At 44.3% G+C, this 71842-nt stretch overlaps 1 protein-coding gene and 1 pseudogene across 1 annotated transcript; one reads left to right on the forward strand and one right to left on the reverse strand.

Moving 5' to 3' along the window:
- Positions 1-10193: 10193 nt before the first annotated feature.
- Positions 10194-39771, forward strand: Incenp (inner centromere protein). The gene is made up of 18 exons (XM_059261109.1): positions 10194-10702; positions 15278-15428; positions 15844-15957; positions 16977-17737; positions 23358-23409; positions 24925-25003; positions 25124-25241; positions 26221-26272; positions 26678-26792; positions 26864-26998; positions 31750-31859; positions 31935-32055; positions 32443-32562; positions 33425-33588; positions 34772-34850; positions 34999-35106; positions 35933-36083; positions 37343-39771. The coding sequence occupies exons 2-18, from the start codon at positions 15289-15291 to the stop codon at positions 37555-37557; spliced, it is 2634 nt and encodes an 877-aa protein (XP_059117092.1). The 5' UTR covers positions 10194-10702; positions 15278-15288; the 3' UTR covers positions 37558-39771.
- LOC131895180 (elongation factor 1-alpha 1-like) lies at positions 19870-20629 on the reverse strand (annotated as a pseudogene).
- Positions 39772-71842: the final 32071 nt, after the last annotated feature.

Here is a 71842-nt window from a genome sequence, read left to right on the forward strand (position 1 = left end):
TCACAAGAATTCTGGGATCCCAACTGGACTTTACAAGAAGTCTCCACTCGATTTATAGGCATTGGAACCTTATCTCAGATAAAACAGAACATAGAGTGGATTAAATGTATAGGGCCTGAATGACAGATAAGGATGTTAAAGCCTTATGTGGCTGATATAGCCATGAATTTATGAAGGAGAGATTTGTTACAACAATGGGGAGTTCAAATTTATATTCCTACAATTTCAGAAACAGTTTATAAAATGATGTTAAAAATGGGGTATGTTCCTGGAAAAGGTACTAAAAAAAATAGTCAAGGAAATTCATAGGCAGTACAGGTTGTCAAACAGCAGGATAAAATAGGAATTGGCTATCCAAATTTGGAGCAGGGGCCAGTGCTGGTAATTCAACTGCTCTGCCTTTAAAATGGCTAACTAATAAGCCTGCATGGATGGAGCAATGGCCCTTAACTAAAGAAAAATTACAGGAGCTTAAACAACTAGTAAAAGAACAGTTAGATGCTAAGCACATAGAGGAAACCACTAGTCCTTGGAATTCTCCTATATTTGTAATAATGAAGAAATCTGAAAAATGAGAATGTTGACTGATTTAAGAATGATAAATAAGATAATTCAACCATGGGATCTTTACAGCCTGGAATTCTTTTACCTTTTTTTATTACCTAAAGATTGGCCTATTATAGTTATTGATTTACAAGATTGCTTCTTTACTATTCCTTTACAAAAACAGTATAGAGAAAATTTTGCTTTTATAGTTCCTACTTATAATAATGTTCAACTAGCAAAAATGATATCATTGGGATGTTCTTTCCCATTGGAATGTTAAATAGCCCAACTTTATGTCAATATTTTGTACATCAATCAATTATTTATCATTATATAAATGATATTTTATTGGCTGCTTCTAATACAGATACCTTAGAAAAAATGTTTGATGTGGTACAGAAAATTTTACCCTGTTGGGGATTACAAATTTCTCCTGAAAAATAAAAAGAGGAGATTCTCTTAGTTATTTAGGATTTAAACTAAGTAAACAGAATTCAGCTGCAAAAGGTACAGATTAGGAGAGATCAATTATTGATTTTCAAAACTTATTGGGTGATATTAATTGGTTGCATCCTACATTGGATTGTCTACTCAAGAATAAAGTAATTTGTTTCAAATTTTGCAAGGTGACTCAGATTTAAACAGTCCAAGACAATTAACAGCTAAGGCTAAAAGGGAATTAGCTCAAGTAGAACAAAAATTACAAAATGTTTCCAGGCGGTGGTGGTGCATGCCTTTAATCTGAGCACTCCAGAGGCAGAGGGAGGTGGATCTGTGTGAGTTCAAGGCCAGCCTGGTCTACAGAGCAAGTTCCAGGACAGGCTCCAAAGCTACACAGAGAAACCCTGTCTTGAAAAACAAAATAACATAAAACAAAAACAACAATATGTCTATGTGGATTGATTAGATCTCACAACTAAATGTATTTTAATAATTGTACTTTCCAGTCATTCTCCTACTGGACTCATTATGCAGAGGGAGATAATATTTTGGAATGGATTTTCCTAGCTCACAAACAGAGTAAAAAGTTAAAGACCTATATAGAAAAAGTTTCTAAATTAGTCATAAAGGGAAGAATAAGACTTCGTCAGTTGTCAGGAATGGATCCAGCTGAGATTGTAGTACCTTACACTTATGCTGACATTGTACAATTGTTGGTGATTAATGATGATTGGCAAAGAGCTTGTAGTAATTTCTTAGGGGAAATTTTAACAACAAATATCCAAAAAGTAAGTGATTTCAATTTATAAAAATAACTGAGTAGAGTTTTAACCCCCTTGGTGAAAAGACCACCTATTTCTAGGGCTCTTACATTTTATACTGATGCAAATAAATTAGGAATGGCTGGTTATAAAGCAGGAAACATCAGTAAGGTACTTCAGTGTTCATATGCTTCAGTTAAAAAATCAGAGTTATATGCCATTCTGATGGTTCTATTAGACTTTAATGAATCTCTCAATATAATTACTGATTCTCAATATGCAGAAAGGGTTGTATTACATACAAAAACTGCTGAACTTACTCCTGATAATTCAGAATTAACTTTATTATTTGTACAACTACAACAGGCAATCCAAGAAAGGACTTGCCCACTTTATCTTACCCATATTAGACCTCATACTGGGTTGCCTGGACCATTAGCAAAAGGAAACAAAGAATTTGATCAATTACTGATAGGAAATATGTTGGAAGCCTCAGAATTTCATAAGAAACATCATGTTAATAGTAGGGGCTTAAAGAAAAAAATTTCCATTATTTGGCAACACGCTATGGAAATTATAAAAAACTGTCCTGTTTATTCCTTGTATAATCAAGTTTCTTTACTTGCAGGAACTAATCCTGAAGGTACACAAAGAAATGAAATTTGACAAGTGGATATATTTCATCTAGCAGAATTAGGAAAATTAAAATATATTAATCATATTATTGATACATGCTCTGGATTTCAATAGGCATCCACCTTAAGTTCTGAAAAGGCTGATTCTATAATTACACGTTTATTAGAAATAATGGCTGTAATGGGCGTACTGATACAAATTAAAACTGATAATGCCCCAGATTATGTTTCCAGTAAAATGAAACATTTTTTTGGCATTACAACACAAAACACATTACAGGGATACCATATACTACAGGACAAGTAATTGTTGAAAGATCTAATCATACTCTAAAGGAGATGCTTGTTAAACAAAAAGGGGATATAAGTACCCCCAGGGATAGACTACATAATGCTTTACTAGCCTTAAAGTAACACTAAAGAAACAGGAACAACAGCTGCTGAAAGACATTGGATTGTGGACAAAACTGCTGAATTGGGTCAGCCAATATATTATAAAGATTTTTTAACTTGTTTATGGATCCCAGGAAAAGTGTTAAGATGGGATTAAGGGTATGCTTATGTTTCCACAGGAGATAAAAAAAAATTGTGAATCCCATCAAAATTGATAAAAATCTGGCATGAGCAAGAGGAATCTCTTGGATGCTTTGGCTGTGGAGATGCCTCTGCAAAAGAAAAAACACATAAGGCCTTTGGAGCACAGTGCTAATCCTCCCACCTGGGGACAGCTCAAGAATTTGTGTGACAAAGGAAACTATAATTTGAATGACTCAGAAACCTTTGAGTGCTACAAATCTGTCCTTGCCATGCTATTGGTGGTAACCATGCAGGTAATGGGGACTGATCATAATTACTGGGTCTTTATTCCTAATCCTCCAATAAATTTAGCAGTAAGTTGGGGAGAGATGGATATTCCTGTGGTGGTTAATGAATCTTCTTGGCTACCTGGTCCTTATGGCAACTGAAGACCTGCTCAGCCAATGGAGAAGCATAAAGAGTTTAAAAATTACACTGTGGTGCATGCCAGGTGGATCTCTGTGAGTTCAAGGCCAGCCTGGTCTACAGAGTGAGATCCAGGACAGGCTCCAAACCTACACAGAGAAACCCTGTCAAGAAAAAAAAATTATACTGTGGGAGTACAAAGAATTCCTATTTGTGTGGAAAATGGAATTCAATGTCTAAATATAATATTTCAAGTGTGGCTATCTATAGTCAATACTGTTAGGATTCTGCCACTCCAGCTGTATGACCACACATGCGCAGTTCAATAGCTAAGCAAGGGGTCTGACGTCTTATGTCATCAGTGCACTGTGTGATTGCGCAAATGTGTGTAGTGTGGTCATGCAATCAACGCATGTGTGGCATAGCTCCGTAAGCCCACTTGTGCATGTGCAAGAGAATCCTTAAAAAGCTGGGCACAGGCTCCTCCCTTCTCTTTTGCTCTCCACCCCCCAACCCCACTCTCTCTCTCCCTCATGTGTCTCTGCCCCAGGCCTGGCCATGCTCTTTTCTGTCCACCCCCTTCCTCCTAATAAAGCTCCTGTACTGGCTTTTGTCGTGCCTCTGACCTTTCCTTGCACAGTAACCAGTGCCACATAGTTTTTAAAACCAACAAATACTACCCAAGATTATCATAATAAGTTTTATATGCTTCATGCATCTGGTTTTAAAGAATAGGAGATTAATGCTACTGATTCCATAAATCTACCATTTTGTGAGATAAGGGTTACCAACAAGGAATCTGACTGAGTGCATTGGCAACAATGTAGGAGAAACCCCGAGTGCTAATTAATATCTCCCATGGAGACATCATTGATTGGAGCCCTTATGGCTCCCCTCAAGGAAAATATTCTCACTCAATTAAGATGGAAGTGGTACAGTTTGAATGGAACTGTAGAAATTAGTTCTTCTGTTAATGAACCTATCCAATGGCATGGAATTGGAATGTCAAGTCCTCTCCTACAATTTGGAAATTCAAATTCAGACTAACTTGGGGAAATTAACAAGTGCCTTCCACCCTCTTAAAGCATGGGAAGGAAAGTTAAATATTAAAGATGATAAGTATACTTTGTCTTTTAGACTAAACCAAAGCCATCCTTTTATGGCATGTGTACCATTACCTTACTTGCTACTAAAGGGGCCTATACAATGATACCCTAATAATTACAGCATCACTTGTGAATGCTGTACACTTCATACCTGTGTTAATTCTAGTGTGTCTTTAAACTTAACCTCTAAAAGTTTACACATTTTTAGAGCAAGTCCAGCAAAAGTTGTCAAGGCCATGGCAAGACTCACCTGTAATGATCCTGACACAGAAGCTTGCTGAAAGAATATTAGGAAGAACACATCGAATGGTTGGACTGATTATTGCTGGTATTATGGGAATTATTGCATTGACTGCTACGGCTGCAACAGCCAGAGTCGCCCTTTATAAAGAAATTCAAACTGCTAAGTTCATTAGAGACTGGCATAAGCATTCTACAGAACTTTGAACTGCACAAAATAAAATAGATAATGAGACAGTAAATGAATTAGCTGATTTGAGACAAGCTGTTATATTGTTGGGAGATCAGTTAGAAATATTGAAGGAGCCGGGCGGTGGTGGCGCACGCCTTTAATCCCAGCACTCGGGAGGCAGAGCCAGGCGGATCTCTGTGAGTTCAAGGCCAGCCTGGGCTACCAAGTGAGTTCCAGGAAAGGCGCAAAGCTACACAGAGAAACCCTGTCTTGAAAAACCAAAAAAAAAAAAAAAAAAAAAAAAAAAAAAGAAATATTGAAGGAGCAGATAAAATTAAAATGTGATTGGAATGTTACATCTTACTTTATTACACCTTTAAAGTTCAATGAAAGCAAGTAGGACTGGGAAAAGGATAAGATGCATTTGATGGGTCACCCTAATTCTTCTTAAATGATTTATGATCTACAGCAAGAAATTAAGGAAACTTTTACAAAAAAGTTACCTGATATGACAGGAGCAGATGTTATGGAGAGCCTTGCAGATACGATAGCCTCATTCAAACCTGTGAATCACTTTAATAGATTTATTGTTTTAGCCAGTGTTACTCTTGTGCTAGCGATAGTAACCTTATTGGTTTAAAAATGTGTTTTGACTTACATGAGATTGTAAAACAGAAAGACAGAGAAAAGGCTGTATTTGCTGTATATAATCTCCAAAATAATTAATTGTTGCATATAAAAAAGGGAGATATGTTGGGGGAATTCCTGCAGAGTTACAGCTGGTTTGATTCTGGGAGTGTTGGCACCTAGCCTTAATCTACCTTTTGTGATTGCTACCTTTTGTCTCCCAGTACCTTCTATGTGAATTTTGTCTGGAAGTTTTCTAAAGGTGCAAACTTGGTTGAGGAACAACCCAGAAAACCGAATGCCTCTGGCTAAATTCTCCCTCGTATCTGTAATAAAACCCTTCTCCTCAACCATACCTAGAAACAGTCATTGTTGTGGGGTATTCACCAGAGAAGACTGCCTGGACATGGGTTTAAGCCAATAGAATGTCTTTATTAGCTGGCCAGTTACCACACTGTGTATTCAGGATCTGTATAGCACTGAGCCTTTCTCAGGGTGAGCTTTAAATACAAAAACCATGTTCTGGGTGGACATACTTCAGTTAACAAGAACAGTTAGCCAGAAGCAGAACTACAGAAGCTAAAAAGCAAAGTTAGTACATTTAGACTTCCCCAGAACTATGGACTTTGATGGATTAGGCCTTTGTTTTCATTTTGGCAGGTGGTTCTGTCTGCATGCTAAGTTTTACAGCCTGAATGCCATTTTCATCATGGAGTCAGTTGTGCTAAGATCTGGGGGCCTCTTAAGGTCTGGGGCCCTGTTACAGTCATGTTCTCACTTTCATTCATAAGGGACTGGGTAGGACAGATAGATCTTGTCAGGAAAGGGAAATAGCATAGATGGTTTTGGGTGGATGGGGGGCTGGAACGGGAGCATCAAGTGAGAAGAAGGAGGAGAGAAGGTGACAAGAGAGGGAATACAGGGAGAGACAGCTAGAATTAAGGGTCATTTGAGGGTAATATGGAAACCTAATACAGTAGAAGCTTCCTAAAATATATCTATATATGAAGGCAATCTAAATGAAATCACCAAATAATGGGGGCTACAGAGCTACCAGCCATCTCTTGTCACCAAATGAAGCCTCTAGTACTGGGATTGGATCAGGTCTAATTGAGTTGTTGGCCAAAGGGGTCTCACAGGAATCCCAAAACAACCGAGGCTCTTGCCAAGACTGTAGGTTGCTCTCCACAAACTGAAGGCCCCATTGCTGAAGACAACACCTCCACAACTCGCTGAACATGGAGACGTTGAGAAGTAGAAGCTGGTGCCAACGAGAGCCTTCACCCATATATCCTAACAGGATGTTACCAAAAGAAACATTAACACCAACATAGCCACAAACTGATGGACCAGCCTGACTCCATCTTAAGGTTAGAGGCCATCTTAACTGGGTGGTGGTGGTGCACTCCTTTAATCCCAGCACTTGGGAGACAAAGGCAGGAAGATGTCTGAGTTCTGATCTACAGAGCAAGTTCCAGGAAAGGTAAGGATACATAGAGAAACCCTTCTCTCAGAGACCTCCTGTAGTAGTACTTTCTCATTGGGACCACCATTCCACAAATAATGACACAGAGACTTATTATTAATTATGAAAGCTTGGCCTTTGGCTTCGGCTTGTTTCAACTAGCTTTTTTTTTTTTTATAAGACAGGTTTCTCTGTATAACAGTCCTGACTGTTCTGGCGCTTGCTTTGAGATCAGGCTGGCCTCGAAGTCACTGAGATCCACCACCCTCTGCCTCCCAAGTACTGGGATTAAAGGCATGTACCACTACCACCCAGCTTCAACTAGCTCTTATAACTTAATTAACCCATATTTTTAAATCTATATTCTGCTCCATAGCTCATTACCTCATCTCCATACCACATGCCCAGCTCTCCTTGCCTACCTATTGACCATTAAGCTCCTTATTAAACCAATCACAAAAATATAACTTCATACAATGTACAAATATCCCACAGCAACACCCCCCACTTCCGTCTCCTTCCAAAGATTAGAAGCCATCTTGTTACAATGTCAAAATAAGTTCATTCCTGCTTTCTATAAAACTTGGGTTTGACCCCATTTTCTAGAACTTGACATGTTCCATACCCTATTTCCTGACCTCTACTCTGATAAGATCCTCTGGAAATCCCCCTAGTCTTGTAGTTCTTGAGCTATATAAATCCCATATGCTCATGTGTTTGATGCTGTTCTTTCAAATTCTGCTTTAGGGAAATATCCCTGTTTGACAGAAAATAAAGCTTGCTTAACTCAACTAAAAGAATTTGGGTAATGATCTTTACTCTTGTTTGGTGGGATTAACAAACCCTTTGATCTACAGTGATGTCCTGCATGCCAGATATGCTGGGGCAATGGTGGCACAAAGCTTGTGGGAGTAACAAACCAATATATGATGTAACTTAAGGCCCACTCCACAAGATCGAACCCATACCTGACATTGCCTGGGTGACCAAGAATCTGTGACTAGATAGCCCAGGGACCTAGGGTTAAGCCAAATGTTACTGTTCCAGTAAAAGAACATAGCAATAAAATGATTCCTAATGACATTCTCCTATACTTTTAGATCAGTGCCTTACTTAGCCATCATTAGAGAAGCTTCCTCCTACAGCAAATGAGAACAAATACAGAGACCCACAGCCAGATATTATGCAGAGTGAGAGACCTTGTAATACTCAGCTCTAAATGGGATGTCTTCATCAAGTCCCTCCCCTCAGGGCTCAGGGAACCCTGTGGAAGAGGAGGCAGAAAAGAATGTAAGAGCCAGAGGGGATGGAGGACACCAAGAAAACACAGCTCACTAAATCAACATGTTCAAAGCTCATATGAACTCAGAGACTAAGACAGCATGCACAGGCCTTGCACAAATCTGCATCAGGCCCTTTTGTTAGGGTCCAGAACACCACACAAAACAAAGACCACCACTCATATATGCAATCAGCAAGAATGACGTTTATTCCAGCATGCTGGGGTCAGCCAGCCAGACAACAAAATGGCCGCGACCCCCAGAGAAGTTCCTAGGCTCCTTTTATACCCAACCAGGAGGTCATCCTAAACATGATTGGCCAAGCGAGCAGCAGCCCCATTAATATGTTTCTGATTGTCTGGGGCTGTAACTGCTGAAACATGCCTAGTATGCTATATCTCCCCCACCTGCCAAAATGGAAACTGAAACAAAAACAGAAACTAAGACCTAAACAAGAACTGAAACTTAACTAAAACTCAGGCCTAGTAGAGGCTAGGTCCATGAGAAGCCTAGCCATGGTGCTGCTGTGGCCCCTTCCTTTGTGTACATGTTATAGCTTCCAGTTTAGTATTTTTATGGGATTCCTGAGTGTATGAACAAGTGGGTCTCTTGGGCTCTTTTATTTCTGTTTGTCTTGTCCAATTCTGATGTGTTAGGTTTGGTGTTATCATATTTTATTATGTCTTTGGTTTTTTTTTTTTTTGTAATTGTTGAGTTTTGTTTTTGTTTTTGTTTTTTGTTTTTCCAAGACATGCTGTGGGATGGTCTGTATGTCAAATCTGTTGCTCTGATTGGTCAATAAATAAAACACTGATTGGTCAGTGGCCAGGCAGGAAGTATAGGCGGGACTAACAGAGAGGAGAATTGAGAGAACAGGAAGCTGGGTGAGGGAGACACTGCCAGCCGCCACCATGACAAGAAGCATGTGAAGATGCTGGTAAGCCACGAGCCACATGGCAAGGTATAGATTTATAGAAATGGATTAATTTAAGATATAAGAACAGTTAACAAGAAGCCTGCCACGGCCGTACAGTTTATAAGCAATATAAGTCTCTGTGCTTACTTGGTTGGGTTTGAGCGGCTGTGGGACTGGTGGGTGACAAAGATTTGTCCTGACTGTGGGCAAGGCAGGAAAACTCTAGCTACAAAGACAGGGTGTGTCTATGTAGTTTCGGCGCCTGTCCTGGATCTTGCTCTGTAGACCAGGCTGGCCTGGAACTCACAGAGATCCGCCTGGCTGGGATTAAAGGTGTGAGCCACCACCGACCGGCTTGTTTTCTTTTTTTTAAGGATTTATTTATTATTTATTTATTTATATGTACAGTGTTCTGCCTGCATGTATGCATACAGGCCAGAAGAAAGCACCAGATCTCATTATAGTTGGTTGTTAGCCACCATGTAGTTGCTGGGAACTGAACTCAGGACCTCTGGAAAAGCAGCCAGTGCTCTTAACTTCTGAGCCATCTCTCCAGCCCGCCTGTTTGCCTTCTAATGAGAGACAGAAAAGGAGTGTCTCAGCCGGCCGGGCAGTGGTGGCGCACGCCTTTAATCCCAGCACTCGGGAGGCAGAGGCAGAAGGGAAACTGTAATCAGGATATATTACATGAGGGGAAAAAATCTATTTTCAATAAAAGGAAAAACAATTTTCAAAAAACAAACAAAACCCTTCTTCATCTGTTCATGAACATTCATAGTTTCTACCACCTTTTGGCTACTGAGAATGATTCTATAAAGAAAGTGGAGGTGTAAGTATCTTGGAGGCTTAAGTGTTTTCTTCACAGGTGGTGACAACCCTCAAGGCATACTTTACTGATATATGTGGCTAGAGAATTCTGTTGGGCGTGGCTGTCCAACCTGGAGTGTATTTAGCAAATACTTCCGGGTGACAATCGCTGCTCTAAGGAAACACTCGGTGAGATTTGCAATGCGTTTCTTTTTATTTTTCTTTTTACTTCTCAAAAATAGCAGAGGTCACAAAGCTGTAATTCCGAAAGCAGAATTCTGGATTTGAGACCAGCGAAGTGGCTGGCCCGAACTTAAATCGGCGTCCGGCCATAACCAAGCCCGTCTTCGCAATGCACGCTGGGACTTGTGGTTCCGAGCTTCACTCGCTTACAAGACCAAGAAACCACTTCCTCACTTCTTTGAGTGCCGGGGCTTCCGGAAGTTGGGGCGTGTTAAAAGCGTCTACGTTCTTTCTCCCGCCTCTTAGTCCCACAGATTGACAGCACTGGCAGCCAACAGATAACCGGACTTGTGTAACCTGTTACATGATTGGTTCGGAGTTTTGTAACCGCCCAGACAAACTTGGGGAGAATTGGCTAGCCACAGTTTTGAAAATTCGCCCGCGCTCACCGCCCCGTTGGTCGTCTGGCTGCGGCGAGCCCTGAAGACCCAGAGTCCAGAGGGTCGGGCTTTGTGGCGAGCCTTATCTGCGGAGGCCGTGGTCTGGAATCGGAGTATTCGGGGCAGACGCGGCGCCGCCCGGTGAGTGAGTGCAAGCGGCCGGCGTGGCGGGGTCGCGGTGTTCGGCATCTGGTCTTGTCCGCTTCTCTGCCCAGGCCCCTCACCCTCGTCCTTGTTTCCTGTGGATGTGGGGTCAAATGGTGCTGGGCTTGGAGGTGACCTCCACTCCCGTGCATCTGCTCCCTGGGATCTGAGAATGACCTGTCCCCTCCCCCACGCGGGGCCTAACACCTACTTCGCAGCCTAGGCTGCTCTGTGGACCGGGATCTGAGTCTCCACACCGTAACGGCTGCTCAGCTTCTCACACCCCAGCTGAGCAGCATTTTTAAACTGTCCCAGGTCCGGAGGCCGATCCTGCCTCTTATTATTTTGTCATCCCCACAAGCGTAGTCTGTCAGCAGCGCAGTTCCATCCAGCCTCCTGCGGCCCAGGGTCAGGACTGTGCCGTTCTAAGCTTGTAGGTAGTGTCCAGGAGGCCTGTAGCTAGTGGTCAAGAGCTGTTTAAATCCAGGCTCCGCCTCCCGATTTACTGGGTGACTTTGACTTAGACTTCTTGTCACTTTATTTGTGCATGGGTATCCTGGAAAATGTGGCAAGAAGGAAGTGAGAGGGTCCCTGTCCCGAAGTAGGACTCTGAATGAGAGAGCAACTATAGTGATCGATCTTCATGCTTGGAGGTGTGTGGAGAGAGGTGCTTCGTTCACTTCCTGCACCCTTAGAAGAGAATGTAGTGGAGGCGCTAGTCTGATGAACGGCACGGAAGAAGTATTTATGGAAAGCAAGTGGACCTCCCTTCTCCCTTGGTGGGATTTGGGTGCTCTGGTTCTTTCATGGGCTGAATGAAGGTGAAGTTCCCCAGGAGTCTGATTCTTGTTACACTTCTCCTTTCTCATGGCCACCTCTTCTAACTTTGAGCGAGGACTTGCTAGAAAGCACATTTCCCCATGGAAGAAGTGTGTTTTGGGACTTGGTGAGAGAAGCTGTCGCTCAAGTTGGCAGTTTGAACAAATGCTTCGTAAAGTTACCCACTTGTTGCTTTCTGTAGCTCCTCCGCAAACCTTTGGTGTCCCTGAACAGCTTTCTCTTTGCTGACCTTGAACTGAAGTCTAGGACTTTTCCAGGGCTAGTGCAGAGGGATGGGGAGACTCAGGGGTGGCAATGGAAAGGCCATACTCAAGATTAACTGGCTGCACAGTTAATGCTTTTTGGTTTTGCCCTAGTTAGTGCTGCCCTTGGCAGTTAGCTCAGGGGCTTTGGGTGTGTATTGGCCTGTCCTAACCTGTGCCTAGTGAGTTACTCACTGAGTGTCCCTGTATGTGATAGTGATGGTAAGGGAAGCTTCAGGATTAGTTGATGGATGGATTAATTCATTCCACAAGTGCCAGACATCTGGAGGGCTACACACTTTCTTGTTGATGAGCAAGACTAACAGCTTGCCCGAGTTACTCACTGAGTGTCCCTGTGTGTGATGGTGATGGTAAGGGAAGCTTCAGGATTAGTTGATGGATGGATTAATTCATTCCACAAGTGCCAGACATCTGGAGGGCTACACACTTTCTTGTTGATGAGCAGGACTAACAGCCTGCCCTCGGAGAGCAATGCTTAGTAGGTTGAGAGCAGCAGTAGGCACACACACTCACTCACTCAGTTGCTGGGCACATAACTGGAATCTGTGTGTGTGTGATCTTGGCCTGGGTTGGAGGTCTGGCCCTCCCAGAGGATCTAGGAGCTAAGTGAAAAAGCTATACAAAACAGGAGACAGAGTTCCTAGAAGGCAGAACTTGTTTGAAGAACAAAGGGGTAGTGTACCCCACAAATCAAACCGGAGATCTTTAAAGGAAAACTTGCAAGGCTGCAGCATATTGTGCCATTAAGTTTCAGAAGGATCAGGGAGATCAGAAATGTAGCCTGGTATGTATAGACAGGTTTGTTTTCCTGAAGACAACACTTTGCTTATTCACTCACCCCTCTCTCTCTCATCTCTTTATAGGGCATTTTAACTCTAGGGAGGGGATTGTGGGGTTTCTTTGGAGAGCATGTCTGTGGACCCCTCATTTCTTAGCATTCACCATCATTCTCAGCTCTACTCTCTATTTACTTGTTTGTGTGTCTGTATGTGTGCATGTTGTGTGACAAAACTTTACCTGGGGACAGGCAACACCCCAGGGTTTACCCTAGGTAGGGAACCCACAGCAGACCACCAAAGACGGATACCACCAAAGTCTAACTTGGTGAACCAGTGAGTTTTATTGGGGTTATTTACAGGAGCAGAAATGACTCAGAGATAGCCTCATCACCAAGGCCCACCCCAGCATGGGTGACAGCTTTCAAAAACTGGGAAACCTGCAGTACACTGCACAGTCTGAAGCCAGCTCAACAGGTAGAGAGTGTCCTTTCCAAGTGACTCAGTCAGTCTAGACCTCATCCAGGAAGCTTGGCTGGTTTCTGCTTCTTGCAGCTCAGCTCTGCTTGTCTGAGAGGAACTCTGAGCTTTTATTGTTTAGTCTGGAAAGGAGAGGTGAGGAGAGGCCTGGTGAATCTGGTCAGTTTCAGGCACTTCCTGGAGCTATTTTGAGTTGTTGACTGTCGTTGCTTTGGGGGATCCAGCCTCCAGATAGCTCAGGGCTCAAAGGGAAGTCCACAGCTGCACGTTCTAGACTTTTCTATCTGAGGGGGTTAGGGAAAAAGACACTTACAGACCCTTGATGGTTTCCTTCAGACCTTTTCTTTATTCTTTGCATTCTCTGTTCTTCATTTTCCTGGTGATTTCCTTCTAACTCTCATTCTTGATGTTTTCCTTCCAGCCTATTTTAACTCTCTCTAGCTCTCTCTATTCTTTCCCTTACAGCTCATATACCCTAGCAAAATCTTTCAGGCAATATAAAAACTACAATGTGGTTACATTCTGTTTTTCAAGTGAATGATTAAAATTAATACACAACAAACAGTAAAAACAGCATGTTTTCCATATCCCTTATATGATTAAATGTTTTATGTATTACCGGTGAAAAACAGATTATCCCAAGAACCTATGTGCATTCATACCCAAGCAACTTGTTATAGATTACCCATATGGGCAAGCAAAATATTCTTAGTCAGGTCTTTTACTGGCAGGCTGCATTTTGCAGTTACAAAGAAAGGGCAAATTAATTTATTACTTATTTTGAAAGATAATCTTATAAGGAATCTTAAAGGAATCACAAACCTAAACTTTTATATATGAAAAAGAGTCAGTCAGCTCTACTTTAAATCTTTAGGGTACGTACCCACTCATCAATAGTTTTTTATATCAGGAGATTGAGGGCAAAAATGGGTACATCTTAGTTTCAGTTATTTTCAAAGTTTTGTTTCAGCTGTGTTGCACTCCAAAACCTGTGAACACATCTCCCAACATTAAGGTTAAAAGAATTTAAGCTAGCTGGACTACTGGGACTCAATTGTTTTCTTAATCATTAACCTAAGCCACAGTCTATAAAGCTCCTTAATAGAAACTCATGTGTTCTAGCTGTATAACACTTCCTTGTATTTATTTTTATTCATCAAAACTCTGTATAAACTAACATTATTATCAATTAGATAGGACAGCTTAGGAAGAAACCATCTTCATAATAATCTACAGGTAAAAATACCCAGGATAACAGGATGTTTCCATGAGATAAACACACTACATTACAGGCAGTAGGGATCTCCCCACACCCAATCACACTATGCCAGATACCAGAGAAAGATGGCAGCAGCAAGCATGTAAAGACACAGCAGAAGCAAAAGACATAGCAGGATCCGTGGTCTCGGGGCCTTGCCTGACCAAGATTCACCCATCAGAGTTTGCTCCTGGTGGGCTGATACCTTGGACTTCAGTTGCCACCTGCTGCTCCTCTGACGTGGCCACTGGCAGTTGACCTTCCTTTTTAAGGAGGCTCCTTGCAGATGGAATGGTTCAATCTGGGAGGACACTGTTACACAATCGTGCAGATGTGGCATAGCTTATGTAGAGGCCAGAGGGCATCTTGTAGGAGTTATTTCTCTCCTACCATGTGGGTCCCAGGGATTGAACTCAGGTCATCAGGTATGGTGATAAGTCCCTTAATCTGCTGAGTTGTCCTGCTAGCCCTCCACTGTCATTTTAAATAGGCAGTTGGATTTGATGTCTTGATGGTCTGGTATCTGGGGTCAACACAGGATGGCCATGTCTTAGTCCCCATCCATGAGAAGTGAGAGGAAAGCCCACAAGAAAGTAAACAGTTCTGTATTTGGGTAAAGAGAGAGAGTATGGGGTTGGGGGTGGGTGTTTCCCCTTGATCCAAAAGACCATTTGTAAAGTTTATATCAGAATTAAAGTGTGGGCCTATAGAAACAGTCATGCTCTGTGTTGTGTTGTCAAGAGAATGGGGTTAATGTAACATCACTTCTTTTCATGAGATGAGGCCATTGGGTTGGCGTTTGGAACTCTGCAATGGCAAGAGGCTCTGTATTGGGAGATGCATGGGTTTAGGCACAGAGTATTCTGTTTGATTTTTGGGTCTGGTAGACTTTCCCTGGAAAAGGTCCTGGTTCCTAGCCTTGAATCCTTATGCTTTTTGTCTCTACCTTCACCAGACAGTGCCACCATGGGGACCACAGCCCCAGGGCCCATTCACCTGTTGGATCTATGTGACCAGAAACTCCTGGATTTTGTCTGCAACATGGACAATAAGGACTTGATGTGGCTCAAGGAGATTGAGGAGGAGGCTGAGCGCATGTTTGTCAGGTAAAGACGGGGCATGCTGGGGTGGTGGTGGAGGGGGAGCTCGGTGTCCTGCTAGGTCAGACAAATAGCCTGTCAGGGTTCCTTGCTGAGTGCCTCATGTGCTGGGGCCAACCTAGTGCCGTGGGCAGGGGAAGAGACGATTGAGCCCTTCTCCTGGCTCACTGTAGTTAGCTGTGTCTTTGAGTGTGTGGCCTGGGATATCTTGTCTTGGAACTTGCTGCCCTGCCATATGTCCAGGAGGAAGCTCTGAGTGTCCAGCTGGTGACTTCACATAGCTTTGGAGAGCTTTCCTGGTGATGGTCTCTCTAGCTTGGCTTGTCGTTGCCAAGAATGGGGTAGAATGTCGTCTAGTGAGAGAAGGGGCAGCTCAGCAGTTCCCAGGAAGCCTCAAGTTCACCCTCCTTGTCCTTAACAGAGAATTCAGCAACGAGCCGGAGCTGATGCCCAAAACTCCCTCTCAGAAGAACCGTCGGAAGAAGAGACGGGTGTCTAACATTCAGGATGAAAACAGAGATCCCATGAGGAAAAGGTAGGAAAGGCTGGGTAGGCTGCTGCACTAGGGGTGGTCTCTGGAGACTTTTGGGGAAAGTTTGCTCTGGATGTGCTGATAGGAACAACAGCTGAAAGGCAGTGGTAGTTAGTACCCCACGCTGACACTCCCAGTTGAGATGCCATGGGTAACATGAAGTGTTAATCCAGTTCAGAGTACAGGTGTGAACTTCTGTACATTGGTGGCAAAGGTGGAGATGGAGTTTGAGTTGAGGTTTGGAGGAGGGGAGAGGCACCAGAGGTGTGGCCCAGGTTGTTGGTTCCCAACTTCTCTGTTGTTGGGTTTGTTACAATTCCCTGCAGGAATGGTGGTGACTGCGGTACTCAGGTAAAGATGCTGGTCATTCTAATCAGGCAGCCCTGGTATGTATGTCAACCAGTTTCATGCCTCAGCAGCTATATGTCCTTGGAATGAATTTCCATCTCTCTGTTTTCTTTTTTTTTTTTTTTGGTTTTTCGAGACAGGGTTTCTCTGTGTAGCTTTGCGCCTTTCCTGGAACTCGCTTTGGAGACCAGGCTGGCTTCGAACTCACAGAGATCCGCCTGCCTCTGCCTCCCAAGTGCTGGGACTAAAGGCGTGCGCCACCACCGCCCGGCATGTTTTCTTATCTTCCAAAGTGGAATAATGGTGCCTGCCTCCTAGGGCCATCATCTCAGGCTTGTGAATTGAGAAAGTGAGTGAAGTTTGCAGAAGGTGCTTAGCACAGTGTGATCACAGAAGTTCCTGTGACTTTAATCTTCCTGGCAGTTCTATGAGTAATGGAACTCATTGTCATCCATTTACAGTTGGGGAGACTGAGGCTCAGAGAGGAAGAACTGGGGTCTCATGGCTAGAGATGATAGAGTCTACATTGGAACCTCCAGGTTTTGCCTTCAGACCCTTTGCTCATACTTCATTGAAGCTGGTGGCTACTAGGGAGATGGATGTACTCTAATTTTATTTTTGGGATACCCCTGCCCTATTAGGCTGTCTCAGCTTCTGTTCTGCTGCCTCAACAGGTTATCCCGCAGGAAGTCTCGGAGCAGCCAGTTAGGCACCCGCTGCCTCCGCAGCAAGGACAAGGCGGAGAAGCCGGCTACCATTGTTGGGGAGAATGGCTCCCCTGTGTTGCGTCGGATAACTCGGGCTGCAGCTGCAGCAGTGGCAGCCTCTGTGGCATCAGCTGCTTCCTCTCCCACTGCTGAGTCTCCCACAGTGCTCAAGAAAGCCGTGGTGGAGGTGAGCACCAGAGAGCAACTGAGTGCAGAGCTACACCTCGTCCAGCTCAAAGGTAGCCTTCCTCCATCTTCAGTCCCAGCTCCAGCCACACCGCCAGCTTCCCAAGGCATCCTGACTTCGGAGGAGGAATCAACAGCCAAGGAGTCAGAGGCTGGGAAGCTGGAATCTGTCGCAGTGAGCTCCCTCAAGGCTACCCCCCAGAGCCCCAAGAACAGAGGGGTTGGGGCAGGACGTTCTGTTTCCAAGCTCAAGATTGCTCAGGCCTCCCGGGGCCTGCAGGACTCTCCTGGCTCTCCAGACTCTCCATGGCAGGAGAGGGTGCTTTCTCCTCTCCTACCAAATAACATCTTGCCCACCACAGCCAAGAGCCCTCTTGGGAATGTTCGGTCAGTGCGACGAAGCCTGATTTCCCAGGATCCCCAAATGCCACTAGCCACAAAGTACTGTTTGGTGGCCAAACAAGAAAATGCTAATCGTAGGTCAAGCAGAAGGCTTGCCAGGAAGGCTGACAAGGAGCCAGAGGCCTCTGCTCGCATCATCTGTGAGTGTGGGGCAAGTGTGGGGTGATGGTGCAGTGGGTGGCTCGGTGGGGGTGTTTCTGAGAGAACTTTCCATTGACCCTTTGTGATATGCTTCTCATGTGAACTCTGCGTGGAGTCTATCTAGCCATGCCTGGCTGTTGAAAATGTGTCTAGTCTGATGGAGAAGCTGATTTTATGCCCCTGGGCGAGGCAAGTTCTCTACTACTGGGCAGTGTCCCCTAGCCCTTGTTTTTTTGAGACAGGCTCTTGCTATGTAGCTCAGGCTGGCTTTGGACTCAAAGTCCTCCTGCCTCAGTGTGAGGATTGTAAGTGTGTACCACCAGTGAGCTGATTTTAAGGTTTGTTTGTTTTTCTCTTTAATAGTATGCGTGTCCACATGCACATACCTTGCCGTGTGTGTGTGTGTGTGTGTGTGTGTGTGTGTGTGTGTGTGTGTAAGTAAGTCAGGACAACTTGTAGGAGTCAGTTCTCTCCTTCCGTTGTGTTGGTTCTGATGATTGAACTCAGGTTGACAGGCTCAGCAACGGGTGCCTTTACTTCTGAGTCATCTCACTGGCCCTGACATTTAATTGTCATTGCACTTTCTTCAATGTAGATTTAAATGGCCACATATAGCTAGTGACCTGCCACTACTGGGTGACAGATTTAGTTCAACTTCGTTCATAGATAAGGAAATAGGCCTAGAATGTTAGCCCCAATATTCCCATGGTCCTTTTCCCCAGAGTCAGTATATCCGTTTTTGCTGTTTTGGAGTGATGGACTTAAATTCACTGTTCCTGTATGTAACTCCAAATGGTGAAACTGCTGTGGAGATGTGCCACATAGAGCATGTGGGCTGGTACGCGGTGACTGCTTTCATTATGATCAGATCCAAGCCCAGAGGGCCATTGCTCTGCTGAGGCTAGATCTTATGAGCCATAGAGGAAAGCAGGCAGGGTTGGCTGTCTGAGTGGGTGGGGACTTGTGGGTTTGAAGGACAGTTGTGCTCTGTCCAGGTGGAGAAAATGTAGCACTAGCTATCCTGGCCAAGGAAACAGCTTGCACAAAGACTGGGAGACATCAAGTAGTGAGTGATGGGCTGCCTGGTGCTTCTTGCCACTAAAGTAAATGTCTGGTGGCTGGAGGTTCTTAGGCACCCTGTAAAAACAGAGAAGGAGGCTGCTAGATCAGCCTCCTGCAAGACCCAGATTAGAGGACAGGCCAAGTTTTGTAGTAAATGGGACATAAGTCTATCTGGCTTCGGTAAGATTTGTGGAAGAAAATCTGTCTGCAGCAGTGGTTTTGGCTCCTCAGGGTTTATACCTTTTAATAGAAGAGGAAACTGGGGTAGACAGGCTATAGAGTCCAGAAACTGGGACTCGAGCCCTCTTGCATTCCATCCAGGAAAATAGGTGCTGAGGGAGCTGGGGTTTGTCAGGCAGGTGAAGACATCACACCTTGGAAGGTTCTCTGGCCCAGCTCTAGGCTCTGCAGCCTGGAGAGACAATCTGGGCCTTGTGCAGCACAAGATTTGGCACACTGTCCATTTTGGATTCAGGAGGCCTGGGGTGGGGTGGGTGTCACAGGTGGTACTTAGATTTCTTCAGGCCTGAAATTGGTCCTGGGGTGGGGGGTCTACAGGGCTAGATGAGCCTGGAGCTATGGGAAGGGTAGGAGGAACTGGGGAGAATCTCATAGACACCTCCCTCTTTTTTTTGAGACAGGGTTTCTTTGTAGCCCTGGCAGTCCTGGAACTCGCACTGTAGACCAGGCTGGCCTTGAACTCAGAGGTCCTCCTCCCAAGTGCTGGGATTAAAGGTGTGTGCCACCATGCCCAGCTCCCTCTCTAAATTAAAGCCCCACTCCTGTTCCTTCCCATCTCCCCATTCGAATCCTGTTTACCCTGCTATTTCCTTCTCTACCCCTCCCCCACAATCCCTTTTTACCTTCCTAGTTTCTGCAGTTACTCCAGGTTATATACTCAAATCTGAAGATTTGGAGTTAGGAACCAAAGGTGAAAGTACATGAGACATTTGTCTTTCTGGGTCTGAGTCACCTCACTCAATGTAATCTTTTCTGGTTCCATCCATTTACCTGCAGATTTCATGATTTCAATTTTTACAATGGAATAGTTAATGTATATGTATATCAATCCACCAATTTTATAGACAGTGTGGAGGGGCTGTTGCAAACTCTTGTCAGTTGGGCGAGTTGGTGGTAGGATACAATTTAAAGCTTCCAGCAGTGTGGTTCCAAAGACACTGCCATCTTTATGGGTGACTTTTTATCCCTTCAATCGAGACATATTAACACCTGGCTCCAGCATTTTGCAAGCATTCCAACCAGAAATTGATATAAATGCTACTGTGTCAGGATTGTAGCCAGTTTTCTGAATGGATGTACTGATTCCCTTAATTTCCTCATATCTCTTCTTGCTGTAGGGTGGCTTAATGGAATCCATTTTGTTGGCACCAACAATTAGCTGTCTCACACCCAGTGTGTAAACCAAAAGGGCATCCTCACAGGTCTGCCCATTCTGGGAGATACCAGCTTCAGATTCACCAGTACTAGCAGCAACAATCAGGACAGCACAGCCATCCTGAGATAATGTCTGCACTGATGTTTTTGCTCAAATCTCTGTGTCCTGGGTCTTCAGTGATCGTCACATAATGTTTGCTGGTAATTTCCATAGGAAGATGTCAATAGTGATACCCTGCTCACGCTTTTAGTTTCCCCAAGACCAAGACTCAGGTGTACTTGAAAGAGCTGCTTCCTATCTCAGCAGCCTCCTTTTCAAACTTCACAGTGGCTTGTCTGCTCCATCACGTCTGTAGATGGCCAGTAGTGGTAGACTTGCCGGAATCTACACATGCAAGGGTGACACTGTGGATGGGAGTCTTTTCCTTTCCCATTTCTGCTTCAAATTAGTGGTGGTTCATAACAGTAAACCTGTAGCTCGCACTGTAGACCAGGCTGGCCTTGAACTCAGAGGTTCAATAAGCATTGCCTATTGCTCTTCCCACAGCCTTCCCAGCTCATGGATGGGCTTCTGGGTTGTTTGTGAGCAAGCCTGTCTAATCCCAGCCCAACAGTCATCTTCCTTCTTGAGACAGAGGGATGGTGGGGAAGAGGCAGGGACTAGAATGTGGAGTCACTCAGCTCCCAGGTGACCTTGGGTATACCTCTTCTCTTAACCTCAGTTTCCTGTCTGAAATGGTAATGGCATTTGCCTTGAATGTAGTTGGAGAACTAATCTTAGTGCTTGGATATGGTACATGGTTAGTAACTCATTGAGACAAGTTAACCCTGGACTGTGTTACTGAAACTCAAGGGATGAGAAAGGGCAAGGCAGAGGTGTCCTGGTGCTTTTCTGATGTCAGGCTCTAAGGTGGACCTGGGTGGGTTCTCCCTAAGGCAGCTTTTGACACACCTGCAGTAGGGGAGTGGGAAGGAATGAGGCCAGAAAAGGAGACTGGCAGGAAAGGGTGGTTCGGAGCCTCTGGAATCTAGTGGTGGTGCACAGAGGACCCGAAGCCTCTTGTCCTCCTGGTCTGGTGTGCATTCCCCAGGAGGAAGCTTTCCAGCATTAGTAGGTGACGGGGACAAGGGTCACTGCTGTGGGGTTTCTAGAAACTCCAGCTGTGTAGGTCAGGTTTGTCATTCAGGCTTCATGGCTAGTTTTTTTTAATTGGAGGGTAGCTCCTCCTCAGTCCGTAGGCCAGGCCACTTTGACACTGGGCCTGTTCTGACATGCAGGGGCTGCTTAACATTCCAAAAAGTCTTTGTGCTGTGGAATAGTTAGGTGTTCACTTGGGTGTCTTCTGATTTTCTGGCCTTTTTACCTCTCTCCTCCCGCAGTCAAGGAGCTTGGAGTCAGGAGAGAGAGGCAGGGCAGAGGAGGGTGTCAGGGCGCACTGTGTAGCATGAGTCAGTTGAAGAAAGAGGCACTCCAAGATGAAATTTTAAAGCATATGTGGCATCAGGAAGGTCCAGCCTCTCTGATGGACTGAACTCCTGAACAACCGTACAAAGGCATATTTATTGATTGTTACACAAAGTATTTCCTCATACCAAGATCTCTAGTCTAATTTACATGTTTTACTAAAGGAGAGCATCACATGCCCCCATGACTCTAATCCGTTATTATATATCGTTTGCAATACACAATAATACGAGAGCCTCAGGTGACCAAAGTCGTGGGATGGCTGCAATGGCCCCTTCAGCAGAACAGTTCTACAAGTCATGGAAAACAATCACTGTTTTCCACAAGGATTCTTCAAGGTCAAGGTACTTCTAGAAAACAGCTGTTCATTCTAATGTGTACCCCCCAATCAGTGACTTAAATTCCTACAACAGAGGGAGCAGATCTTCTGGCCATAGACCCCTGAAGGTAGCATCTGTAGCTGCCAGTCTCATATTGTTGCTGCTCCCTCCTGGCCCCCAGCCTGGATCCCATAGTCCAGAAGGGAAAATTCCTGCTTCTTGTTACTGCTGAGTTCTCCCTGAGCCCCGCCAGTTTGTTACTCCGGTTTGTAGCCTGTCTTCCCTGTTTTTCTTAGGCCGGGGCACCACCTAGGTTCCTTGTCTCCTTAGCTCTGGTCTGTCTTTCCTGACCCAGGAGCTGACCTTTTTCTAAGCCCCCCAAAGCCCTTTTTTCACTTTGTGGTCTTGGCAAGTGTTTTTCCTTCTTCCTAGATCATTGACACCATCCCACGCTGTAGTCTAGATAGGCCTAGAATTTACTATAAAGCTCAGGCTAACTTTGAACTTGTGGCAATCCCTTTGTCCCGGCATCCTGAGTGCTGGGATTAAAGATATGAACCATCATGCCTGTAATTAATACTTCTCCAAGGACATTCCTCATTGAAACTGGCCATTGCTTTACTGTGTATGATAGGATGGTAGAGTTTGGTGCTGAAACCTTGATGGATGCTAAGCTTCAGCATTTTCTCCTTGACATTGTTGCTTTGGTGCTGTTTAGACTAATATTAATATAGTAAGAAGGAAAAGTCACACTTTAGTACAGCAGTGAAAATAGTTAAGACCTGTGGATCACACAGAAGGGTCTCAAGTATTTCCAGCAGTTGGAGAATACACTTTGAAAACCACTGTCTCCCTCTCCCTCCTCCTCCCCTTTGGTCTTCAGTTCAGGTCTCCTCATCTAGGCTTTAGCATCCTTGACTTGGTTGTTGCACGTACCCTAGTTTACTGTATAAGATCATCTGATGCTGGTATGAAGACCAGACAGTGGCCTTGTTGGTTTTTACTACCATTGCATTGAGCCTCCAGCCCCTGGCTCAAAGCCCAATACATAGTAAGCACTTGATGAATATTTGTTGAGTGAATAAGCTGCTTATGTTGGAACCCAATGTTATGGCAGACATCCCTCTTTCCAAGATGCTCCTAGCCTCGTAAAGAGGTGGGGGTGTGCCTGCTAGGCAAGCAACATAAAGCTAATAGCTGCATTGAGGTTGTGTGAGGATGAATGAGGGTGAGACCCGGGGCACAGTGAGGCCTGTGTGTGTGTCTATGAAAGAAGCAGGGATCATGTCCTTGTCAGAACTTCCTGGACTTCTTGGTCTGGTTCCTGACTGGTTTCCGATGGCATCTTTTATTTTTTTTTTTCCATTTCTCGTTCAGGTCACAGTTACCTGGAGAGGCTCCTGAATGTTGAAGTGCCTCAGAAAGTTGGGTAAGTTCCATGCCAATGCCTCCCACAGGGGTGGTCAGGGCACATTGGGAGTTGGGGGGTGGAGGTGACCACCAGGTGGAAGCCTTCCCTCCTCATCCTGGATGCTCTCCATGACACTGTCGACAGCCGTGCTCCCTTAGCCTGGTCCCTGTGTAACCAGGCAGCAAGTAGCATGACTGTCAGGTCTCCAAGCAACATTCCATCAGTATTACTTGTTAGCTCTGGCGCATGAGTTCCATGGCTGTAAATGAGGCATAACAACCATTTAAAATGAGGTTGTGATGGAGTGTTGTAGTCTAGGGCGCAGGGGTGCTTCCTGAGCTGGATTAGACCTAGCATTACTTGGGGCCAGGACACTGACTTCTCAGAGGTCATGCTCTGCTATCCTGAGCTAGCCCTTCCTTACTTTGGGTCAGAGGTTCAGTGCTTGGGATGAGGAAATGGGGCCTGGGCGTACCTTTGGCTTAGCTGGCCCCCGGGTGAATAGTGAGTAGGCCTCAAAAAAGATGGGACTTTTCTGGTCCCCCTAGATTGAGACAGACCTGGGTAAAGTATTTGTCTGCTCTGCATCGCTGGAACAATGCCTAAGATACTCACCTTACAAAGGAAAATAGTTTATCTTAGCTCACAGTTGTAGAGCCTTCCACCCATGACCAGTCAGCTCTGTTGCTTTGGGGAGCAGTACATCATGACAGGAGTGTGGTAGAACAAAGCTATTTACCTCATGGCTGGGACTTGAAAGAAGAAAGGGAGCAAAGGGCTATGATCCCATATTCATCTTCATGGGCATACCCGTGCTGGGGATGCTGTGAATGTGTTGCTCTGATTGATTGATAAATAAAACGCTGATTGGCCAGTAGCCAGGCAGGAAGTATAGTGTAGGCAGGTAAGGAGAGGAGAATTCTGGGAGGTGGAAGGCTGAGTCAGGAGACGCTGCCAGCCACTGCCGCCATGAAAAACAAGATGTAAAGTACCAGTAAGCCACAAACCATGTGGCAACTTGTAGATTAATAGAAATGGGTTAATTTAAGATATAAGAACTAGATAGCAAGAAGCCTGAGCCATTAGGCCAAACAGTTTAAATACTATAAGTGTCTGTGTGTTTATTTGGGTCTGAGTGGCTGCAGGTCTGAGCGGGACTGGAGAAAACTCCAACTACATACCCGTAATAAGCTGAAGCCCTCCAGCTAGGTCCCACCTGTCCAAGTTTCCACTGCATTTTAGTAGTTCTATACTGGGAACAGAGCCTTTAATACATAGGTCTTTGAGGACAGTGAAGATCCAAACCAGAACAGGTTCCCATCCCAAATGAGATCTCTTGACAGGATATCAAACAAGATTCAGAAACTGACATCACTCTCTACTCAGGAAGCCACTGGTGATGGCTGCAGTCTTCCTATCCAGCCTAGACTGTTGGTTTGTGGTCCAAGTCTGGTCACTTAATATTGGCCCTACCTTGAGGAGTTAGCAAAAGTTTGGACTTAGAGTTCTCACCATGCCCTGCTTTGCTTTCAGCCTGGAGCAGGAGCCCACTGAGGAGGCTGAGCCTGAGGAAGCAGCGGAGGAGCCGGAGGTGGCAGCGGAGGAGCCAGAGGTAAGGCCACAGGCCAGAGACAGATAGGTCTTTAGTGCTCCAAGTCTGAAGCTATGTGCCACGGCTATCCTGAACCTCAGGATCCACGTGGGCTTCTTCAAGCCTTGGTTCTTCCTGTAGGTCTCCAAAAACAGTGGCTGTACTTCGAAGCGTCACAGTGCCACCAAGATTGTGATTAACACGCCTACCTCGAAGCCTGTGGCCACTGGCCAGGCAACAGCTACTGAAGAGCAGCAAGGTGAGTTGGCTTGGCCCTGACTCTTGGAATACAGAGCCTCATTTTCTGGTCTGATAGGCCAAAGATAAATTAAACCTGAAGAGGCCATGATCTTCTGGCTGGAGCTGCTACTGAGTGTCACGTGAGTAATTATAGCTGGGTGATTAGGAAGAGGAGAGAAGTGTCTGAATGAGGTGAAGGTATGAAGGTGCCATGTCAAGGTCTTGAGGCCCACTGCAAGGGATTCATGAAGAACTACAGACTGGGGTCTGAATGTCTACCTGGCCTCTTGCTCCTGGCTTGTTTTTAACTTTTCTAGTTCAGAAAGGGCAGGATTACTGTGGACTTTGGGAGCTGGTTAGGAGCCCTTGCCTGGCTTCCCAGGCTGCTAGTAGACTCTTGGAGTCTGGCTCCTGTTTCTCTGTGGAGGATGATTTCCCTAGTGTGAAGAAATGGTAGCTGTAAGGTTTTGAGCAAAGTGTCCTCTTTATGAAAGGGTCAAGGACAGTTGTGCCAGCCTGAAAGCTCCCAGAACTGCTGCAAAGACCCTTGGGAGTAAAGGGTGCTTCCTCTTGATGTGAAATAGGATGTGCTGTGCCCTGTATGATGCCCCCATAAAGGAACCTTCCTCTCCTGTCATGGTAGTACCAACCGAAGGCCAGAAGAGTAGTAGAGTTTACAGCTTGTCATAAGGTTTCTGCACATAATTTTTGTGGTTAGAGGGGGTGGCACGTAGTGTGAGGCTTCGGTGATACTCTCCTGCCATTTGTGTCACAGTTGCCAAGTATTAGGGCTGAAGGACCTGACTTGGGGGCCAGTATCCTGGGCTCAAGGCTAATTACTGCTAAGGTTGGTGTTTCTGCCACTGGCCACCCTGAGGTTGCCAGGAGGAGGCCTTGCTCCTGCTGTAACTGTTGCTGCTGGACCCCTTCCCTAAAACTGGCACGTATACCCCACTGGCATCATCCATACAAACCCTCTGAAATTGCTCTCTTCACAGAACCCAAGCTTGACCAAAGAGATGGACACAGAGAACCACCCCAGAGTGTCAGGTTTGCATCTGGGAAGGGGTATACCAGTAGTTCTGCTCTGAGGCTTCCAGAGGGCCTTGAACCAAGCTGGGGTCATTGTGTAGGGAGGGCAGGTATGTGGCCAGGCATTCTGCTTCTTGGCTGGTGCCAACTCTATTCTCTGACCAAACAGGAAACAGCTTGATTCTGTAGATGCTGGCTTGGGAATGGGTGATCATGTCCCTCTGCATCCTTCTGGCTCTGTGACCTTTGACTGGCTATCTCCATTTTTCTGAGTGGGCAGCAAAGGGCCAGTCTGCATTCTCTTTCAGTCTGTGGCTTGAGCCCAGATTTTTTTTTTTTTGCAAAGGATGATCTTTATGGGATGTAGTAGGGCTGTGAGGTGGATTCTCAGGCCATCTTTATGATGTGTCCTGTCCTGGGCAGGAGGAAACGCAGCTACAAGCAGGCAATGAGTGAACCAGACGAGGAGCAGCCGGAGGATGAGGAGCTTCAACCCCCCCAGAACAAGACCCCTTCCCCACCCTGTCCAGCCAACAAGGTATGCAGGTTCTTGCCCTTGCTTGGTGTCTGCCCTACCTGCTCTGTGCTGACCCTGGCCCTGGTCTGCAGGTGGTACGGCCCCTCCGGACCTTCTTGCACACAGTGCAGAAGAACCAAATGCTCATGACCCCTACTTTGGCCTCCCGAAGCAGTGTCATGAAGTCCTTCATTAAACGCAACACTCCCCTCCGTGTGGACCCTAAGGTAAGGGAGCCTGTCCCCTGGCTGTGCTTTGCTGGAACTGGGGGCAGTGTGGTTGAAGGCTCTTAGTTTGCTCAAAGTAGTGTGGGCCTGGGCATACAGAGACCTGGCACTGATCATAGGCCAGTGAAAGCCTCTGGTCAGGGGTTGCCTCAATACTGTGCTACTGTGCTGACGTTATGGATCCTGGGCTATGACTCAGAAGCTCAGTTGCTTGGTGAGCCCGAGGCTGGAAAGTAGGAGGATTGGCTTAGCAGACCTAATGCTGGCCATCATGTCCACAGAGCAGTGGTGGGAGTGACTTGGAAGAACAGGTGAAGACACCTTTCTTGTTGGGAGAGAGGGTTGGGTGAGATGAGGTGGCAGTGTGAAAGGAGTGCATGGCCTGCCCTTTAGGACACCCCTTAGCACTAACTCTTGGTGTTTTTCTGTTTCCTCTCCACAGTGCAGCTTTGTTGTAAGTAAAGCCTTTTCCTGTCCCTTTACAGAGCTCACCCAGTTCTTAACTATCCATGTCACTGTGTAGCTGACCGCTCCTGTGGAAGCACTAACATCGCAAGTGGGAGTGTTAGGAAGGCAGATGTGCATGTGGGGGGCACTGGAGTCACCAGGGTAGCTGGTGGGATCCAGCTGTTCTGGGACTCTGCATCCTCCCACTGTAGAGCTTTCCCTCGGCCGTAACCTACCCTGTTACAGGGAGGACCCAGGTAGGGTGTGACCTGCAGTGTTTATCCAGGCCACAGCTATTTAAGTGCTTCCCACGGCCATCTACTTCCTCATCCCTAGCACTGGGGCCTGAGGGTCAGAGAAAAGAACAGACATGTCTCTGGTCCACAGAGCCATTGAGATTTAGTGGATCATAGACCTGAACAGTAGCCCTGATGGGGGTATGTGATGGGGTAGGACTGGTGGCTTTACACTGAGACTAGGTCCAGATGTCATTGGCATCTGGAAACAAGACCAAAGAAGCTGTTCTTTTCCCAGACACCTCAGAGCTGAGCTGAGCTGGGCTAGATCACTATCTGTGAGCAAGAGGTTTGGAGAACTGGGACCCGGGCACAGCCCACAGTCCTGTTCCCTGTGCCTGGAGGTTGCTGTCTAGACCAGTTATTTCTTAGCTTCTTGGCATCTGTTTAAAGAATTGAAGATGCACACACACATATAAAAAATGTGGGATTTTCTTTTAAAATTGTGTGTGTGTGTGTGTGTGTGTGTGTGTGTGTGTGTGTATGTACATGCACTTGCAAGCACTTGGTATGGGACATGTTTGGAAGGTAGTTAGAGGACAGTTTTTTGGAGTCTGTTTTCCTTGCATCATGTGGGTTCTGGGGATCAAAGTAAGGTTGTCAGTCTTGGAGGCAGGTACTTTTGCTCTTCTCAGAGGTTCAGTATAGCCAGAAGTTTCTCCCATCCTGCCCGGCCCCACGTCAGGATAAATCTCCCCCACTCACATCTAGCAGCTGCTCGGTCCTAAGTAAACACACAGAGGCTTATATTACTTACAAACTGTATGGCCTGTGGGTCAGGCTTCTTGCTAGCTAGCTCTTATAACTTAACTCAACCCATTTCTGATAATCTATATGTTGCCACATAGCCATGGCCTTACTGGTCTGCTGGCATCTTGTTGCTCCTTGGGCAGCGGGCTAGCATCTCCCCCAGCTCCACCCTTCTTTGTCTCATCTTTAGTTTGAATGTACCACCTGACCTTATCCTGCCCTGTCATAGGCCAATGCAGCTTTATTTATCAACCAATCCGAGCAACACATATTCACAGCGTATAGAAAGACATCCCACAGCAGTTCAGGATTTAAAAGTGAAAGTTCAGAGTAGATACACTACAAGGGAAGAGCAGGGTCCTGAGTGGGTCCAGGAGAAAGGGGAACTGGTTCCTAGGAACAGGGTATAGATGGTTTTCTGCTCTGATAAACTTTTGATTGACAGTTGGAAACTTTGACCTATGCAGGTGTGGGTTATACATCCCATAATTTTAGCAATATGTATGCCCAGAAATACATAGGCATGTGATGTTAATAAGGGTTTTCCCCCTAAATGTCCTCATGCTGAGGACACAGGTTGCTTTATTATGCGTTCAATCTAAAACTGCTTTGGCTCACTTCCTTCTAGTTCTGTGATGGGTTGCAGGGTGCGTTTGACCACAGACTACAAACAAAATTGCTAGGGAGGAGAAGGGTGCTGCTTTTTCTGGAATGGATTGTGTGTAGCTGCAGCTAGAGCAGTTGCTCAGTACTTTGTTGGAAAAGGGGTGCTTGTTGCTCAGGTCATGAAGGATGTCCTGGGTTGCTGAGCTCTGTACACCTGCCTGCTTCTCACCTTGGTGCAGCCCCTTGTTCTTAGAGTTCCCGAGAAGCGTTGTGAAGACACCTGGAGGGCTTCTGCCTTCAGCCGATGCCTTGGCAGGTGGGAGGCTCTCAGCAGCTGCCCGGATGGGTCCTGAACAGAGGCTTCTCCACCCTGCGTAGCATGTCTCCAGTATGCTAGTTTGCCAGCTGTGTGCCTTCAGGGAGTTATTTTTGTGCCTGGCAGTGAGGAAGGCTTGACTTGTTCCTTCCTCCATTGGCTGTTCATTTCCTCCTCTTCTCTATATTGACTAAGGCCTTGCAGGGATCATGGGCATAGCCAAGAGGCACTGCAAGTTGCCCTTTCCTGCTCTGGGGACCCAAGTCCCTGCAGAGGGCATCTGGTGGGTATAGCTCAGATACCAGAGACCAGGAAGGTTGAAGTGTTCTGGGTCTTGGACACCTGAGTTTTCTCAGCTACAAAATGAGAGTACTTGAGGAGATTTGGTGACTTGGAGAGTGAGTGTGCGTGCTTTGAGAGCAAGGCCAGGTGTAAAGTAGTTTGTTGAACACATGCAAGGGAGAGTGCTCAGGCGAAGCCTCCAGGCAGAAGCGCCTACTCCAGCTTGTAGTTTCCTCTCATTTTGCTTGGGCCTTGAGGGTGGTTCTGGCAACATAGATGACCAGAGCTCATCTGAAGTCCGGGCCAGAGAAGAAATGAATTCTGTAACACGACGACTCTGAAAGCACTGATTTACAAATAATGCAATAGAAAAAATGCTCTGGCTGGTGCTGGGAAATTTTAACACTCAAGCTTAAGAATGAAAGTCTGTATCTCAGTCTTGTTGAAAGCTGGAGTTTGATTGGCTATAGAAGGAAAAAAAGTGGATGGTGGTGAACATTGGGTACCACCCAGCCTGTGTTTCTGAAATGCTTTTTTCCCAAGGAGAGCATGTGTGTACAGTAGGGTGGGAGAGAAAGTTGGAGTGTTACCCTCCTGTTTGTTTGTTGTTTTGTGTGTGTGTGTGTGTGTGTGTGTGTGTGTGTGTGTGTGTGTGTGTGTGTTTAAGACATGGTCTGAAGTAGCCCAGGTTGGCCTTCAGCTCCTAATCTTCCTGGCTTTACCTCCCAAATCCTGGGATTATAGGTGTGTGTCACTATGTCTGGTTTCCATTTTTTCTTCCTGAGTCTGGGTAGTTGGAGAACCAGGGACCTACTAAAGGTCACCCATTTCTTCCATGTGGATTCCCCCAAGACCAGCGCTTTTCAGGCCCTTCTGTACCCAGCTTGGCTTCTATAGCTCCTGATGTCCCTCCTTCTTCCCATTTTTCTCTTAAATGTCTTTTGTTCCTCTGATCTCAGCAGCCGCACACCTGTTCTTAGTCACTAGGAATATTTTTGGGGGATGCCTTGTGAATTGTGTTGAGTCATATGCTACCTTTGGTGGTTAGCCACTGTCCTTCCAGATAAGGTTTTTGATCCTGTCTAAATATTGTTGCATTTGAAGTAAGTTTCTTATAAACACCACATAATTGGCTTTTTAAAAAATTTTGGCAAATGTCTTCTATTACACACACACACACACACACACACACACACACACACACACACATATGTTTATATATATTTTTTATTTTATGTGTATGGGTGTTTTATCTGTATATATGTCTGTGCACCATGCACTACCTGCATGCTTGGTACCCAGGAAGGCCAGAAAGGGCATCAGACCCTCTGGACCTGGAGTTACAGATGGTTGTGAGCCCCCTTGTGGGTTCTGGAAAGCACTCGTCTGGTCCTTGGCCAGGGACCGTTTGGAGCCCCTCCGACGCTGGCTGTGTATGGCTGTGACTGTGTTCCCGTGGCTTTGCGGGTCTGCCTGGGAGGTGATGCCAGCACTGATCTGCTGTACGGCTGGCTATCTCTTAATGTTGTTGTAAACATTATTAACACAGGCATACCACAAGAAATTTGGAAACTAAAAGGAAAGACATACCATCCTTGATCTAGCTCACTAGCCTGTACAACTGTGTTAACATTTCATGGTACTTTTTTTTAAGAGTGTGCATATTCCTAGCATGTATTGAAAGTTGTAGTGATAAGTGACTGTTCCTTCATCCTGCCCTCCCAAATAGAACGTTAGCAGACACTTTGTAAGTTGCCTTCCTTTCTCTTTGCATTCTTAGTCTTTAGTCTTTTTTTTCAAGCTGTTTATTTAATTATAATCAACACACATCTAATTTGAGGCTGCTTTTTGTGTTACTTACAAATTGGGGTTTGAGGAGCTATTCAGGTCCTCCTGAATGCCTGTGCTTGCCTAGGGTGGGCACAGGGTACGCTGGGACATCTCTTTCTGAGAGGCATCTGCTGCCACACTGGTTGAGAACTGATGCACGCTGCCAGGCAGCCCGTGGGGTTGGGTGTCCTCACTCACACGCCAGTGCCCCTCGCCCTCTTCAGGAGAAGGAACGCCAGCGCCTGGAGAACCTGCGGCGGAAAGAGGAGGCCGAGCAGCTGCGCAGACAGAAGGTGGAGGAGGACAAGCGGCGGCGGCTGGAGGAGGTGAAGCTGTAAGTGGCCCGGCTCCCGGCCAGCTTGTCCCAGCCTAGGCAGGCTCTCTCCCCTTAACTCCGCTTTGCCCGCAGGAAGCGTGAAGAGCGCCTCCGCAAGGTGCTGCAGGCCCGTGAGCGGGTGGAGCAGATGAAGGAGGAAAAGAAGAAGCAGATTGAGCAGAAGTTTGCTCAGATCGATGAGAAGACAGAGAAGGTGAGCCTGGGCTGAGGGCAGCGAGACCGTAGGTGGGTGGTATCTGCTGGAGCCCAAGCTCTTTAGGCTCGGCAGCCTGAAGGGTGGGACTGGACTCCTCCACAAGTCATCGACTGGGTGACCTGTATACCCCTGCTTTCTGTCACATGAGCTCTGGAGTCTCTTCTGAGGCGAGTTAAATGCTGGAAGCCTGACCTAAATGTCCCCAGCAGCCCTTTGTGAATGGGCAGTCTTGGGCAGGTATGGCTTTTTGTGCCTTTTCCCTAGGCTCTGGGCAGCGAGCAGGGTTTGTAGTGGAGTGGGGGTGCCTATCATAGAGCTCTGGGTCCCACTGTGCATGCTGAGTGGGGGGCTGCTCCAGAGAGCACATGTGAGTGGATTCTGCAGGCTAAGGAGGAGCGGCTGGCAGAGAAGGCCAAGAAGAAGGCAACTGCCAAGAAGCTGGAGGAGGCAGAGGCACGCCGGAAGCAGGAGGAGGAGACGCGCAGACTCCGGTTCCTCCAACAGGTGTGGTTACAGGTGGGGACAGGGACGAAGTGGGGTACCACAGGCACTGACCGCCTCCATGTCATGAGAACTGGCTGGACACACCCGTTCCGTAGAGCAGGTACTACTGAACTGCTCGCTGACCTGAGGGTTGGGTGGTGGTGACTTTTTCTAGGTGCCAAAGTTTGAGGATTAAATATGTGCATCTGGCGTCGGCCTTCATGGCACAGCTGCTATTTCTTAGCAGGTTGCTCACGTAGCAGAGATCTTGCTGATATGGTTGTAGTTGAGAGCAAAATTCACTAATGTATGTGAAGTATGCCATGCCTGGTATATGCTGAATGTCCTGCAGGTGATTGCACTTCCTATCCATCCTTGAGCCTTATACTTGGAAGAGTAGGGCCCTGTCTCTCCCTGGGAACTGGCAGTCTTACTACTGTAGGGAACAAATGTCCGTCATTGGGGAGTTCTAGGACTAACCAGTATGGTTTATTTGTGCTGTGATAGATACTTCTAAAGTATTAGTGCGTGTTAACTCAGCAGCTCCATGAGGTGCAGCTGCTGCTCTTGTCCTGTTTTGCAGATGGGAACCTGACCACTGGGTCAGATGGCTTGCCCATTGCACACAGCTAACTCCAGGCTCCACTCTTGCTTGTTAGTTCTGCTGCAGTAGTTGCCAGATGCCTTTTTAGTCTGGCCATGATTTACAAAACTTCACTGGTCAAGGCGTCTGGTGACTCAGTTCTAGCTGATGTCATGGTGGTGGCCAGTGCCTTAGGAGCCCGGGCTGTGGGCAGGAGCAGCCCCTTAGCCCTTGGCTAGCTTCTCCCTGTGGGCCCAACCTGGCTTGAGTGTCCTGCACTTCAATGCATTGCCATCTCAGGAGGAAGAGGAGCAGCGGCATTATGAGATGCTCCAGCGGAAGAAGGAGGAGGAGCAGGAGCGGCGCAAGGCAGCTGAGGCCAGGCGCCTGGCAGAGCAGCGTGAGCAGGAGCGGCAAAGGGAGCAGGAACGCAAGAGGGAGCAGGAATGTCTTCAGGCCAAGAGGTGAGGCCGCCCACTGGCTGTTTACTGTCCTGGGTGGGGAGTGAGAGGCAGCATGGCCGTTGCTTCTTGATAGCTCTCATCTTCACCTGAAGGTTGGCGGGCTTCCCCTTGTCTTCCAAACCAGATGCCTACAGCTGGTGGATCACCAAATAGGGTGTATGCTAGCTGGGAGAGATTCAAGGGGTAAGAACTAGGGTCACTCCGGGTTTGGTTCTGCTTCCACCAAATGTGCTGACTCCTTTGTTGTCTTTCAGTGGATACAGCAGGGTGGGGGAATCTTAGAACAGACTAGTACTTCTCCATCGGGCTGCCACAGGCTTCATGGCCGGAGGGATGCTTGTAGTGCAGTATAGGACATTGAGCATCCTTAGCCCGGACCCTGTGCTTCCCTTGGTGGTGGTGATAACCCAGTGAGGTGTTCCCCTCACTGACATTTATTAGGATTGTGCCCACGTTGTGCAGACCTATAGGACCAGCAACTGTTCTTCTCCTACTCAGCTCCTGAGAAACTATCTTTGTGGTGGGTACAGGCTTAGTAGAGAAGTGAGGACTTCAGCTAGAGGGCTAGAATCTCAGGGCAGTGTAGGGTACATGTAGATTGACACCTAAGTATCCCTGGTCTTATGGGTAGAGTCAGAGGTAACAGTCTGGAATGGGATGGGTGGCAAGGGATGTATTAACTTTGAGGGGTGAAGGGGCGTTGTGGTTGGTAGCTCTGAGGTTGCTCTGAGCTACGTGCTCTGCAGGTGTTCTTATTAATCCTTACTTGAAGCTCTTACAGCACAGAAACTGTCAGCTGTACAGAGGGAACTGGTTAGAGAGGGAGACTAAATGACTTGTTGAGGTCAAGCTCCATCGCCAGCCCCTCCCCGCTGTGGGTAGAGCTGAGTGCTCTGTTGTTTCATGTGGTGGTTGTGACAGGGCTGGAGGAAAGGTGTTACTCTTCCCATTGTGAAAAAGAGAAAGGTGGGGCTTAGAGGCCTCACTCGCATGGAAGAGTGGGGTTGTGTGTTGTCAGGCTCCGAAGTCATGCTCAGAATCTTGCTTTTGGAGAGTCTAGCTGTTGCTCTAAACTGGTGTCCCATTCTCTAAAGGCATGCCCACCGAGCCTAGCTTCCCTTTCCCGGATGGGGACAGGGCTAGGGCCCCACTACTGCTCTGACAGGTTCTTGGTGGTTCTCAGGGAGATGCAGGAGAGAGAGAAGGCCCTGCGGCTGCAGAAGGAGCGACTCCAGAGGGAACTGGAGGAAAAGAAGAAGAAGGTAGGGGGCTGGAGCATGGGCTTCCTGTGGGGGCTGTTCTGAGCTGTGAGGTGAGAGAACTGGGGAACCTGGGCCTTGTCACGTGGGGTAACAGTGTGGCAAGAGGAGAGGGGAGGGAGACACGCATACCTTGTTGGCTGGGTTCCAGGAAGAGCAGCAGCGCCTGGCTGAGCTGCGACTGCAGGAAGAGCAGGCAAAGAAAGCCAAGGAGGCGGCAGCAGGCAGCAAGGTCCTGAACGTGACTGTGGACGTACAGGTGAGGCCTGTGCCCGAGTTGCGAGGGGCCCTCCCCATTCTCCATTTGCTTACAAGCTCAGGCTGTGTTAGAGCCTGAAGAGAGGAAGTCACTACCAGTCTTGCCGGTTTTCCCCTTTTTCTTTTTGGTGACGGGGTCTGGCTCTGTAACCCAGACTGGCCTCAAATTTGTAATCCTTTTACAAATTTTTATAAATGTTAATCCTTAACCTCCCAGTTCCAGGGATTACAGGCATGTAGGCCTATACCTAACTTCTGTTTTTGCTATTTTCCATAATGCATAGTTTTTGATATAAAACTAGAATGTTACTTGAAAAAAAACAAAAAAACTTTTTTTTTGAGACAAGGCCTTGGTATAGCTCTAGCTGGCCTGGAACTCCAAGATCTGCTGTCTCTGCCTTCTAAGTATACTACCATACCTACCCTAGACATCTGTCTTAACACATGTAAATTTCTTTCTTTTGATGGCTATGTCCCAGGTAATCACATTGGGATTTAACAAGTTCCTGTCGATGAATGAGTATTTAAATTGGTTACAGAACACATTGTCACTGTCACAAGTCAAGATGTTGAAGTTAGTTCAAGGACCAGAGGGCTAGTTGAAGTCATGGTGTGTCTTGAAGTATCTCCAAGGGGAGTGACATGCTGAAGTGGAAGAAAGTTAGCATGATACAAAGTGGTTTATATTGCCTGGCTTATTTAAATGAAAAAGTGCTCCTAAAGCTTTTCTGTTTTCTTCTCCTTGAGAAGTGGGTGGAGATGACCAGAGGGTCAGTGTCCTCCAGAAACTCAGAGGAGGGGTAACGGCCATGTTGACTTTCTTCCAGTCTCCTGTTTGTACCTCATATCAAATGACCCCACAAGGACCCAAATCCCACCCCAAGATCAGCACAGATAACTATGGGATGGACCTCAATAGTGATGACTCCACGGATGATGAAGCTCATCCCCGGAAGCCCATCCCTTCCTGGGCCAGAGGTGAGCAGAGCCCAGTGCTTGGGCCGCCCTCCTTCCTCACCTTTGTGGGATGTGAAGTGGTGGCTTAGCTGTTGCAGGTGTATAGGCTGATGTGCTAGTGCCAAGTGGCTTATGGCATTGATCTGAGAGGCCTGTGTCGGGCTTTGAGCATGCACCTAGAGGTAGGAGGGGTACTCTGGCCTGAGGGCCCATCTGAGGATGAGGATGAAGGGTATTGAGTTCCTTTACTCTTGTTGAATGTAGCTCTGTGATGTGGACTGAGTCCCCTCCTCAGAGTCTGGCCCAGCAGGGCTCTTGAGACTTGGACCCATGTAAGCACCCATGGGTGAGCATAGAACTGAGAGTGTAGCAGGATTTGGGTGGAATGTTAAGAGCTAGGAAAGGTCATGAGAAGGGGCATTGGTACTAGAGCAGGATTTGCCCTGAGTCTGGAGGTCTCAGATTTATACTGGGGTGTAATGCTGTCTCTGGCCTAGGTTTGAGGATCTGCTAGGGTGCTTTTTAGGACTGATGAACTGAAGGTTAGTTAGCACAGGGTGCTGACCTCAGAAGAAGGGTCCTTAAATCCCACAGTGGGTCAGCATGGGACAGAAGACAACTTACTTTCATGACTCTGACCTTGTTTGAAATGAACCCTGTAGTAACTAGAATCTTACTTTCCTAAACCACTCAAGCAGGGGCCAGTGTGGCCAGCAAAGTCGCCTGATGGTAGTTGATGTTGGATTACTTAGTTTCTGTATCTGTGAAGAGGGCATAATATTTTAGGACAGTACCCGGTGCAGAGCAAGCCCTGAGTGTGTGTTCTCTCCTCATTCTTGAGGGTCCTCCACAGCCTGGTTTGCAGGGCTGTGACTCCCACAGCTCTGCTCCTTCAGCCTTCACATTCTCTCTTAGGGTCTGTGAGGTTGGTGAGAGTAGCCAGGCTTAAGAGTTAGAGACAGGCTTGTCTTCACACTTAGCTCTGCCGTTCATCTGCCATGTGCCTTGGACAAGTCTCTGCCTACAAAATGAGGAGAATAAGCTATCGCCTAAGCCTCCTCCCCGTGTGCTTTGTTTGGGTTTGGCTGCTAGAAGATGGAGATAAGAGCAAAGTTGGTGTTGGGAGGGGATGTGCAGGAGGAGCAGGCCTCCGGAGGAGCAGCTAGAGTAGGGCAGGGCATGCAGGTGTGGAGAGGGTGGATGGACTCTGTACGTAGTACAGGGATCAGGGAAGCTCCCAGAGAGCACCAGGCAGTGATCCAGGCCTCTGATTTCCTCAGGCTCCCAGCTCAGCCAGGCCATCGTCCACCAGTACTACCACCCCCCGAACCTTCCAGAGCTCTTCGGAACCATTCTCCCTCTGGACTTGGAGGACATCTTTAAGAAGAGCAAACCCCGCTACCACAAACGCACTAGCTCTGCTGCTTGGAACTCACCACCCCTGAAAGCCACCAGGGTCCCCAGCAGCCTGGTCTATAGCCTGAAGAAGCCATGAGGCAGGTCCTCAGTCCTCCTGGCAGTACTGGTCCTATGCGCGTCTGTCTGTTTCTGTGTTGGGCTGGTGCCCTTCTGTGTGACATGCCATTGTTCAGATGGATGTCAACATCCTCTGCTTGTCAGGGGCTCCAGCCCTGTGTGGAGGATGGGCCTGATGGGTGGCTGGGGAAGAGCCAGGTTGAGCACTGACCGGTCTGTAGGCAGTACTCTGTAAATAGATTGTTACCATTCAGTTGACTTTTACTTTCTAGTGTTGTGCGGTAGGTTAATAAAGTATGTACCTTGAAGTCTGCTGTGGCTATTGTGAAGACAGGGCCTTCGATGGAATGTTGGTCTGCAGCAGCGACTCAGGATCACCTGGGGCCAGATGGTGTTCCACCCAGAGGTTCTGATGCCAGACAACCCCTGGGAAGCATGTCAGCTTGTCATTAAAGGGCACTTGAACATCCTTCCTGTTTGTAAAAGGAGCCTGCCCATTCTTTGGGAAAGACCTGGCCTGTGACACAGCTCTGCTACTGAGCTCTAGTCTCTCAGCCTGACCATTCAGGCTCTGCCATGCTTGAGAAAGTCCTTGTGCTGGATCTGATCAGGAAGGAAGAATGCTCTTCAAGATGACCTTGTGATCTGTGCTTGCAAGCAGAGAAGGATTTCACCACAAGACCACTAGCCATTAAGGAAGTGCTTAGCTCAGTGTGGGATGGCCCTGGTCCTGAGAGCTCCTGATACTCTTTCCATAGAGTTTGGGTCAGCCACATGGGCAGACAGGCAGTCACACCACAGTTGTCTTGAAGATACTATAGTAAGCCCATGTATTTTCCCATTACCTCCAGCTCCACTCTTAAGGACAGTTAAGTTGTGTGGCCTGAGAAGCTGACAAGCCAACCGTGGAAACCTTTGCCAATTGCTTTAGGTCCAAATAAAGACTAAATACAAATGCAATAGTTCTTTAAACAGTGAGGAAACAGTGAACACAGTAGTCCAAGTCTAGATTCTTCCCATGCAGAGTTCATGTACGGTTCATTCAAATATGGTGCACACAGTGCAGTTAATTCCGTGTATTCTCACTAGTAACAGTTGAGTACACTGGAAGGCAGAACTGTCTAAAACCACAAGCTCAAACTCACTTGTCAGCACATTTATTCAGTGCTTAGAAAATAAACAGGAAGGTAATCTTGCCGAGTCTTGGCCAGCATTTGGTATTGTCTGTATTTCTTACTTAGCCACCCTAATGGCTGTATGGAGATATTTCATCATGGTTTTAATTTGCATTTTCCTAATGGCTGTTGGTGAATATCATATCAGATGCTTGTTTACCACCTGGATATCTTTTATTGGTAACAAGTCTGTTCAAGTACTTCGTTCATTTTGAAGTGTTTTTTTTTTTTTTTTCCCACTGGAGTTTACGATGTAAATGTAGGAATGCAGTCTTTGTCCGATGTGCTTTGTGGTATTCCCCAGTCTAAACTGCAGCTTGTCTTTTCATTTCTAACACTTCACAGAGCACAGTTTGGTGAGGTCTGTTTTGTTACTTTATGGGTTGTGCCTTTTTGAGGTCATGTCTAAGAAATCCAAAGATTTCCTTCTGTGTTTCCTAAACTATTCCATGGTTGACACAGTGCATGAGGATTTATGATCGTCTCCAGTTAACTTTTTAACGTGCCGGTGTCCGCCTTTTGTTTGTATTTGAGGACATAGACGGTGTCTAATTATAGCACTGTTTATTGAAGAGATTCATTTTCCAGAGTTCCCTTGACATCTTTGTTGGGGAAGCACATTGGCATGGGCCCATGGGCGACTCCTGCTTGGACTCCACAAGGACCAGAACTTGTAGTAAGTCTTAATCCAGTGCTCTGATTCTTCCAGCTTTGTATTTCCTTTTCTGAGTTGATTTTGACTTGTATTACTTTTGCTTTTTCATGTAAATTTTAGAACCAGCTTATATATACAAAACTTCTCAGTTTTGACTAGCATTTCATTGAATAATAGACAAATTAGAGGGGAGCTTGGCACACTTACAATATTCTTCCAGTCTGTGAACAGCTTGTCTTTACACCTTTGGTTTCTGTCATCAGCATTTTGTGGTCTCAGCATACATCCTGTACATTTTCTGTTAAATATTTATTTTTGTGGAGTACTGTAAATGGTATTGTTTTTCTGATTTGGGTTTATACTTGTTCATTGTTGGTATATAGAAATACAATTGGCTTTTGCATGTTGGTCTTGTATTTTGTGATATAACTAAAGCAATGCTCAGGGAAATTTATGGCACTGTTTCCTCATGTTAGCGGTGAAAAAGATCTACACGGCCTATATTGCCACTTTAAGAAATTAGAAAAGGGACTGGAGAGTAGGCTGAGCAGTTAAGAGCGCTGACTACTCCTCCAGAGGTCCTGGGTTCAATTCCCAGCACCTACACAGTGGCTCACAATCTTTACTCCAGTTCCAGGGATCTGATTACCTCTTCTGGCCTCCATGGGCGCTGTACACAGTGTGCACAGCACAGATATACATGCAGGCAGAACACCCATACACTTAAAACAAATAAAAGAAACTAGAAAAAGATCAATTTAAAGTAATAAACAAATAGCACAGGCAGAGCAGAAATCAATGATAATAGAAAGAAAAAAATGAAAGCAAAAGCTTGTGATTTGAGAGGTTCAAGAAAATCCATAAGCCTCTGTTGACACTCTGAAGATGAAGGCAGGTTACCTTCTCAGAAAGATGGCGTCAGTACACTTTTACAGCATTAAAATAGTAATAAACACCAGGTGTGGTGGTGTGTGCCTATAACCCAGCACTCGTGAGGCTAAGGCAGAAGAGGCTTCAGTTTGAGGACAGCCTGGGCTACCTGGTGAGACTTCTGTCAAAGTAAAACAACCCCTAAAGCAGAACAGTGAGACTGTGTGAACAACTTATGATAGATACAGTTGACTAGAGGACAAATTTCTAGGCAATACAGATTGTCTCAGTTCACTTAACAAATCGAACACCTAAGTAACTGAAAGAAACTGACATTTTAGCTAATCTTTCACAAGGAAAACAAGAGGTAGGTAACCTAAGTGGCATTTCATATTTTTATAGGAAAAGAAAACTATATTCCTGCTGCTTTGCACCCATAAGAGCAACAATGCCCTGATTCCAAGGCAAAAAACAAAAAAAGTTCCATTAACTCCCAGGGAACGTGAGTGTGTTTTGTTACCCTTGTGAAGGTGGGGGTGAGCACCACAGCATTTCACTATGTAACTTGAGCTGTTGCTTGAACTCAAGATCCTTTTGCCTTCAACCTCCTGAGTGCTGTGTACATTCATGCCTGGCAACACAAGATTTGAAAAGTTTCAACGAACACTGAAGACACACGTTCTCTTACATGGGCAGATAACAGACCAAATGAGATATGTGCCAGGGATGCAAGGTAGAGTTAACATTAAGAAATCAGTGTAATTCACCGTGGAAACAGCACAAGAGGAAAGTCGTGACCAAGTAGACAGGAATTTAAAACTCAACAATTACATGCTAATAATTCATGATAAAACTAATAAATACAATTTGGATTTAAGGGTAGTTTATTTACATATATAAAGCACTTTTAAAAGAACAAAAACCTAGCAAATAATACCCCCCATGGTGAATCCGTGTGTTCTTCCTAGTTTCAATTCAGGATGCCAATTTTTCTAAATATCTAATGAGTTTATAGCTAGGTCCATAGGACAAAAAGAGGAAAAGGTAAGAATTAATATTCAAGGACTAGGGTGTACCTCAGTGGTAGAGCATGTGCTTAGCATGCACAGGGCTTTGGTTCAGTCCCCAGTACTGAAAACTTGAGATAGTAATGTAGGGATAGTAATGTAGGGAATTCAGAACATCTACTAAAAAGAGTTTGATCTTCCTGGCCAGGCCGCCCCAAGTGCTGGGATCGTAGACACTTGTCACCATGGCTTGGCAGAGATTTTTTATTTTCTTGGTGGTGCTCTGGATCAAACCCAGGGTGCATGCTAGGCAAACATGCTACCACTGAGGGATATATGTTATGTAGCCTTTGCATTTCCATGTTGACTATGGAATCAGAAATTGAAGTAAAAATGTAAGTTATAATAGTGTCTGGAAAATCTTAGGAATACACTTGACAAAAGAGTCTGAAACTCAAACAATGAAAACTAGACATGTTGTTGAGAAAAATTAGCACAGACAAATGGGGGAGGTGTAGATAACTGTACTCACGGGCAGAAATACTTATGAAAATGTCAGGTCTCGGGGCTGGAGAGATGGCTCAGCCAGTTAAGAGCACTGGCTGTTCTTCCAGAGGCCCGGGTTCAAATTCCCAGCACCCACATGGCAGCTCACAGCTGTCTGTTACTCCAGTTCCAGGGTATCCAACATCCTCATGCAGGCAAAATACCAATGTACATAAATAAAAAGTAATAATAAAAGTATAGTGAATATTAAAAAATATTAAAAGAAAATGTCAGGTCTCCACCACCAAATGGCTCACCAAGTCCGATTTTTTTTTAAATGGTGGGGGCAGGGTAGAAGTTTATGAAAAACTGGTTTAAAAATTTTAACTGCAGCAGACCTGCAAAATAAAACAGCACATTTGTGGAGTACTGCTGAAGTCAGAAGAGTGATTTTGGCATAAAGACAGACACATGTCTGGAATTGTGTGTCTTCCAGAAGCAGACCTGCCCTTATCTGACTGGGTTTTGACAGAGGCAAAAAGGCAGCTCAGAGTGGGGAGCAGGCATTGCTCACATGCTCCCAGGGAGAACTTTCAGCTCTTCCTCATAGGGCATGCGGGTTTAACTCATAGTTAATCGGAGGCTTACCATTAAAGCCAGAAATGGAAAAGTAGGGGAAAGCAGAGCCAGGAGATGGCTCAATGGGAAGGGCGCTTGCCACCAGGCCTGATGCCTGAGTTGGATGGCTGGGACCTAGGTATTGAGAGAACGCTGACTTCCTGTCGGTTGTCATTGACCTCCGCATGTGTGCTGTGCCGTGTGTGCACCTCCCTCTCCCGTTACATGTATAAGTGAGTCCACCACCACCACCACCACCACCACCACCACCACCACCACCACCTTCAACAAAAAGGGTTTGCAGACATTTCTTATATTGACACGAAAATTTTGAACCATTAAAAAAAAAGATCAATAGATACCAAAAATTCACAGCTTTTGCTTTTTAAAGTCAGTACTATATTTCTGTTTTCATCCATCCTGGGGAGGGATGGTGTAAACATCTAACACACATAGACACACATACATAGTTGTGTTGCCCAGAAGAACCCTAATATGTTATCCTTATCATGCCGTTGAAACATACTATTGCCAACACCAAGTGCACTAGCAGCCCCTTTCTCTAATAGTATCATATTTGCAGTGTGTGGGAAATAAAAGAAATTATCCATTTTATATATAAAGTCATAGGTCATTTGCTTGTAACTCAGCTAGTAAGCCAGGTCAGGGCCCTGTCATGCAAGTGTTTGCATCCATCATCCATCACATAGCTTAGCCTTGGACTCTAAGGCACAGGAATGATTGTCATAGCAATTAAGACAAAACCAAGGCTGGATAGGGAAGTCTCCAGCAGAAGACTTCATTACGTTTGGAGTTCTGGGCAGTAGAGATGGATGGTTCACTGGGTAAAGGCTCTAGGCTGCCAAGCCTGATGCCCATGTTCATTCCCTGGGACCCATGGTGGAAGGAGAGAACCAACTCCCCAAAGTTATACTTTGATGTCCATATGCACACAGTCTTATGAGTGTACAAATGTGTACAAAATAAAATGTAATTCATAAAATTTGAAACTTGAAGTTGTGGTCTAGGTATGTTATAGAAGATGTTTGTTTCATTCTGCAAAAAAGTTTGCAATGTGAAGGCATTTTCTTTCAGTCTACTTTATTGGGTCAAGCAGAATGATTTTTATTTGCTTTTTAAAAAGCATTTGTTTGCTTATTTGCATGTGTATGTGTGTGCTTGAGTGAGTTCATGTGCTCCACATGCCTGCAACAGCCCACTGGAGTCAGAAGAGGGCATTGATACCCTGGTACTGGATCTGTGGGTGGTTGTGATCCACCATGTAGGTGCTGGGAATCAAACCCAGGTTCTCTGCAAAAGAATCCAGTGCTCTTAACCACTGAGCCATCTCTCCAGCACCATTTTAATTTAATTTTTTTAATTAAAAACAATTATTTTCATTCAGTATATTCTGGTCATAGTTTCCTCTCCCTTATCTGCCCTCATATTCCTCCCCACTTCTCCACTCTTCCAACTCCTCGCCTTCTTTCTCTCTCAAGAAAATAGGCAACTAAAAAAGAGAAACAAGGATAAAGCAAAACAAAACAAAAAAACCCTAAGAGCATGAGAAGCTCATACACACACACACACACACACACACACACACACACACACATACACACACACACACACACACCCCATACAAATTCAAAATTGGAAGCAAAAGACCAGTAAGGTTCCCCCATCCCCCAGGAGACAGGGTTTCTCTGTGTAGCTTTGGAGCCTGTCCTGGAACTCACTCTGTAGACCAGGCTGGCCTCAAACTCACAGAGATCCGCCTGCCTCTGCCTCCCGAGTGCTGGGATTAAAGGCGTGTGCCACCACTGCCTGGCCAGTAAAGCTTTTTAAAAGATGCCCAAACAAAGCAATATGAGAAAAAAAATATATATCCAAAAATACCTTTGAGTTCCTTTTATGTTGAGTTCCTTTTATGTTGGCCATCTACTGCTGGACATGGAGCCTGCTCCTAAGTTGTACCCAGTGAGACTCTCTTGAAGAAACTAATTTTTCCTTTATGAGTGGCCATTAATTGGACATAGCTTCTTGACTGGGGATAGGAACTCATGTCTACTTCCCTGTCTCAGTGCTGGGACCCACATACCATTTGGATCTGTACAGGCCAAATGTATCCTGCCATGGTCTCTGAGTTCATATGTATGCCAGTCCTGTTACTGGAAGACACTGTTTCCTTGGTGTCTTCCATCCCCTCTGGCTCTTAGATTTCCCCCACCTCTTGTTCTGTATAAGCCCCTTGAGCCTTGAACGGAGGAGTTTGATGAAGAAATCCCACTTAGGACTAAATGTGCTAAGGTCTTTTACTCTGCACATTGTCCAGCTGTGGGTCTTCCCATTAGTTCTCATCTACTGCAGGAATGAAAGCTGATTGAGACTGATCTATAGGTATAGCAAATGCCATTTTATTGCTGTTCTCCTTTAGCAGAACAATAAATAATATTTGGTTTTCCCTTCAGTACATGGCCCATCTAGTCTCAGAGTTTTGGCCACCTGAGCTGTGTCAGGCATGGGTTCGGTCTAAGTGCTTGGTTACTCTTTTAACGTTTGTACCAATACTGCACCAGCATATCAAATAGGGAAGTCACCATTGTAGATCAAAGAGTTTGCAGCAGGGTTGGTGTTTCTTCTTGATCCCTTTCTTCTCTGATAGCATGCAGAGCCCCTCAGTACCATGTCAGCAGGGTGAAGGCTCTAGGTAGGCACCAGCTCCACTTTGTATTCAATGAGATATAGAGGTGTTGTCTAAGTAGAATGATTTCCCCCGACAAGGCAGGGTTTCTCTATGTAGCCCTGGCTGTCCTGGAACTCACTCTGCAGACCAGGCTGGAACACAGAGATCCGCCTCTTCTGCTTCCTGAGTGCTGGGGTTAAAGGTGTGCACCACCACTGCCTGGCCCAAGTGGAATGTTTTTTTTTCTTTATTTTTTATTTTTTTATTTTTCTTGGTTTTTCGAGACAGGGTTTCTCTGTGTAGCTTTGCACCTTTCCTGGAACTCACTTTGTAGCCCAGGCTGGCCTCGAACTCACAGAGATTCGCCTGCCTCTGCCTCCCGAGTGCTGGGATTAAAGGCGTGTGCCACCACCGCCCCGGCCCAAATGAAATGTTTTTAAATGCTTTTTTTCTTTTTCTTTCTTTCTTTCTTTCTTTTTCTTTTCTTTTCTTTTTTTTTTTTTTTTTTTTTTTTTTTTTTGCAAAGTTTGCATTTGGTGTCAGTGCATTTTCAGTAGCTGTCAGAACAAAGCTCCCAAGCTGTCTGGAAGTCCTGTAAGACCAGCATAACCTCACTATTCATGTTGCTTTCTCTCAGAGCATGGTGATTATTGTAGACCATTATATTCCTAAAGAGAAAAAAAGCAGTATTCCTCAATATAATAAGAAATGCATTAAGATGGATGTGGTAATTTGAATGTAATTGGCCCCCATAAGCTCATAGGAAGTGGCACTGTTGGGAGGTGTGACCTTGCTGAAGGAAATATGTCACTGTGGTGGCAGGCTTTGAGGTCTCTTTTGCTTAAGCTTTGTTCAGTGTCACAGGCCACTTCCTTTTGCCTTCTGATCAAGCTGTAGCCAGCACCATGTCTGCCTGCATGCCACCATGCTCCCCGCCATGATGATAATGGACTGAACCTCTGAAATTGTAAGCTGCCATGTAGCAGAAAGTTTTCTCTGGCCTCGCCTGGCCCGTGGTTTCACAGCAGCTTATAAAATAATCATTCAGAGGCTTAATATTATTTACAAACTGTATGGCCTATGGAAGGCTTCTTGTTAGCTAACTCTTATAACTTAACTCAACCCATAACAATTAATCAATGTATCGCCACATGTTCTGTGGCTTTACCTGCGTCCCATTACATGTTGCTCCTTCGGTGGCTGGCTCGAGTCTCTCCCGACTCTGCCTTTCTCTTTCCTGTCTCTCTCCTTGGATTTCCTGCCTGCCACTTAGCTGCCTTGCTATAGGCCAAAGCAGCTTATTTATTAACCAATGGGAACAACATATACCCACAGTGTAGAGAAAGACATCCCCCAGCACTTCCCCTTTTCTATCTAATCAAAAAGGAAGGTTTTAGCTTTAATATAGTAAAATTATATATAACAAACAGTTATCAAGCAAGAATTATAGTTATACTATCTAGTCTATTTGTATTTGGCAAAATTAAAGAAAATATTTTATCATCTATCCTATATTTGTGAGTCTAAAGTATTATATCTAATTTGTCTTTTATCATAACCAAGGAGAATTATAACAATAACTATTTAGTCTTCAACTACATCAAAGAACCCAGAAGGATATAATATTACCTAAGTAAACAGGAAGTGCGTTGTAAGCAACTTCCAAAAAATCTAGAAATGACGGACAACTGACTGCCTCTGCAACATTGAGGCACCCATCTTCGGCCTACAGGCCTAGCATATCTGACAGACTCATCTTTGAAGTGGGATTTTTTTAAAGAGCCTTCCTACCTTGTCTTGGCAAGAATTGGCAGTCCTGTTGTGTCATGCTTGCCCACACCTCTGAAGGAACAGCAAGATGCCAGCAATCCAGTAATGCCATGGCCACGTGGCAACTTATAGATTAATAGAACTGGGTTAAGTTATAAGAGCTAGCTAGCAAGAAGCCTGCCATAGGCCATACAGTTTGTAAATAATTTTAAGCCTCTGAATGATTATTGTGTCTGAGGGACCGTGGGGCCAGGCAGGACCAGAGGAATGCAGGACTGCGGGGCCAGACGGGATCTGAGAAAACTTTCGACTATACTGCACTTCAATTAAATGTTTCCCTTTACAAGAGTTGCCATGTTCATGTGTTATGGAATATTCCTTTACATTGTGTGAAGGTGTGTCACCATGATTGGTTTAATAAAGAGCTGAATTGTCAGTAGCTAGGCAGGAGGTATAGGCAAGACTTCTGGACAGACAGAGCTCTAGGAAGAAGAAAGGCAGAGATGCCAGCCAGACATTGAGGAAGCAGGATGGGCAGTACAGAGTAAAGGTAACTGAGCCACATAAAAAAAACGTAGATTTGAAAATATGGGTTACTTTAAGTTATAATAATTAATAGGACAAGCCTAAGCTAAGGCCAACCTTTCATAATTAATAAGTCTCCGTGTCATTTTTTATGAGCTAGCTACCCAAAGAAAAATCAGTCTACAGTCATGGTGTCTCTTCACAGCAGTAGAAACCCTAAGACAATGGAAAAATCCAATCAAAACTAGTGTGTCTGCTCTATGAAAATGAATTGCTTTCTCTCTCTTCCTCTTCTCCCTCCCAACCCTCCTTCTCTGCTTTTCTGCTTCATCCTGCAGACATGGGAGAGAAGTGAATCCCAGCAGCTTTGGGTCTTCCTCTGGAGTCACTGGAATTTTCAGACCTTCCTCCATCCCTAAACCTGGGGAAGCACTCTGATCTTCAGGATGTTAAAGGCTCTGATCTGTGCCTTCCCCATTGAGGGGGGTCACTTAAGAGTTTACATAGGAAAGAGGGTATGTTGAATGGCTCAAAGAAGCAGGAGTTCTAGGAGCATAGTGCAAGGGAGCTTTAAGTCCCCTTGAGTAGGAAAAGACAATTTTATTTTCCCCAGTTAATTTCTGGAAGCTGATTTTTTTTAATTTAAATCATTTTTTTTTGTATTTTGTATATGTGTATGTGGGCAGGTGTGTAAGGACACACTAGTGGAGGTCAGAGGACATCTCTTTGGAGTGAGGGTCAAACTCTGGTTGTCAAGCAACCGAAGCACCTCATCCACCTTGGTAAGGATCAGTTATCCTTAACCAGAAATAGTGTTTTTATAGCTGGTGAGCAAGTGACTGATTGCAGCCTTCTGATGAGTTCTTCATGACCGAATGCCAAACCACCCAGGACTCCTAGTCTGCATTGTGCTAGATGGTGTCCTTTGAGCTGCCTTCTTTCCCAGGCTACTGCTGTATCTTAACCTACAAGGATGGCCCTGTGCAGACATCTGTAGAAGTCCAGTGTTTTCTCAGGAATTTTTTTTCTTGCTCTGCAGGTACAGGGGAACTTAGGCCACGTGTAGCTACTGTCACTCCTCCTTTGTCTCCATGTGGAATGAAAGCCTGTATTCCTCAGTCTAGCTCTGTTGTTTCAGTGTGGTCTTCTTCCCAGATCATTCTTCTGAGTTCCCAGAATGCAATGCTTCTTTCTCTGACTAACACTGTACAAGTAGCTGAAGAATGACTGTTACTCTTTCCCACAGCAGTTTTTGAGTTGCCGGTTGTAGGTGCTACAAATTGAACTGAGGTTCTCTGGAAGAGTAGGATGTGCTGTGAGCAGTGTCTTCTTTGGTACTCTTTGGTACCCTCAAGGTACTTCTTTATTGAGCACACAACTATGTCTAACATAAAACTCCTGCACTGGAATATCTGGCTCTGCTTGCCTCCAAAGTTTTGCTTCAAGTCATAAAAAACAACTCTTCACTGTTCAAACTATTGCAAAAGCATCAAGCCATCGCTAGAAATTTTAATCCACATATGTGCACGGTCATTTGTAGAAATCACACTGTGAGATTTTAGCATAGAGACCCCAGACTAAATCTCAGATTTTCTCTGTAGCGGGAAGTGAACTAGTAAACTTTATACATTGCCCATCCTTATATCTTTGCTTCATTGGTCTCAACATTCAGTAGAATATTTGAGCAAGTGTGTACTGTACTTTTTGCATATTACATATATTCAATTCATACCATTCATCTCCATTATTATGCCGATTTAAAAACATAGATTATTATTTGAATAAATACCTAAAAGCAGCACTTGTATGACATCTAGTTTATAATTATCTAATTTATAATCCCTTATAAATGATAAGTATCTAATTCATAATTCTGATTCCTAGATGATCTGACTAAATGAGAAGAAGGAAAGTAGGGGACAAGTAACAACTTTTGGGTTATTAATAATATTAATTTATTGCTGGCTAATTATTAATGAAATAATTATTTCCCATCTTCCTAGCATTTACTTTACTGTTGACATAGCTTACCATCTGTTCATTTTTATGGACTATCTAGCTAGTCTTTCTTTTCAAAAACAACATTTTTAGTAATTCTTTGAGAGTTTCATACAATATATTTTGATCATATTTATTCCATTACATTCTCAGATCCACTCTATTTTTCTACCCAACAAACTTCATGTTATTATATATATGTATTTATTTAAGAATTTTACCTGAACTCTTCCAGATCTGTTCCCCTTCCCTACCCACCCCAACTTTGTGTCCTTTTCTTCTAAACTCAAGATCAATTCATGCTGCCCAAATACTCTTAGCTAGATGGCCTTCCACAGAGCATGGTTGACTTAGAGACTATCTCTGTGAGGAAACTGACTCTCCCTCTCCCAGCAACTGAGAATTAACAAAACAAAGCTCCTCAGCTAGAAGTTGGACTTCATGTCCATCCTGCTCCTTCGTGATGGGTTGTGCTCATGTAGGTTTTGTGCACACCTCACAACTGCTGTAAGTTTATGTGTGCAACTGCCCTGCTGTGTCCAGAAAACACGTTTGGTCATCACTGCCTCTGGCTGTCACAGACACTTGAGATGATCAGCCTACATGCTGGGAACAGTACACTTCGTGTATGAACAGTCACTTATTCATGATTGTCTTATGCAATAATACAACGGCTCTCAACCTGTGGGTTATGACTCCTTTAGTAAACCTCTCTCCAGAATTACTTACATTATGATTCATAGCAGGAGCAAAATTACAGCTGTGAAGTAACAACACAGGTAAGTTTATGATTGGGGGTCACCACAACATGAGGAATGTATTAAAAGGTACAGCATTAGGAAGGTTGAGAACCCCTGCTATAATGTAAGGGAGTTTACCAGAACATCTGTCGTTCTTACAGAATGTAGCATACCATCATTTACAAAAGAGAAACAAAGTTTAGAGAGCAACCCTGAAGTTGATACAAGGCATATTATGACCCTACATTGCCTCCAGACCCACGTTTGCATGAGGACAAGTCCCATTCTTGTTCACATTCAGCACTACTTTTTTGTTTGTTTTGTTTTTAGAGACAGGGTTTCTCTGTGTAACAACTCTGACTGTCCTGGAACTTGCTTTGTAGACTAGGCTGGCCTCGAACTCACAGAGGTCTGCCTGCCTCTGCCTCCCAAATACTGGGATTAAAGGTGTGCTCCACCACTGCCCAGCCCAAAAATTTTCTTAGTTTTTTTGTTTGTTTATGTTTTTTGTTTGTTTGTTTTGTGAGACAGGGTTTCTCTGTGTAGCTTTGGAGCCTGTCCTGGAACTTGCTCTATAGACCAGGCTGGCCTTGAACTCACAGAGATCCGCCTGCCTCTGCCTCCCAAGTGCTGGGATTGAAGGCATGTGCCACCACCATCCAGCTAATTTTATTAGTTTTTTTTCATACAATATATTTTGATAATTTTTTTCCCTCTCCCAACTCCTCCCCGATCCTCCTCTTCTCCCTTTCCACCCAACTTCATGCCCCCTCTAGCGGGAGCCATCCTTAGTGGTGGACAGGTCCCAGCAAAAGAGGATATGAGGAGTTGATGAGGGAAGGAGGTGAGCCATGCCATGGTGGTAGTGAGAATCTTGCAGCCTGACTGACTAGCAGCCAGAGTGCTGCTTTATTCATACAGAATTCAATAAGCAGGGATTTATGTTGTTCCAAAACATAGATCGTACCATTTTTTTGCTTTTGGACGTGTGTTTCACTTTCTTTTGCTCATCTTTTAGTCATCATTGGTAACTTAGAACAGATTTATCATTTTCAATCATTTTCCCTCATTTTGACATCATTGATAAATTTTAAGACTAGATGTTCTTAGGCTGGTAACTCTGGTTGTTTCAAGGATGCTAGAACAAAACAAAATCTTCAAGCCAGCCCAGGCATATTGCCATGTCCCAAGTAGTGTATTATTAACTCTTTTTTTTTTTTTGGTTTTTCGAGACAGAGTTTCTCTGTGCAGATTTGCGCCTTTCCTGGAACTCACTTGGTAGCCCAGGCTGGTCTCGAACTCAAAGAGATCCGCCTGGCTCTGCCTCCCGAGTGCTGGGATTAAAGGTGGGCACCACCACTGCCCGGCATATTATTAACTCTTAATGGCCAGAGTGCTCAAGAAAAGTCCTCTGGCCAAAGCTGCTGCAGTTATTTAAATTTTGATATAATACAATGTTTACATTTTACATCCTTATAGAATTTGTTTATATGTCTAATCCTGGCATTCTGTTGTTCTTTGGTCAAATGACACCATAGTGGCTCTGCATGTGCTAACATTTCTAAAAAAAAGGGAGGTCCTGACATCCTATTCTTTTATCATCTTTTCACTCCATTCTTTGCTCATCAATATAAACTCTATGTAGGGCAGAGGTAATTTCAGGTAGTCTAACTTTGTTGCTGTATATGCCATGTAATTGTCTGAGTGTACAGTGGGAAGAGGCTTGCAATCTGATCTGTGGCCAACTCCTCTAACCCTCCGAATCTTGTTGACCTTTTTAAGTTTACATTGTTTTGAATATCTTGTCTCTAAGTAAGTACAGGGACAGATGTTTCAAGAATGTCTCATAGCCTCATAAAGAGATCTGTGGCTTCTTTGTGTCACAACTTCCAAGGCATAAGGAAGACCTTCCAGTAGATAAAGCTATCTCCCTAAAAGTGGGAGGAGTGGTATGTTCAGGACTTTCCTGGGAAAGCTTGGAAGCAGTACTCATGGGAGAAGGCATAAATGATTCATAAGAAATTTCCCATCAATCCAATATCACCAAATTATACAAATATTAAAAGTCCCCCAAGTATGCAACAGGTGGAAATGAAAACCAAAGGTGGCACAGTGGCCATGATGTGGCTCAGCTTTGCTGGATGTTGGTCAAGCAGCTGTGCTGGCCTTTGACTTTTACTGTTCCCATCAGATATGGCTGTGCCTCTCTATCAAAAAAACAAGCAAAAACAAAAACAACAACAACAACAAAAATACCAACAATTTTCTTGAAGTACAGAAATTTGCAATAGAATAAATTTGTGAAGTTGAATTAGTCACATGGTATGTATGTACACACACACACTGCGCCTTTTGGAAATGTTAAACCTTAATAATCATTAATAACTGTACAGAAAACGTAAAGCACCTTTCTGAAAGCATCTATAGTTGAGAGAATTCTGCCTCCCAGTGGATGTTTGAAATCTTGCACCAAACCTAGTCGTTTGTGCCAGCGCCGAGTGACAGGAAGCTGTTGTGCTTAAAGTTAGACAAGAAGAAGAGTGGGAGAGTTAGAGCAGAAGAACAGGAAGATGGAAGGCGAAATACGAGAAGACCACCCTGATAATAAAACAGTGATGGTAACACAAACTTGCACTGGCCCAGCTTGCTTTGTGACTTGGTAAACACATCGAGATCCATTTTACTTGAAGCTGTTGGTTGTTACTGCAGTTACAAATATTTGGTCGTGGGTCTCTGCATCTGCTTCCATCAGTTACTGCATGCAGGTTGTTTGTTTGTTTGTTTGTTTGTTTGTTTTTATTTTTTGGTTTTTGTTGTTGTTTTTGGTTTTTTGGTTTTTTGAGACAGGGTTTCTCTGTGAAACAGTCCTAGCTGTCCTAGAACTCATCCTGTAGATCAAGCTGGCCTTGAACTCTGCATCCTGAGTGCTGGGGTGTGCCACCACCACCCAGCAGATGTAGGGTCTATGATGACAATTAGGGTAGTCACCAATCTAATTACAGGGGAAGGCCAGTTCAGGCACCCTCTCCACTATTGCTAGTAGTCTTAGCTGGAGTCATCCTTGTGGGTTCCTGGGGATTTCTCTAGTACCAGGTTTCTCCCTAACCCCTTAATGGCCCCTCTATCAAGATAACTCTTTCATTGCTCTCCCTCACTGTCCCTCCCCTAACTCCACCATCCCCATCCCTCATGTTCCCATCCCCCATTCCTTCCCCTCCACTTCCCTATCTGCCCCCCAAGTTTACCAAGGAGATCTTAACTATTTCCCCTTCCTGGAGCGATCCATGGGTGTCCCTCTTAGGGTCTTCCTTTTTACCTAGCTTCTCTGGGGTTGTGGATTATAGCCTGGTTATCCTTTGCTTTGCATCTAATATCCATTTAAGAGTTAGTACATACCATATTTGTCTTTATGGGTTTGGGTTACCTCATTCAGGATGATTTTTTCTAGTTCCATCCATTTGCCTACAAATTTCATGCCACTGTTTTTTTAACCTCTGAGTAATACTTCATTGAGTAAAGTATCACGTTTTCTTGTACAGCCAAGCACTGGGCCGAGCTCTGGGAATTCAATTGAAATGAGAGGAGGAGGGATTATAGGAACAAGGTCAAGAGCATGTTGGAGAAAACCAGAGAGACAGCTGACCCAAACTACTGGGAGCTCATGGACTCTGTCTAGACTGACAGCTGGGGAACCTGCAGAGGACCAAAGTAGGCCCTCTGAATGTGGGTGACAGTTGTGTGGCTTGATCTGTTTGTGGGGCCCCTGGCAGTGGGACCAGGACTTCTCCCAGGTACATGAACTGGCCTTTTGGAGCCCATTCCCTATGGTGGGATACTTTGCAAAGCCTTTATGCAGGAGGGAGATGCTTGGTCCTGCTCCATCTTGGGATGTCAGCCTATGTTGAATCCCCAAGTGAGGTCTTACCCCCTATGAGGAGTGGGTGGGGGGAAGGGTGGTGGGAAGCAGGAGAAGGGAAGGGAGAGGGAACTGTGGTTGGTTCTGGCACCCAACGTTCTTGGTACGAATTCGAGAAAAAGCCTCTTGCCTGTGGCCTTGAGGGCCCCAGCTGAGACCTGAGCTACCCTCAGCCGGTTGTGGTGGCGCTCGCTGGTTGGATTTGCTGAAGGAGGCAGAGGCAGGAGGATCCCAAGTTTGAAACCAGCCTAGGAGGCTTGCTAAGGAGAAGCTTCGGCTGGGGCAGAGCCATAAACACTGGTGGTACCATGGAGGCAGTGACTGCTGCTCCGAGTTGCAGGCTCCTTCTCATCCTGTTGGTGACTGCGGTGATGCTGCTACCTGGGACGAAGGGTTTACTGCTGCTTGTTCAGAGAAGAATTGCCAGGACCATCATGTTACAAGAAAGCACTGGCAAAGGTCAGCTTGGAAAAGTTTGGCAAGACAAATGGTAGGGAGAAATTGCTGTGAAGATTTTCTCTTCTAGGGAAGAACATTCATGGTTCCAAGAGACAGACATTTATCAGACTGATTGCTCTAAACCACAAAGGAGGCAATATATATATGCAGGGAACCATGATCACGTGTAACAGCAACTTTGAAATCTTCAAAAGGATGACGGAACCCTACAAAGATATTGCACATGGACTGTGGTAAAGCCATTAAGCCAATAAACACCACGGAAAGATCGACTTTGGACTACAAACTGCTCAGGACAATTTCGAAATGGCTAGCTGAGATGGTCCAAATTCACGACTACTTGAGCAAAGACTGAAGAAAGCCCTGCACTTTCCCATTATGCAGAGACTGGAAAAATGATACAGCTAACTCTCTCAGGACTTGACAATTAACCCAAAAAGTTTTCTTTTTAGGATTCCCTAAAGATACCTTCGCCCCAAGAAAGCAGGAAGTAATTTTAAGAAAACGACGCCCACATTCACAAGAGATGGGATGGGAGGTTTTGGTTGTTTAATGAGTTATGGATATTGTCATTGTTTATGATGGTTGGTTACAAGTTGTTAATTGTTAATGGTCAGGAAAAAGGCTGAACAAGGAGATTAGATTCAGAGTTTTTGTTTAAAAAAGAAAAAAGAATATAGATATGAGGTAGATCATTGAATCTACTCTGAGAAAAAAGGTAAATAATAGGATAAATGGGTAGATCATTGAATCTACTCTAAAAAGAAAAAGGGGAAGATATAAAAATGAATCTATTATGAAAAGAAAAAAGAATATGGATATTATGATAAAAGGTCAATTATTGAATCTACTTTTAAAAAGGAACTACTTGTTTTAAATAGGATAAGTAATGAAATTTTTTGTCTGAGTTTATCAAATGTTACTGGACTGGATATTGTTAATATATATAATGGAGTTTTTTGTCTGAATCTGTCAAATGTTAATGGACTAGACATTGTTAATGTAATTCTTATTGTATATACTTATTGGATATAGTTTTTCTTGTATTAGTTATAAGCTTTTTTAATTTTAGACAAAAAAGGGGAAATGTGGTTGATATGTTGTGCACCCCAATAAACTTATCTGGGGGTCAGAAAACAGAACAGCCATAATATAAACATAGAGGTTAGGCAGTGTTAGCACACACCTTTAATCCTAGCATTCCAGAGGCATAGATCCATCTGGATCTCTGTGAGTTCAAAGCCACACTGGAAACAGCCAGGCATGGTGACTCACGCCTTTAATCCCAGGAAGCGATGGCAGAAAGCAGAAAGGTATATAAGGCATGAGGACCAGGAACTAGAGCTGGTTAAGCTTTTTGGCTTTTAGCAGCAGTTCCGCTGAGATCCATTTGGATGAGAACTGAGAGGCTTCCAGTCTGAGGAAACAGAATCAGCTGAGGAATTGGCAAGGTGAGGAAGCTGTGGCTTGTTCTGCTTCTCTGATCTTTCATCATTCAACCCAATACCTGACTCCAGGTTTGTTTTTATTAATAAGACCTTTTAAGATTCATGCAACAGTTGGTATATAAAATAAAAAAAATAATTTAAATAAATAAAAATATATGTCTAATGAAAAACCCAAAATATTTGGTCTTTGCTTTTTTAGTAGATCAAGTCAATAAAAACCTTATCTGAGAATTCCTATTGCAGTATAGGAATCACTTAGAGAAATCCCCCATCTACCTCTTGCAATGATAATAAGGACTGCAGGGTGTAGCAGGAATCCTAGAAGGTCTTATTAATAAAAACAAACCTGGAGCAAGGTATTGGAGTGAATGCTGGAAGATCAGAGAAGCAGAACAAGCCATAGCTACCTCTCCTTGCCAATTCTTCAGCTGATCCTGTTTCCTCAGACTAGATGCCTCTCAGCTGAACTGTGCTGCTAGAAGCCTAAAAGCTTAACCAGCCAAAAGCTTAACCAGCCAAATGCTTCTAGTTTCTGATCTTCCTGCCTTACATATCTTTCTGTTTTCTACCATCACTCCCTGAGATTAAAGGCTCACTTCTTGGGATTAAAGGCGTGTGTCACCACGCCTGTCTGTTTCCAGGGTGGCCTTGAACTCACAGAGATCCAGAGGGATTTCTGCCTCTGGAATACTAGGATTAAAGGCTTGTGCTACCACTGCCTATTCTCTATGTTTAATATTGTGGCTATTCTGTTCTGTGACCCCAGATAAGTTTATTAGCATGCACAATATTTCGGGGAACACAATACCACCACAGCAGGGTCATAAATGTGGGCATTACCAGGAGCAGGGACTTGTTGGCCTGGCAATGGAAGCAGAAATTACTAATGCATTGGAGGGGCTAGTGTGAAAGTGAACTATTGAACTAAAATGCCAGACACTCAGGCATGGGGATTACATGTTTAGTCCCATATTTCAGATGACATGTAACTATGCACTATATGATTTGATGGAGGAAGCAGGTTAGTGGGTGACACTTGATTCTAGCTTTGCTTCCCAGTGCAGCTCCTGGTTTGAAGAGATTGGTTTTGAACAGAGAAGGTATCATGTTAAGTGTCCTTTGGGGATCATTGCATGCCCTTGAACCTGAATGTGAGGTCCCACACTTTTCATGTGTGTTATTCACTGATCCTAAAGTCTTCCTGCAGGAAAGTAAGCACAGTTCAACATGGTATAGAAACTGTGTCTATTCTGTTTCAGTGTTTGGACCGATGCTCACCTTTAGTAAAGAGTTATATTTAGCTGGGCGGTGGTGGCTCATGCTTTAATCCCAGCAATCTGGAGGCAGAGTCAGGCAAATCTCTGAGAGTTCAAGGCCAGCCTGGTCTACAGAGTGAGTTCTAGGACAGCCAGTTCTACACGGAGAAACCCTGTCTTGAAAAACCATAGAGAGAGAAGAGTAGAGGCCACAGAGGCCCTGGGGCAGGTGCCACTGCAACGACCAAGTGTGTGGTGGAGACGGGAGAGAAGCAGAGTGGTTTGTGCACTCTGAAGAGAGGAGGAACTGGAGACACCGAGGCTGTGAGGAGCAGCCTGATGTGAGAGGCCTGCACTGTCCCCTGAGGCCATGGTGATATCTGGACTTGTGCTGCTGTCAAGGACCATGTCTGGGTCCATGGCCCTTCTGCAGCAGGGTTCTGTGTGGGTGTCCATGGCTGTATCTCCACCCAAGACCATGTGGACCCCCTTGATCTGGGTTGCTGTCCGAGGACATGTTGTCTGAGTACCACGCTGAGCTGGACTAATCCCTCACCGACCACAGAACTATGGAAAAAAGAGAGATGACTTCATCCCTTGTTGGCCTTGATACTTGGGAGAGCTGGCTTTGCCACTTACCTGGGCATCAAGGGAGAGCTGGCCCTGGTGGCATGGGTGCAGGAGACTGGGCTCCACCCCTCTCCAGCTGTGGCACTTGGGAGAACTGGTCCTGTACCTTGCCTGGGCAGGGCCAGAGAGCCGGCCCTGGTGCTGTGGGTACTGGAGAGCTGGCGGCCTGACCAACTCAGCTACCCCCCAGGCCCAGATCCAGGGCTTTGATCTAGCCCACCCCATCATCCACACCATCTCTGAGCTGCTGGAGCACGTGCAGGATCTCCATGACTCAGGGCAACAGCAGGATGTGCAGGAGGAGTCTCGGTGAGGGTCCAGGTTTGATGGTGTAGCAGAAGCCAGAGGCCTCCAACCAGACCAGTGACTCATTACAATGGACATTTGCAAGTAAAGTTGGTTGGACAAAAGGGTGGACTGCATGACACACCATGACACACTGCAGCTTCAACAGTGAGACTTTGAATTTTGTTTTCTTTGCGGGGGAGGTTACAAGAGTGGAGGGTGGATATAGAAGGACTGGGAAATGAGTGGGATTGGGGTACATGATGGGAAATTCACAAAAAATCAATTAAAAAATTATGGGGAATAAGTTGTATTTAAGTGAGATTATGTTTGTATATAAACTTAATTTTAAAGACTTATTTTTATGATTTCAAAGTTATGTGTCTATGTCTGAATGTGGTTCTGTGCACATGAATTGCAGGTGCCTGCAGAAGCCAGAAGCATCAGAAGATTCCCCTGGAGCCAGTCTTACTACAGGTTTTTGGGTGCTTCCCAAAGTGTGTCCCCCCACACCTCCAGTTTACTCAAGAGATCTCATCTATTTACCTTTCCCAGGGCAATCCATGTGTCCCTCTTAGGGTCCTCCTTGTTAGTTAGCTTTTCTGGAGCTGTGGGTTGTAGTCTGGCTATCCTTTGCATTACATCTAGTATCCACTTATGAGTGAGTACATACCGTGTTTGTCTTTCTGAGTCTGGGTTACCTCACTCAGGATGATACTTTCTAGCTCCATCCATTTGCCTGCAATTTCATGATGTCATTGTTTTTTTTACTGCTGAGAGAATGGCTAAGATAAAAAATACTGATGGCAGCTTATGTTGGAGAGGATGTAGAGTAAGGGGAACACTCTTCTGCTGTTGGTGAGAGTGCAAATTTGTACAGCCACTTTGGAAATCAGTATAGTGGTTTCTCAGATAATTGGGAATTAATCTACCTCAAGAGCCAATGATACCAATCTTGGGCATATACCCAAGGAATGCTCAATCATACCACAAGGACACTTGCTCAACTATGTTCATGGTAGCATTATTCATAATATTCAGAACCTGTAAACAACCTAGATGCCCCTCAACTGAAGAATGGATAAAGAAAATGTGATACATACACACAATGGAGTACTAGCCATCCAGTTTTATCAGCCTTGTTTGTTGAAGATACTGTCTTTTCTCCAGCATGTATTTTTGGCGTCTTTGTCAAAACTAGGGTGGTTATAGTTGAGTGTACTCATATCCAGCTTCTCAGTTCTATCCTAATGCTCATATTTTTATGCCAGTACCATGCTGTTTTTATTACTATAACTCTGTAGTATAACTTAAAATCAGGAATTGTGATACCTCAGCTGCAGTGGGGATGTATTGTATGAGAAAAGAATAAACAAAAATTTAAAACAAACACACAAAACATATACAAATAGGAAAGGGAGAAATGAAGGAATCTTTATTCACAAATACTATCCTATACATAAAAGATCCTATAATTATCAACAGAAAACTCCTACAGCTTATAGACAACATCCAGCAAAGCAGCAGCATATGGAAACTAGACAAAAAAGAGGGGGAGGAAATGTGGTGATATTTTATTTATGTTCTAACAAATAAAGCTTGCCTGGAAATCAGGAGGAGCTAGCCACTAGATAACCATAGAGGTCTGGATGTCTGTACAGACAGACAGAAAGTGATAGGGTTGGGCAGAGAGAGGAAGTGATAAGGCAGGGTGGACAGAGGAGCTCACTCTCTTTTGGTGGGGGACTTCGTAGGTGTAAGAACTAGTGGCTGGCTGCTCTGCTTCTCTGGTCTTTCAGCTTTTACCCCAATATCTGGCTCTGGGTTTTGTATTAATGAGATCATTTAGCAATTCCTGTTGCATCCTTCAGTGATGGACTGTAACCCATAAGCCAAATTAAATCCTTTCCTCCCTGAAGTTGCTTTTGGTCAGTGTTTTAGCACAACAAAAGAAAACCAAACCAGAGCATCCCCAATGCCTTCTTGAAAAGACAAATCTAGCGTTGCTCATGACACTCTCAAATTCAAGTCCCCTGCTTTTAACCTCCCATGTAGCTTGAATCACAGGCATGTGCCACCTGGCCCCACTTTCCCAAGGATCTGATGATCACTTATACTCAGGAGGTTCCCAAACAGGATCTGATGTGAGCTCTGAGTAGATACTATAAAAAAATCAAGAAATAGGATTAGAGAGTTCTGGAGATCATTGTAGTGTGAGCAAAAACCTGGGCAGAGAGGAGGAGATGCCGAAAAGAAGGGAGAGTAGGTGCCAGTGAGACTCAGTTTATTCTGGAGACACGGATAGGTATGAATGTTCTATTTACACACAAAAGTATTGTTGATGAAAAACTAGAGGGAATTTTGGAAAAGGAGAAATATCAATGTAACAATTACACCATTTCAATCACCATTCCTGATAGTATCTCCCCGTAAAAACTGATTAGACAATACACTTGTTTTCACAATCTATTTGAACTAATTGAAGGTTTATTACTCACTCATTGAGAGAAAAGTGACTCCGAGGAACTGGAGCCCTTGGGTCACCTTCCCAGATGCAAAAGTAAAACAAAACCAACAGGAAACCTCTTAATAAAACCCAAAAGGTCTCTTGAGATTTACTTGTAATGATTTTCTTCTTAAGGTTTTCTCCTTTCTCATTGTTACTTTTTTTTATTATTATTATCAAGGTTCCTAAGTGTGAAAAAATTTATTTCCTGTGTTTCCTGAGCTTTGGGCTTAAGAAGTTCAGGAGAAAGTTTAGAACAGTGGCCTGGTCCTGAGCCCGGACCTACCACAAATAGACTTCTGTGTAATTTAGAGAAACGAGCTTCCTCGGAGCTGTGACAAGACTAACGAGAGCGAGGCTCATCCTGAGAGTGGCAGAGGGCTGGACTGATGACGAGGAAAGCTGGAACAGTCTTGTGCCATTTTTTGCTTTGAGCTTTCAGGGCTAATGTATCATGAGCTATTTATATTGTCCAGAGTGCCCAGGGGCTATTTGTATCCAATAACACTAGCCCAGGGGCTATTTGTATCCAATAACACTAGCTGGTCCCACCATTCAAGCACATGGCAGCTCCTAAGGCCTGATTTAGGCCCTCCTTCTGCATCATTGAGGGCTGATCCCCTCACCTCCCTCCATCCTGTTGGGCTGGAGCCCAGGAGAACAGCCTCACAGGAACATCACTGTTCCTTCAGATGACCTTTCACACTCCCCAGGAAGCAATTTGTGAAGTTTCAGTTTACTTTTGAGCTTTTGATTATTACACTTGAGTTCTCTCCTTCTCAACAGACACAAGTGGCTTCTTGACAACAGAATGACATTCTCTAGGGCACAAAACCTCCAAATATCAGCCCTGGAAATGAGAGCTTTGCATTTGGACCTTGCCAACACTCATCCAAATCATAGCATATAATTGCATCAGAAGATCAAGATGATCTGAAAGAAGTAACCTCAATGCACTGGAAACAAAAATAAAATAAACTCCCAGTTAGTTAAGGAAGGAAACAATGAATGAAAAAAAGCAAAAAAACGATAGAGGAGAAAACACCAATGAAACAAAGACACAGTTCTTGAAAACTATGAACAAACCGGAGAAATACGTATCTAGACTAATGCTGAAAAAAATCTGAAAGAAAATATGAAATGAAAAGTGAGCCATTACCAATTACACCATCGAAAGAAAACACAAAGGATTGGCTGGAGTCCTTAGGATTAACATAACAAAAATGGCCATCCTATCAAAAACAATCTACAGATTCAACACAATCCCCTATCAAAATTCCAACACAAATTCTTTACAAACCTTGAAAGGACAATTCTCAGCTTCATATGAGAAAACAATAAATCCAGGATAGCTAAAACAATCCTAAGCAATAAAAGAACTGCTGGAGGGACCCCCATCCCTGATTTCAAGTTGTACTACAGAGCTATAGTAATAAAAACCTCATGGATGATTATTGACATGAAAACAGACAGGTGGATCAATGGAACCAAATCAAAGACTCAGATGTAAATCCACACATCTATGGACACCTGATTTTTTTTTTTTTTTTTTTTGAGCTGAGGACTGAACCCAGGGCCTTGCACTTGCTAGGCAAGTGGTCTACTACTGAGCTAAATCCCCAACCCCGGGACACCTGATTTTTTATAAAGAAGCCAGAAATACATGCTGGAAAAAAAGAAAGCATCTTCAACAAATGGTCCTGGTCAAACTGGATGTATGCATGTAGAAGAATGTAAATAGATCCATATTTATCATCCTGCACAAAACTCAAGTCCAAGTGGAACAAAAACATCAACTGTTGTGCCCAGATCGTGACCCCCAGAGAGACCATGAGGACAAGCGTACCAGAATGCAAAAGCAAGGTTGATTTCCGTTACAGGTCGCCACGACAGAGAACTCATCTCAAGTACTCACTGGCCGCAGCGCAGTGAGGCAGGGAGGAGTTTCTTGGGGAAGTTAGTTTTTATAGGCAAAACCCACAAAATTTCTTAGAGGGGAGGAGGTTAGTATGGGTCCATCCTTGATTGGTCCAGTTTTTCCCAGGCCTGGACTTTGTCTTATTTCAGCTTATCTGTTTGCCCTGTCAGGAATTTTGCAACCCATCTCCAGGGGCTGGTCATGTTATCTCCAGAGAGGGGCATCTCGTGGTTAATCGGTCACCACCAGACATCCTGACTTTGTTCTTTTGAAAACACCTGACTTCACCCTCTCCAGGAAGGGGGAACTGACTCAGTTCTGTTTATTTTTAAGATATCTCTTCCCTCAACTCTTTTGAGTTTCTGGGGGAACTGTGTCTATGTCTTTGGTGGGGGTCTTTCATCAACATAAATCCAGACACACTGAACCTGATAGAAGAGAAAGTGGGGAATAGCCTTGACCACATTCACACAGGAGGCAACTTCCTGAACAGAATACTGATAGCACAGGCACTATGACCGATAATTAATACATGATGGGACCTCATGAAACTGAAAAGCTTCTGTAAGGCAAAGGACACTGTCAATCAGACAAAGAGGCAGGTTACAGAATGGGAAAAGATTTTTACCAACTCCACATTCAATAGAGGATTAATATCCAAAATCTATAAGGAAATCAAGAAATTGGATATCAAAAAACCAAATAATCCAATTAAAAACAGGACACAGATCTAAACAGAGAATTCTCAGTAGAGGAATCTCAAATGGCCGAGAAACACTTGAAGAAATGTTCAACACCCTTAGCCATCAGGGAAATGCAAATGAAAACTACTTTGAGATTCCATCTTATAGCCTGTCAAAATGGCTAAGACCAATAACACAAGTGACAGCTCATGCTGGTGAAGATGTGGAGCAAAGGGAATGCTCCTCCATTTCTGGTGGAAGTGTAAACTTGTACAGCCACTGTGGAAATCAATATGATAGTTTCTCAAAAAACTGAGAATCAGTCTACCTCAAGACCCAGCTATACCACTCTTGAGCATATACCCAAAGGACTCTCCATCCTACCAAGAGAAAATTTGCTCTACTATGTTCATTATGGCTTTATTCATAATAGCCATAAACTGGAAACAATCTAGATGTCACTCAACTGAGGAATGGATAAAGAAAATATGGTACATTTACACAATGGAGTATTTCTCAGCTGTTTTTTTAATAACATCATAAAATTTATAGGCAAATGGATGGGACTAGAAAAAACATCAACCTGAGTGAGGGAGGTAACCCAGACCCAGAAAGACAAATATGACATGTACTCACTTATAAATGGATATTAGCCATTAAGTAAATGATAATCAAGCTACAATTCGCAGACCCAGAGAGATTAGGTAAAGAGGAGGGCTCTAGGGGAGAAGCATGGATTTCCCTGGGAAGGAGAAATAAAATAGATTCTGATAGTGGACTGGGGGGCAAAGGGGATGGGAACAGAAGTAATCAGATAGTGGGAGGATGGAGGGAGAGAGTATGGGGAGAGACAGCTGGAATTGGGAGACACTTGAGGGAGGTCTGAAAACACTGTAGTAGAAATGTTCTGGAATCTATGAGGATCACCCTAGTGAGGATACCTAGTAATGGAGGGTATGGAGTCTGAACTGGCCATCTTTTGTAGCCAGGCAAGGCTTCCAGTGGTGGGACATGGTTGCATTTGGTTGAGTTGTTGGCTGAGGAGGTCCCATGGAAATCCCTAAACAATCCAGGCTGATCCTAGGACAGAAGGTCATTCTCTGAAAACTGACAACTGGGCCCCATTGCCTAGGACAACATCCACACAGCTCATTGTACATAGAGAGGTCAAGCTGGTGTGGGTTTGGAGCTTTCACCCCTACATTCTAGTGTCTTTGGCATGAGAAGATGCTCTGCAGGCTATGGAAATAGAAACCTGGACACCAACCCAGCCACAAAACCCTTGGCCTACAATCTGTCCTGTCTGCAAGATGTGCTGGGGAAATGGTGGCACAGAACTTGTGAGAGTGGCCAACTAATGTTTCGTTTAACTTAAGGCCCATGGAGCCCATGCCTTACACTGCCTGGATGCCCAGGAACCAGAGACTGGATAGCCCAGAGACCTATGGTAGAAACCAAACACGAACTGAAAAAAAAATCAATTAAATGATTCCTGATGATATTCTGCTACACTAATAGATCGGTGCCTTGTCCCATTGTCATGAGAGAGGCTTCCTCTGGCCACAGATGGGAGTGAATGCAGAGACCCACAGCCAGACATTATGTAGAGAGAGAGTCTAAATCGGAGTTCTCCACCTGGTCCCTTCCCTAGGAGATCAGGGAACCCCTTGGAGGGAGGGGAAAAATTGTAAGAGTCAGAAGAGATGGAGGGCACCGGGAGAACATGGCCCACTGAATCAACTAAGCAGGGCTCACATGGGCTCCCAGAGACTGCAGAAGCAAGCATGGGGCCTGCATTGGTCTGCGCCAGGCCCTCTGCATGTATGTTATGGCTGTTAGCTTGGTGTTTTTTTGTGGATTTCCTAAGCATGGGAGCGGGTGTATGTCTGATTCTTTTGCCTGCATTTGAGACTCTTTTCCTCCTATTGAATTGTCTTGTCCAGACTTGATACGAGGGTTTTTGCCTTGTCTTACTTTGTTTTGCTCTGTTTGACTGTCTTCTTTTGGAAGCCTGTTCTCTTCTGAAGAGGAAACAGAAGAGGAGTGGATCTGAGGAAGTGGGGAGGTTGAGGGGAGCGGGGAGGAGTGGAGGGAGGGGAAACTGTTGTTGGGATGTATCGTATGAGAGAAGAATCTGTTTTCAATTTTAAAAAAGGAAAAAAAGGGGGCTGGAGAGATGGCTCAGTGGTTAAGAGCACTGACTGTTCTTCCAGAGGTCCTGAGTTCAACTCCCAGCAACCACATGGTGGCTCACAACCATCTCTGGCGCTTATAATAAATAGCTAAATCTTAAAAAAAAAAAAAAAAAAAAAAAAAAAGGAAAAAAAAAAGAACTTCACTGTTCTACCATAGAAGTGTGATATGTGAGGTCATGACTATATCAATTAGGCTGAGTTACACACTTTAGAATATGTTCATCTACCAATATATACAGATTACTATATATAATTTACAGTTCATTTATCCATTAGTAACAATAAACAAAGAGCTTTAAAGCATTTCAGGTTTACAGTACCTTGCCACTGTGCTTTGGGATTATTAACATGGAAATCATATACACAATTTTCAGAGGAGAAATTATTTGCAAATTCTATCAACAAAAACATTTGAAAAAAGAGAAATTAAACATCAAGTGTACATAGATCAAGTCACGTTTTCCTTTTTTTGTTTGTTTGTTTGTTTGGGTTTTTTGTTGTTGTTTGTTTCTTTTTCGAGACAGGATTTCTTTATGTAGCTTTGGAACCTGTCCTGGAACTCGCTCTGTAGACCAGGCTGTCCTTGAACTCACAGAGATCCACTTGTCTCTCCCTCCTGAGTGCTGGGATTAAAGGCATGCACCACCACCACCCTGCTCTGGCTCTTTTTTCTGTAGATTATAAAGCAGAAGCAGGGATTTCAGTGGGAGCCTATGAATCTGGTGGTAACTAGATATTCTGAGCTTAAATATATTACCTTTTCCTCCTCCCCTCCCCTCCCCTCCCCTCCCCTCCTCCCATGCACATGCAAATGCTACAGTGCACAAGTGCAGGTCAGAGGACAACTATGTCAGTTCTTTCCTTCTGAGGTCTGTGTCTCAGGTGTTGGACTGGTTGCTACTCAGGTGCCACATGGTTGGACTTGGCCACACATACCTGTAGGCATCAGCCATCTCACTGGCCCCACTTATTCATCTTAAATGAAATTTTGTTAGTCACTGCAAGGGCCAACCGTCTTGGAGATACTATGACAAGATTATTGCCTGCCATCTCTGCCAGGTTTATTTATTTACTGGGTGCCAGGGCAAGCATCATATCGCTGAACTATATTCTAGCCCTCAGTCTATCTTCTAGAGACCTTTGGGATGCTTTTATCATGAAAATGTGCAAAGCACTGAGAAAGAGTTCTCTCGAGATGTCTCCTACCGTTCAGTGTTGAATGGCTTTTCAAGTGGCCAGCTCTACCATGTGTCAGTATCTGAGCTCTTCCAGGAGTCTGGGAGCAGGACAGCCATTGCTGTTACCTCACACCTTATTTCTTTCCAAAGACTCCAGCTCTCTTTGCACAGTATCTGTGACTGAATCATCTTTGCAATGTGGTTTTGGAGCAGCCGAGACATAAAACTTGCCCCACACATGTGAAGGAAGCGGACGCCTGCAGTTTCTGAATTCCATTAGGAAGCCTGAGGCAAGTAGCTTCTGGAGAGAGAAAATTCAGATCAGAAGCACAAGTGCCTGGGCTTTGTGGGTCCCCTCATTGTCCCTCATTGTCCCAGTGGAGCCCCTCTACGTCCTGGTCAACCAGAGATGCAGGGTCCATTTACGTCTCAAGGCCTTGACTTAACTGGAGGTTGGAGATTCAGCTTTGGGCAGCCAGCTGTGAGGACCTGTGAAGGAGGGTCATGTGCACTTTCTGGAGAAGTCAGCTTTGTTCTTGGCAACTTGTTCTGCTGATTGATGGAAAGAGCAGCATCACTAGTCATCGCACAGCAAAGCACACTCTGGACAATCAGAGCACACACACCTTCCTGACACTCTCGCTTATTCCTGCTGCTTTAATTCTTTAGTAGATCAGCCAACTGTTCTCTTCTTCTTCCTTGTTCCTTCACTTGTCCCCTGTCCTTAGCTGATCCAGGTTCTCAGATACAGGATTTTGTCTTGTCAGTCTCTCAATCTCATGGGTCCCCGTTCCTTGCCTTACTTGACCCTGCAGAGTAGCAACTGTCCTCGGCCCCCTGACCTTCTGCCAATGATCAATCTCATTGCCGAAATCATTGTATTGGATATGTTTTAAATGTTCAATCATGTCACTATTGTATTTTCATTGAAAGAAGTGTGTTGGGAGCTAAAATTAGATGTGAGCCACATTTCACACTTTCATATAGACTTGGAGCACAAAATATAACAGAATTCTGTATTTTACTTTAAAAAAACTTCATTAAAATTGTTCTTTGGCAATTTCATAGATGTACATAATGCATTCTGACTGACCTCTCCCTATGCTCTCTTGTCTCCCTCTCACTCCTGTTTTCCCTCTTCCCTACGAGTTCCTCTCCCACATTCATGTCTTATTTGTTTTGCTTTGGGAACCATGTAGTTGAACCAGGACTGTCTATGTGAGCAGGGTTTGGAGCGACAACAGTCCTGTTGAGAAAATTCTTTCCTATGCCTGGGTCTTACAGTATGTCCCTTCCCTTCTTCATCCAGCACTTTCAGAGTTTTGGGTTTTATGTTGAAGTCTTTGATAACATTTGGAGATGATTTTTGTGTATGAAAGGAAATCCTTATTTGCAGATGACATGATTCTGCATATAAAGACCCTGCGGACCCTACAAGAAAATGCTTACATCAGATAAACCTGATAAAACCCTTAGATCTACAAAGCAGCAGAATATAAAATTAACACATAAAAGTCAGTAGCATTCTTTTGACAATATACTGAGAAACAAATTAGAGAAATAATCCTACCAATAGCATATGCTCAAAAAAAAAAAAGAAGAAAGAACTTGCAAATAAAAAAAAAAAAATCACACAGTGAAATTAGCCAGGCCCAAAGTCTATACATTTCAGTGTATTCCCATACAGTTACAATAGCCATTCTGAAGCTGTGGAGCTTCAAACTGGATTTTACACTTTCTCTATCAAATATGTTTTCATGCAATCGTCCACCACCGAAAAATGAACAATCTCCAGCAGAATTAAAACTAGAAGAATTGGCTTCATATCCGTTTTCATGATTCACGTTTCCTCTACTACGTGTCAGCCACTTCTCATCCCTTACTACTAACTCTTTCATGCCCACTTTTTCTCTTGTTTTTCACTTTCAAGATTAAAAATACCTTGGAATATTTAAGAAAGCTGTATTTTAATGAATCATTTCAGTAATTGGAACCCATTTCTAACTTTAAGTGCTACAGTCAAGGGATGTATAATTCACCCATTAAAGTATACACTTCAGTGGTTTAAAAACAATACCTTGGAATAAACTTAACCAATGAGATGAAAAACCTCTTTAATGGAAACTTTAAGACACTAAAAAAATGAAATTGAAGAAAAAGCTAGAATATGGAAAGCCCACCAATGTTCACGGATTAGAAAATTCAATGTTGTAAAAATGGCCATCCTACCAAAAGCAATCTACAGGTTTAATGCAATTCCAGTCAGAATTCTGATGAAAATTTCCACATAAATAGTAAAAAAACCAACAATCTTACAATTGAATTGGAATCACAAAAATCCCCCAATAGCTAAATCAACCCTTAGCAAAAACAAACAAACAAACAAACAAAGAAACACAATGCTGGAGGTACTGTAACACCTGACTTCAAACTATACTACAGAGACATAGTAATAAAAACAGCATGCTAGCCTAAAGCAAACTGGAGATCAGTAGTTCTTAACCTTCCCAATGGTACAACCCTTTAATACAGTTTCTCATGTCGTGATGACCCCCAATCATAAAACTATTTTGTTGCTATTTTATAACTGTAATTTTGCTACTGTTATTAATTGTAATGTAAATATATGATATGCAGGACATCTAATATGCAACTCCTGCGGAAAGGGTTGGTCATGACTCACGGGTTGAAAATTGTTGTTGTAGATCAATGGAACAGAAGACCCAGAGACAAGCCTATGTAACTTCAGCCACTTAATGTTTTAATTTTCCTCTTTTTTCTAATTTAATTTTTGAGAATTAAATGAATACTCTATTTACATAATTTACATCCCTCCTTTTCACACCTCCAACTTTTCCTGTGCCCTCCCATTCATCTCAAATTCATGATTTCTTCCTTAATTATCATTTTTTACATTTATAAATAAATATATATTGGCAAAGATGTCAAATTTACCCATTGGGAAAGATATAGAATCTTCAACAAATGGTGCTGGAAAAACCGGATGTCTGCATATAGAAGACTGAGACTAGATTTCTAGTATGAGGGATGTGCTCGATGTATAATATATGATTATATGAACACTTGAGAAAAATTAAAAATTAAAAGTGATTTCTATAGATGTTAGATATTAGCACATTCTCTTTTAAACTTAAAGGTCTTGAAAAAGCTGTCCATGGTGAGTGAATTCTCCTTTCCTTAGGATGGGTATGGTAGTTCATTCTTTTGAGCTGTTTGTACTGAGACAAGAGTCGAGCAGATCATGCAGCTGTCTGATAGTAGAAGAGAAATACAGTAGAAGAGGAAACGAGAAGCAAAAGAAGAGGGGGAAGGAATTAGAGTGAGGGAAGAAAAGGAAAGTAGGAGAAAGCCTTAATAACCATAAAACGATGATGACAATAATCTTAAAGTGCAATGATTAGTTTTATAAGTTGCAACACATTCCCAGACCCTCTTCCTCAAGCCACATGTCATTGCTGCAGAGTGCTTGCATCCAAAACTCAGTGCCTTTTTGGCAGATGAAGGGGATAAAACTGTCACCGAATGAGATTCTCTGTTTTAGGAAAGGAAATACTCTTACAGTTTCTCCATACAGCGCCTCAAATAGCTCTGCAGAATGCAGTCACAAATGTGGGTGATAACAGCAATAGGGATATGCTGGCCTTGAGGAATCAGAAGTTACCAATGGAATGGAGATGTTGATGTAGAGAAATGATGAAGTATATCAACTTTCTCATGGATAAAAGACTTTAATATTTGACCACATTGATCAAGTAATGTGAAATTGTGTACAATTCAGGATTTGGAGGAGGGGACCAAGGAGAATGAGTCACTTGGTGGCTCTAGCTGACTGTACCCTCTGATTACAAATCCAGCTTCTGTCCCAGCACATAGTGTGTCTGGTTGGATAAAAGGATGAGTACCCCTTCTGGGGAAGATGGACATTGAGTTACCTGAGCCCTGAATGGTGGGGGCTCAATGACTTTTCCCTTTCTATGCATACTTGACCACTGGACCCTAAATTCTCATCCTGGTAAGAAAACCTGGTAGTGTCCCAATCCAGGGATTCACACAGATGTTTATTTTTAGAGCTGGGACTGATATCTGCCTCTCCTAAAGGCTTTAGTTTTTCCTAACTTCACTTCTAAATGAAGATGGTGATGAACCATGCCATATGTTCATTGGAACTTTTGTTAAAATTAGATTGTGCATTCACAATCAATCACACACTTACTTGCTAAGCATCTATTTTATGACTGTAATATAAAGATAAGAACCATATGGGCCACATTCTAAAGTTGTCAGGTCCTGGAGATACTGGATGGAGGTCTTCAGAGAAAGCCATGGATTCACATGAGGGAGATATCACTGGAAATGCAGAGACAAGAGAAGATGCTGACATGGCCTATCTTTGATGTGGCTAAGGGAGGGGATAAGATGTTTCTGCTCCGAGTGACTACAGCAGAGCAGGAAGGAGGGGATTCTGCAGGGAAAAGCCTCATGTGGAAAACTGGGACGTCTACAAGGAGGTCAAAAGACATGGTAGTAGAGCCAAGTCCATAATGTCAACATCCCTGAGGGTGAAGGCAAGGAGGAAGAGTTGATTGTGTACTCTGGATCCAGAGACCTGGCTTTGTACCCTGGTCCTGCCAATTACCATTAGTGTCAGGAGGATGCATACCTAAAACTCTTCTCAGCTCATTTCTTGTAGCTTGGGTGCAATGACACAACCACCTCAGGCTGGCTGTGTTGTTTCCAGTTTTACTCAGGGAAATTCATGATCATGTTTTTCCTGGGAACGCTACTCATTTTGTGTCTCCTTTTATTCTCCCAAGTACCCCGGATAGTGAGATAAACTTTATTCTTTTCTGCATGAAAGGCTACATGCTTGTAAATATTAAAGGAGACTCACAAGAGTGCCTGCCATTAGCAGCTGCTACATATAGTTTCCATCATGCTTTGGTGAACACTTATTATTAGTTATTGACAGATATTCATTGTACCTAGTTCTGGGTGTCATGAAAAAAAAATCCTTTCAGTCTGTCACATGCTTTGACTATTTTCACTGTCCATCCTGTCCTGATTGTCCTCTTCTCCTCTCTGCCAATGCTGGCCTATGGTTTTATTTATCTATATAAAATCTAGGGTCTACAAAGAGGAGAAATTATGGCACTCTCGTCCTTCTGGGTGTGGCTTTTTTTCATCTAATGAGAAGCACCCACTTTCAAGCAAATGGCATATTTTGTTTTACTTTATGTCTGGATAAAATATCATATGTATGTATACCATATTTTTATTAT

Source organism: Peromyscus eremicus, chromosome 1 (genome assembly GCF_949786415.1).
Source record: "Peromyscus eremicus chromosome 1, PerEre_H2_v1, whole genome shotgun sequence".
Taxonomy (NCBI): Eukaryota; Metazoa; Chordata; class Mammalia; order Rodentia; family Cricetidae; genus Peromyscus; species Peromyscus eremicus.

Bases quoted from the DNA above. Each gene is read 5' to 3' on its own strand.
- Incenp (XM_059261109.1), top strand. From the start codon at position 15,289: ATGGGGACCACAGCCCCAGGGCCCATTCACCTGTTGGATCTATGTGAC. The intron at 34,851-34,998 runs GTAGGGGGCTGG...GCTGGGTTCCAG, and splicing joins TGGAGGAAAAGAAGAAGAAG to GAAGAGCAGCAGCGCCTGGC. The intron at 36,084-37,342 runs GTGAGCAGAGCC...TGATTTCCTCAG, and splicing joins CATCCCTTCCTGGGCCAGAG to GCTCCCAGCTCAGCCAGGCC.